Source organism: Spermophilus citellus, assembly GCF_964194105.1.
Source record: "Spermophilus citellus genome assembly, chromosome: X".
Lineage (NCBI taxonomy): Eukaryota > Metazoa > Chordata > Mammalia > Rodentia > Sciuridae > Spermophilus > Spermophilus citellus.
This window is the reverse complement of record NC_138190.1, coordinates 116,320,737-116,392,825: the sequence shown is the minus strand read 5'-3', so window position 1 is coordinate 116,392,825 and position 72,089 is coordinate 116,320,737. Positions and strand designations below refer to the sequence as shown.

The 72,089-nt window shown below is 41.4% G+C and overlaps 1 protein-coding gene and 1 pseudogene across 3 annotated transcripts; one reads left to right on the top strand and one right to left on the bottom strand.

Moving 5' to 3' along the window:
- The first annotated feature begins 15,731 nt into the window (after positions 1 to 15,731).
- Positions 15,732 to 16,374, top strand: LOC308639712 (ras-related protein Rab-5A-like; annotated as a pseudogene). Its single transcript has one exon. The product of its transcript is annotated as a ras-related protein Rab-5A-like (transcript).
- Positions 16,375 to 22,330: 5,956 nt separating this feature from the next.
- LONRF3 (LON peptidase N-terminal domain and ring finger 3) lies at positions 22,331 to 61,309 on the bottom strand (the record flags this gene model as incomplete). Of its 2 annotated transcripts, XM_081278389.1 has the most annotated exons (12): positions 22,331 to 27,390; positions 30,281 to 30,430; positions 31,576 to 31,738; positions 32,971 to 33,129; positions 34,705 to 34,826; positions 37,078 to 37,192; positions 46,099 to 46,189; positions 46,940 to 47,204; positions 49,305 to 49,448; positions 53,818 to 53,940; positions 57,634 to 57,752; positions 60,470 to 61,286. In XM_081278389.1, 12 exons carry the CDS (start codon positions 61,284 to 61,286, stop codon positions 27,235 to 27,237), a joined length of 2,424 nt encoding a protein of 807 aa, XP_081134515.1. In that variant the 3' UTR covers positions 22,331 to 27,234. The 2 variants fall into 2 exon arrangements, with proteins under 2 accessions (XP_081134515.1, XP_081134516.1); XM_081278390.1 differs by lacking the exon at positions 49,305 to 49,448 and having other exon boundaries at positions 60,470 to 61,309.
- Between the last annotated feature and the right edge of the window lie 10,780 nt (positions 61,310 to 72,089).

The following is a 72,089-nucleotide window of genomic DNA, read 5'->3' as shown; positions in this document are numbered from 1 at the left end:
AGTCTTGTTTACTTTTTGCTTTGCTTGTTTTGTCTCTACATTAGAATGTAAGCTCTCTGTGAGCAGAGGCCTTGTTTATCTTATTCAGCACTTAGGACAAGCCTTTAGCAAATATTTATTGAGTGATAACTCAATCTGGAGCACAGTGACAGGTCAGGGCTAAAAGAGCAAGGAAAAGAGATAGAGGTTAGGAATATCCCCAGGCGTGGATGATGGCTACTGACAGCAGGAGTATTACACAGGTGGAAGACCTAGTATAGGCTGACTCACACCTTCACAGAACCAATTGTGTATGCATACGTGTGTGTGTGTGTGTGTGTGTGTGTGTGTGTGTGTGTAAGAAAGTGGTTATGAATAATTTGCTCATATGATTATGTACAATTTGTACTTGTAACTTTTCAAAGAATCACCACACATTTTCTCACACTGTCTTTCTAGTCACTCTTTATGTTGTAAAGGTAGGTATTAACCCAGGGGAAACAATTTCTGGGGGGATAACTGAGACTAAAATCCTAGTACTGGAAAAAAAAAACGTAAATCAGATCATGGTACTTCTGATCTGAAGAAGTGTTTATGAGAGCACTTTGGTCTTCTTTTTAAAGGATAGAGATTACCAACTCTATCCATTGGTTCACACTCTACCTTCAAGAAACAGTGGAATGGGGGCCACAGTTGTGGCTCAGTGGTACATCACTTGCCTAGCATGCACGAGGCACTGGGTTTGATCCCCAGCACCACATTAAAAAAAAATAAATAAAATAAAGGTATTGTGTTCATCTACAACTTAAAAAAAATAAAAAAAGAAACAGTGAAATGTCTAGACAATCTCATGAAAATAGCATGAAATGTGAAGTCTATTATTGTTATCTATAGTCATCCTACTGCACAATAGCATATCAAAGCTTCTTGCTCTTATCTAATTATAATTGAGTACCCTTTGATCAACATTTTCCCAACCCACTCTATACCCTCCTTAGACTATGGTAACCACTATTCTACTCTCAGAAAAAGATGTAGACGTTGGAATAGATAATTTCTAAGGGCCCTTCCAATTTTAAGTATCATTCCACAACAATTCTATAACTCTTTTATTATAGATAAATCCACTCTGCCTCCTACTGTTATGTAGATGAGAAAACAGAAATGTCTTCTGTTACCAGATTATAAAAGTCCCTGAGCTCTGAGATTAGCAGAGGAAACAAAGTGTGCCCCCTAGGGCTGCAGCACACTTCTCCCTATGGCTGTAGTCTGCTGTGAGAGGTAGAGTATAGCAGGAGATCTGCAGTAACCTGTTGGAGATGGTGGCACAACTAATGGGTAAGTCATTAGTATGCCCAATGAGGTCACTCAGCTCACACCTTGTCATCAATGTTTATATATTTTTACTCTTTGCAATTGCAGCACAGCACACAAGTGTGCTTCAAAGGTGCCAACACAATAGTTCTTGGATAACTGTGTCTGAAACAAAACATCCACACTGATCTTGCCTTTGGCTTTGTGTATATGAACCATTACTGAAACTTTGTTCTGCCTATGGTGCCTAGAAGCCTGGTGATTTCCTATGACTGCAATCTAGAATTGAAAGGCTATGTGATAAATCGGTCCTTACTGATTCAAGGGATATTAACAGCACACTCTACCTTGAAATTGGCTCTCTGAACCTGTTGTAGAAAAGACTTAGTAACACTTCATAGAAGCTCCCTTACAGACAGACTTTCTTTTCTCTGAAAGATAAAAAGGAATTAATTATACATAAAGAAATAAAGAAACGTTACTGTGCTGCTTCCAGAGAAAGAAACAAACAAAATAGCCTTTAATTAGAGATCTATAAAGTCAAGTGTGCAGGGAACCATGTGGCATTTAGGTAACCAAAGGATAGGTTCTACTGACTCTGAGAAACAATTTTGTCTTTCTATACTAGTGGGACAATCCATTCTATTAGGACTGAAAGACAGAACCCTGAGATACCTCCAGCTCTTAGCAGAAACCTAATAAGAATAAAGTAGTTAATTCATTCATCTACTCCTTCCCAAGTGCTAGAGAAGCTCAGAGAGATGCCCATATGCTGTTTCACCCATGGATTTGAGGATATGTGCCCTTTGATATTCACATATGCTTAGGATTGATTCTTAGCTTTTAGAATGCAGAAATTAGACTGGATCATTGCCTCCTCTTCCAGGATGATGAGGTTCTGGGGAAAAGATCCTCATTAATCAAATTCAAATAAATGGATTTTAAAACCAAAAGACCAATTTAGTAATTTACAGTGAGGCATAACCTTCTACTGACCCCTAAACACAATGATTTCCAGATGTTGGGATTTTATCAAGCAATTAAATTTACAGAATAATTTAGGAATGATTCACACTTTTTGAGCCCCTACTATGTAACAGAGACTCTGAGATATTCTTTATATGATTTATCTTATTCAAATATCATATCAATCCTATGATATACTATGAAGTACAATTTGACCCTCCCCGCCCCTGCCACCATTGTAGATGAGGAAATTAATCCTCAGACAGAAGAAATAATCTACAGATGGTAAATGACAAACTGTATAACTCCAAAGCCATAGAGTGTCATAATAATAATAGAAGGTACAGCTCCTTCCTCAATTAACTAAGAAGAATGGGAGGGGAGGGAAGGAGGAAGGAGTCCTATAAACAGAAAACTCAGACACTTCGCCTATGACTCAGCTGAAGCTGTGACTCAGAGCAGACTGAAGGTCACTCAGCTAGCTGGAAATGACCCTGGACTTTATATTAGAGCCAATACATGAGCACTGTAGCTCTGGTTGTTATCCCCACCTGATCTTTCACACTGCCACTCCCCCAACATTATACATTCCTCAGTCCTCCACTCCCAGCTTCTCTCTCACAAATGTGATCAAAGGTGACAGATAAACTGCCTGGGTGTGCTGTTTAGGGAATGGGGAGGGCAGGGATGGGTTCTGAGGCACCAGGGAGGGAGGCAGAGAAGTAATTTCCAGGGTCCAGGAATTGGGCAGCATCCCAAACCAGTCTTTTGGAACTTGCGCAATTAGTAAGGATGGGAATTCTGACCCCTTGATGGGGCTGATATTGATCAGACAGTAGAGGTTCCTCCCCCAGGATGCTGAGAAAACAGAATCATCCTCATCCTCCTCCTCCTCCTCCTCCTCCTCCTCCTCCTCCTCCCTCCTCCTCCTCCTCCTCCCTCCTCCTCCTCCTCCTCCTCCTCCTCCTCCTCCTCCTCCTCCTCCTCCTCCTCCTCCTCCTCCTCTTCTTCTTCTTCTTCTTCTTCTTCTTCTTCTTCTTCTTCTTCTTCTCTCTCTCTCTCTCTCTCTCTCTCTCTCTCTCTCTCTCTCTCTCTCTCTCTCTCTTATGGTATGACCCAGGCAGGATACAGTTTTTTTTTTCTAAATCAAACCCCATTCTTGCAAAATAAAATAGTTGCTTTATATGATGTTCTGTAATTCCCACATTGGATGAAACTGGGTTGATGAGTCTACTTACCTCTGGTTTGCAGAGGTGTCATTGAGATAAAAGAACCTAATGGTGGGTATTCATTTCCAGTAGTCCTTATATTAATCAACAATTTTCGGCCTGCCAGTTGTAGGCACAGTGAGAATTTATGGTTACTGTAATAAGCTGTGGGATGAAGGAGAATAAGGACTAGAAAGGATGGGTCTCCTAAGGGTTCAGCCTTTTAACCTGGGTAAACCTTCAAGTACCTCAGCCGAGGATTTCTGTACATGCCAGCCTGCCCATCCTGGTCTTCCTGACTTTTTTCCTTTCTCACATCACTTTACTCCCTAATGTCTTCCTCTTTTCCCCTCCCTGCAAAATAGGCTGCCCACTTTTACCAGGGTAGCAGGGAAGCAGGAATCAACTAGTCTGGGTAGCACCAGAATTTTCTAACTTGAGCCTTGGGCTTTCTGTTTTCTTACGTTCTGTCCTTCCATTCCATGTGCATCATGCCACCTGCCATCCCCAAAACACAGATACAACATATATATATCTGCACCCTTCACCCAAGGTGCAGGCTTCCCTAACAGTAGGGCAGTATGATGCAGCCTCAGGCCTTTGTCAATACCTTCTACCTCCTGGATTAATGGGCTGTGAATTTCACTTATCCCAATTATATAACCCTTGGTCAACCAATTCCCATAAAGCTTTTCTTTGACCTAGTTGTACTTCTCAATTTAATGATTTCATAAGTTACAAGAGGTGTGGCTGTCAGGTTGCTATATAAACTTTTGCTCTTTTGCTCTACTGACCTTTGCCCCCCTAATAAAAAGTTAAATTAAAAAGTAAAAGTAATGAGGGCTGGGGTCATAGTGCAGTGGTCGAGCGTTTGCCTAGCATGTATGAGGCACTGGGTTTGATTCTCTGCACCTCATATAAATAAATAAAAATAAAGATTCATTGACAACTAAAAAAATTAAAGTAAAAGTAACTATTCAACAAGGAATTGGGTATATTTTTTGTATAATATGCTTTTGCATACCTGGGAATGCTTGAAAGCCTTCTACCTCAGAAAAATTCAATTTGTCTTCTAGGATTTTTGTTTTGTTTTGTATTTTTACATTTACAACCAAATGTCCTATTGAGTTCTCTCAAAAAAGAAATAGCAACCTGGTAATTATTCCTCAGTTATATATGCTATTGCTAAAAGATGTTTGTCATGCCTGGATTCTAAAGGCTGAAATAGAATGGACAAGAAGAATTGACAACACACAGCAGAGGAAAATTGGAAGTACTAGAAGACTGGCAAGCCTGAAGTCACTTTAAAAAAAGATCAGCTCTAGGCCCAAGAGATGAGGACACAAAAGCCCTAAATCCTGTGCTTGAGAGAATAGAGACCAAAGAGTTAGGTCTCTGGGCAACCGAAAGTCAGGCCCCAGGCAGGTGGCTGAGGAACAGCATAAATCCCTAACAGCAAAAATTGAACTGGAGGCTCAACAATTGCCTTCTGAAGTAAGGCTGGGAACCCTAGATGCCCCCTGTCCAGGAGTAGGAGCAACAGAAAGTTGTTTGGGAAAGCTGTAGACACCCTTTTATGCCTACCAATCTTCCAAATTCACCCTGAAATAAATGTAAAAATAATTCCTTGATGAGGATAATATATATTTTTAAATATTAGGTAAAAGGTGAGAAAAAAAGAGAATCATTAGAGAAATTTTTAAAATTTCTGTTCCTTTACTACATACTGTCTAAATAGAAGTACTATGTAAACTCAGTTTCAAGGCAGTCCCCTGGCCACCCTGGTGCCTTCCTCTCCTTGGCGCGCTTCCCCACCTCCCACTTGGAATCATTTGAGGCTCATATAGATGTTCTAGAGCTGCCAGTGTGCTCCATCCTGACCCTTCATTTTCAAGTAAGAGACTCACAGTTTACACACACACAAATGTGGTGTTATTATTGTTGATTCTTCATGGCTGAGTGTAAGAAGAGCCAGGTTAAGAGGGGACCCATTCCAAGGCAACTTTCATTCCCAAAGGAGCTCAGACAGAGCAGGGCTCAGTTTTTTTATTCTCAAGGCCCTCATGTAAGGGTGAACATTGTTTGTGGCACATACTTGCCTAGCCAAACAGGAAAAGCAAAAGAAGAGAACAAAAGGAAAATAGGGAAGGAAAAACAAAACAAATCCCACCTCAGACTGGGTCAGGTATCCCCCTTGCCAGCATTTCCAATGGGTGGGGCACTGCTCAAATTTCTTGACTACTGAGAACCCTGAGGCCATTACCTATCCAACTTCAAATTCCCTGACACCCAATAATAGGGAATTCCTTGAAATTGACTTTGCACCCCTTTCCCTTCAGCCCTTCCACCCCTCCCTAATCCTTTGGTTGTAGAGAAGCCCCTTACCCCCAGATGTTAGATGCTAAAACTTTCTTTAGATTCTCAGGACCCAGATAGGCCTTTTAAACACCTTTCCTTACTAAGTACTCTGTAGGAGGTTGGAACCTACTAAAATGTCCTTGAAAAGACACACCCACTCCACACTTGTAGACCAAGACCCTGCCCAGCCTGCAGCTCTCTGCCTCCTCCCCTCCTCATAAAAATCCTTCACACCTCTGAGCCTGAGAATAAGAGACCTTTGAGGAGCTAGCCCCTGTATCCTCTTCAGGGCTGGCCTTGAATAAACCTGATTCCTTCTTACCAACATTTGTCTTTCTAATATTAGTACTTGAGTCAGAACAGCCCAAACAATTGACTTTGGTAATAATGTTTGCAGATGAGTCATTGTCAAGATGTAGATGAAGATCTGCAGCATAGCATTCAGGATTTTTTACCTTAATCCCCAGAAATCATCATTGATGGATTGAGAAGAAAAATGAATTTATTGAAAGCTTCTTGGTAGCTCAGAGTCTCTGGGAGAGCTGGGGAGCCAAGACCAGGTCTATGCAAGAGCAATGACCATCACACTGCAAAACCAACCCACTCAGGACACTATTGCAGTCTTTGCCAATGACATTAAACATGGCAGCCTGGCCCATTAGGATTCTCAGCACTGAACCAGGAACTCCATCTTGATCCAACTATTGTTGCTGCTAGAGAGGCTCTGCCTCCCACCAACACTTATCAGTGAGGACTTCCCCCAATATTGGAAGAGATTCTAGAGTCTGGGAAGTCAAAAGAGAGAATGTATTAGTGTGCTAGTTCATCTTAATAAAATGCCACAGACCGGATAGCTTAAACAACAAAAGTTTATTTTCTCATAATTCTAGAAGTACAAGATCAAGGTGTTGACATTGCTGGTTTCTTCTAAGGCCTCTCTCTTTGGCTTGTAGAAGGCTACCTTCTTGCTGTGCCCTCACATGGTCCTTTCTCTTCTTCTAAGGACACCAGTCAGATTGGATTAAGACCCACTCTGATGACTTCGTTTAACTTGATAACGTCTTTAAAGGATTTATCTTCAAATACACTCACATTAAAAGGTACTGTGGTTAAGGTTTCAATTTTATAAATTTGGGGAGGGGCATTCAATTCAGCCTAGAATAAGGACAAATGTTTCTTTCCCTGAGTTTACCATCCTGCCTTGGGCACTGCTGGCCCACTACTTTATTCCTTCCACTCCTTCAAAAGGCAAACCAGGTTATTCCCTCTCCCACAATCTCATCTAATACCAGATACTTTTTTGTTCTCTATTAATGTCTCAGCATACTTTGTGGCTGCACTTACCTAAATTAAAACATCTGGAGTCCTTAAACCTCCTGATCCGATATTCTTCTTGATGATCTATTGGACTTCAAATTGTTCCACCTAATGGCAGCTAATTGCTGTATGAGTATCAACTCATGACATGAGAGCCAGATGGATGGCAATACCCAGGAACATTTGACTATCATGTTCCTAAAGAAAAACTCTGGAGAAAATGATTCAGAGTGTGACCTCATTGTCCTTATATATGTACCACTGTTAATCTAAAAAGGCTAGGTACAGATGTCATGTATTCATTATCAGAAATACATTCTTTTCTTTTTCAATGTACTTCTAGGTCACTGAGGAGTATTAATTCAAATATTTCTCTATCTGGCTCTCATTTTGCAAATTTTCATAATCCTGTTTTGTAAATTGATAGTTGTTAATACCCCCCCAATAGATATGGCTGTTAGTAGAAGTGACCTAGCTAAAAAATCTGTTTGAATAGAGGGAAATGAGTTTGTTTTGTTTATGAGCCCATATATATATACATCTTCCATGCTCAATCTGATGACCTCTTTTCTTTAGCCAAATAGACAGAATGTTCTTTTCTTTAACCCAACAACTAAGGGATGGGAGAGGTGAAGGGAGATGTAATGCTACTCCTGACAAGGAAGGGGTTGTAACTGGTTGTAGCAAATGCAGGATAGAATAATAATCAAAACTAGACTTCTAAGAAAAATACCAATGTTGCTTCCTGAATTATGGGTTTTTTTTTGCAAAACAGAAATCTATGGGAATCATAATCAAAATGCAAATGCATATTGTGAAACCATATGAAACTCTTTGGGAAAAGCCAAAGCTCATTTGAGGGAGATGCTAGCAGCCATCAGCTGGACCAAGCAGGTGATGACTGGGTGTGCAATGCTCAGGGATTATTGTGAGAAAAAGGGAACTGAAACCAAAAGGACAGACAGTATAATACAAGTTTCAAGAAATAAGAGTTTAAGGAGTAAGGGAGAGAAACCAGGTAGAAATATGATTATGAATCCAAGATGGGAGAGCCCAAGTGTGAAGAAGCAAGAACAGAAACAACAAAAAAAGTGGAAAAGATAGGAATTGAATGTCTAAACAACTTTGGTCTCTAGAAAGAGTATTCCCCAAAAGTCCCCAGATTCCCAGATCAGAAGTTAGAGAGGAAATGGAGAAGAATAATCCATGGATATATGTTAGAACAACTTACATATTTTTTTTTTGTTTACACAGAATTTCCCCAGAAAGATTTGATGACATTCGTTTGTTGGGTCAATTCAAATAGTCAGCAATGCCTGGGAAACTATGTCAGAATATTTTGCAGGGACAGTCCTCAAACTCGACAAACTGAGAAATTTGGAATTTGAGACAAGTCCAAACATAACATGTTGCCCTGATATGCTGAACTACCAACAAATCACTGTAATATCATGGGGCTCTCATGTTAATACAAACCTAATAGTCTCCAACAGTTATGGCTTAAAACCTCTTATTAAGGATTATGGACTTCAATGTGTAGAAAGCCTTATACAGGGAGTATATATATGGACTTAGTAATTCAGAGGAATTCTGTAAGCTGCATGCAAAATTGTGAATGTGTGTATGTCATTTTTCTGGAGAGCAGATGTTGTCACTTAAATACAACAACATGAAAAATGATGAATGAAGTTTAAACTGTCTGCTCAGATAACCAAAAAAGACTAGAAGGAGACTAAAAGGGTAATGACTATCTTTGCCTGGAAGGACGTTTTCTAATTTTTTTTTTCAGTGCTTGGAACCCAGGGCCTCACACATTGCTAAGTAAGTGCTCTTCCACCAAGCTCCATTCCCAGCCCCCTTCCACTTTTGTGGAAGGTCTCTGAAGCCCATGCCCCTCTGCAAGCCATAGTGACAGAACTGTTAATCTGAGGGGAGAGACAGTGCTCTTGAGAGTCCCTCTATTTCATGAAACCCTGTCAGGGTGAAACATGAAAGTGATGACTAGAAGAGTCATTTGATCAAGGCCTCACATTCATGAAGGGCCTCAATGTTTGAGGTTATCTCACAGAAAGGTTATTTTTCATACATTCACAAAGATTCATGGATGAAACTACAGAAAGACAACATTCATCATACAACTTTAAGTTAGTGTTCCTTTTCCAGACCACAGTGCATAGATTGCATTACAAATTAATTTCATATAAACCCTGGATTTATCTTACAAGTAGCAAAATTATAATGTATTACACCATAATTATAGGTGAAAATGTGTCACCACAAATTTTGCAAAGTTATCTTTGGCATTTTCTAATGTGTTTTTTCCCCACATACTCAAAATGCCATTTTAAAAATTGTGGTTAAAAAACACATCACACAAAATTTGCTATCTTAGCCATCTTTAAGTGTACATTTGAGTAGCATTAATTATCTTTACATTGGTATAGAAGAAATCTCTAGAACTTTTTCATGTTGTAAATCTGAAATTTTCCCCATTGAACAACTCCCCACTTTGTCTTGTGAATAGCAAAATCATATTAAATGAGTGAATGTGTGTTACCACAGATTTTGTAACCTTATCTTCGACATTTCCTTGGTTTTTGTTTGTTTCAATACATTGGAAGGATCATAAACTAAAATGATTGGAAACTTTATTAGCTTTTTGCAATTTCCTCATTCATCGGGTAAGTTCAACCATTCATATAAACTGCCAGGTATGCTGGCCCACAATGGACAGGAAGAGGGAATGGACAGGAAGAGGGAATGGGCTGGTCAGAGAGAGCAGTAGTTCAGCTTGGCTGAGCTATGGGGAGACCAGGAGGATGCTTTGATGGAAGAAAGCTCCCCTATAATGGTGAACACTCTGGAAAAAGACTGCCTATGTCCGCATCCTCTTCCACTATTTGATTGCTCTGTGCCATTGAGCAAATTCCTTGACCTCTTTGAGCCTCAATTTCCTCTTCTATAAACTGGGGTTGACAATGGTATTAACCTTAAAGGACTATTGTTTTAAAGAGCATTTCACCAGATACATAGTGACCCTCAATATATATTAGCAGCTTCTCAGAACCATTATTTTAATTATTATTATTTGTCTCTGTGTAATGGTGACCAAAGAAATCCTCTCTAACTGGATGTTCCTGGACCAGGAACCTGAATCTCCATTTTGTTATGACCTTAATGGGAAGAGTAATGACAGACTCAGACACTTGAAGTCCTAGGCAGGGAGAATAGTTTCAGTCCTATGGTTGGAAGTGGGAGGGTTGGAGACTGGTTTTAAGCAAAAGAACAGGAGAACATTGTCCCTTATGCATGTTCCTATAGCCTCTGAAATGGCTGTTCTGGAAATATCTCTCAATTACCCCATCATAATGTCTCCAAAAGATCTCTGTTAAAATGCAAAAACATTATATAAGAACTCAAACCAGAAATCTGGACTTGTAGCACTTCACATGTCCATGTGAATTAGTTTTCAGGATTGCTTTCTCCTGAAAAATGGGCATTAGAGGAAAGTTAAATGCAGAGAAAGGAAAAAGGCCCAGAGCCAGTGGTGTGCTGGTAACCGGCTCTCTGTTGGGGGTGCCCTAATTTCTAATGTGGCCTAGAATCACTGTAGCTGAATTCAGCTACTAACCTAACCTCACTGAACATGGACTTGGGAAGAGATGCTCCATAACACACCATTCATAGTGTTCCCATCACAGAGATTCAATGGACCTAAATAACTTCAAGAGAATAGATAACATTAAAAGTAGTACAATCAGGGGTTGGGGTTGTGGCTCAGCAGTAGAGCGCTTGCCTAGAACATGCCAGGCACTGGGTTCGATCCTCAGTACCACATAAAAATAAAATAAAGGTAGTGTGTCCAACTACAACTAAAACAAAATATTTTTTAAAAAGTAGTACAATCATTAGAAAGTGATAAGTTTACAGTATTTTTTACTATTTTGAATGTAATTTATTTAGCTATAAGTTTTTCTCACTTGTTTTTTTTTTAAATAATGGCTGTTTTTAATAGCAGGCTTGCAAAATTTCTGAAATCTTAAAAACTGGCTATCATAAGTCACTATGAGCCAGCTGCAGTACACTGCAGCCAGATCTCTGTTCTGTTTGGTTGATTAAGATGGAGAGATTCGGGCTGGGGATGTGGCTTAAGTGGTAGCACGCTCATCTAGCATGTGTGGGGCACTGGGTTCGATTCTCAGCACCACATAAAAACAAAGTGAAGATATTGTGTCCACCTAAAACTAAAAAATAAATATTTTTTTTTTAAAAAAAGATGGGGAGATTCATCTGGGTTTATGGTCCCAAAGCTTCCAGACTGACATCATTATACAAAGTACATGTATGAAAACTTGAATTGGGTGTCAACATACTTTATATATAAACAGAGATACAAAAATTGTGCTATATAGGTGTATTAAGAATTGTAATGCAAAAAAAATGAATAGCATTACATTAGATTAGGTAGAGGGAAGTGAAAGGAGGGGAAGGCAGGGGATGTGGGGATAAGAAAGACAGTAGAATGAAACAGACATTATTACTGTATGTATGTATGTGACTATATGACCAATGTGATTCTACAATATGTATAATCAGAAAAATGAGAAACTATATCCCATCTATGTATGATATATCAAAGTATATAAGTATATGTATCGAAGTATATAAGTATATAAATATTTTTTAGAAAAATATTTATTTTTTTTTAGTTTTAGTGGACACAATATCTTCATTTTGTTTTTATGTGGTGCTGAGAATCCAATCCAATGCCCCACGCATGCTACTGTCATGTATAACTAATTTGCTGCACCCCTCCCCTGCCTCAGGCAATGGCAAGGCCCTACTGAGGTGGATGGCGCAAGGCGTCCATCCTCTGGAGGAGCGCAGTATGTTTCTGGGAATGGGCTGGTTTGTTTTTGTATTCCTTTAATAAGTATAGTTGCGACTTCTCATATGACCATTAAGTATGAAGGAAAAAACATGACTTTCCCAATTAATGCAACTACTTCTAAGAATAGATCTGTTTGCTCTAAATGCAATGATTCAGCTGTGGAGAGTAAATTGTTAATGTCTAATGAAAAACTCCCTGTATTCCTGTCAAGGAAGTTTTTGAGAAGTTAAATTAAAATCTAGAGAAGAAAAATTAATGTTAAGAAGACAGATTAGTGCTTAGTACTGGGCAACTTGTTCTTGTTCCTGTGCACAATGGTTTGTGCTCTTACTCTTGTTTGATTAAAATTAATAGCAAGTTAACCACTTGCCATAACCATGGCACCGGTTCCAGTCAGTAAGTCAAGAAAGAATAGTCAAGGTATAGGCCAATAGTTTGGGACATTTCTAACTATTATTAAAAGTTAACTAAGCAGGGGCTGGGGATGTGGCTCAGCGGTAGCGCGCTCGCCTGGCATGCGTGCGGCCCGGGTTCGATCCTCAGCACCACATACAAACAAAGATGTTGTGTCCGCCAAAAACTAAGAAATAAATATTAAAATTCTCTCTCTCTCTCTCTCTCTCTCTCTCTCTCTCTCTTTCTCTCTTTCTCTCTTTAAAAAAAAAGTTAACTAAGCAGAAACAACTCAAAGCAAAATGTGAACTGAAAGGAAAAAACGCTTGCTTATGCATAAGCCAAGATACATTCTTCTATTCTAATTGTAGCTAGGTAATATTTTGTTTCTTTGAATAATGATTCCTGTTTTGTAACCACAAAGTACTGTGAGCCTGCCAAAATGAAAAGTATATATGATCAACTTCACAAGTAAAGATTGGGATCAGCACCTTCACTTTGGTGTCTGTGTTGTTTCTCCACCCCCATTTCGCTGACTCCTCACCATCTGTTCGTCTCCTGAGACCCCCTGTTGGAGCTGGTCTCCGACACTAATTAAAACAAATAAATTTTTTTAAAAAATCACAGATCTCTACTCCATTCATGCCAACTCCTTTCCCCCCATCTCCACAACCAGTCTCCCCATTCTGAACAATCCTCAGAAAATGTCCATTTCCCCAATACTGCAAAAAAAAAAAAAAAATGTACACACCACCAACCCACCAACCCCATTTCTCTTCCTCTGGTCCAAAGCCTTGGGTCCAGCTATAGGCATCCAGATATGCTGAGAGGAATCCCATAGTGATTACCCAGTGAATCTTGACTTGACCAGCAAGCTGGGTTCTCACAAACTGGCCCTTTACCCCTCACCCAGAGGTCTGTTGCCCAAACCTCTCTAGAGACAAGCTGCTGGTTTAAATTGGAAAAAGACAAAAGCCTGAGAAACTGGGCCCTGCTTTTCTGTCAGGAACTGCCATGTCTTTAACCCAGTGTTCTACCAGGCTAACTGTGTGCAGTGTTCCACACAACTGGTGAATACTCTTTCTATGGAACAGTAGACTCTCTTCATGTGTTGCTTCTTCTGTCTGGAATGTTCCTCAAACCTTCTCGACTTTTTCATCTGGAAAATGTCTCATTCTTTTGGATTCAGCTCCTGCAATGCTTTCTCCTTGAAACCTTCCTTGAACACCTCCCCATGCAGGATGAGGTGGCTTTCGGCTCAGGGCTGCCATGTTCTCTGTGGTGGATGGATCTGTGTTTTCTTCCCTAGGTTGTGAGCCTCTTAAGTCAGGCACAGTGTTGTATTCCTCTCTGTGGCCCAATGCCTGATTTATGATGTGTGTCTTGTGAACACCTGTTCCATTAGTAAGGGAATGCATCAGAGGGAGGCATTAATGCCTTTGGAGAGCCTGGACTAAGAATTACCACTGTGTCTGAGCCTGTATTTTCCTGGCAGTTCCTATAGGTGGAAATACCTCTGGTGAGCATCTTCACATTTATACCTTGAGGTAGACATGAACACTAGAATTCCTCTTTCTCACCTTAAAAATGCTTTCATCTAGCCAGGTGTGGTGGTGCATGCCCGTAATCCTAGCAGCTCAGGAGGCTGAGCAGAAGTATCATGAGTTCAAAGCCAGCCTCAGCACTTAGCAATGTCCTAAGCAACTCGGTGTGACTTTGTTTCTAAAAATAAAAGTTGGAGATATGGCTCAGTGGTTAAACACCCCTGAGTTCAATTCCTGGTAACTTCCCCTCCCCACAAGATGCCTTCATCTGCGGATTCATAGCCCTGTAGATCTGGTGACCCACAAAACTTCTTCCTTTCAGACATCTGGCATCCTGAAGGGAAGACTGGGTTACCAGCCTTTTCTTCATGATGCTATTTCCTTATGGGACTTTAAACACATTCAGGAAAGACAGAAACAGACCAGCCCCTTGAAGGGTTTATGGACAAGCCTTAATATTTCTTGCTTCTTGGCTTCTATTTAAAAAATCATGCATGTCTATTTGGGGGAGAGGATTATAGTTAATATCTGTATAATCTCACATTTGAAAACCAAATCCCAATATATTTTTGTTAAACTGCCAAGAGTCATGTTTGCTCAAATCAAAATGATGAGAGCAAAACTGGGATATACTGGGTAGTTAATGACTATATGTAGGCTAGTGCTTGTTGAGTTCTGTAAGCTGGAATTCGCTAAGTACCACCGCATTTCATCCTCACAACAACCTTATGAGATAGATGCTATTACTACCATCATTGTATAGATGTGAAAACTGAAACAGAGATGTTAAGTGACTTAAGATCACATGGGTAGCAAGCAATGGAGGCAAGATTCTATCCTATACAATCTAATTCTAGAGTCTGTTTTCTATACTGCTACACTTTACTTATTGATATTAGATGTATTTATGAATGAATTCATATAGTAGAAAAGCATTGTGGGTCACAGGACCATCTGTTTTGGATCAGGGCCCCCAAATCTAATTTTATTCCTAGCTGGGACGATGATCCCAATTCCTTCCATGATTACAAGAAGGACTGGGAGTGGAAGTGTGTGTCAATTGACAGAGATGGTGATTAAGGGCTTCTCTTTCCCAGCTAAAACAGCCTGCCTCAGATCTGTCAACCTGGATTTCTATGCATAGTGGTAGAGATTTTCCCCAAGCAGCAGGTTTTGAGGAAGAAAACTCCCAGAGTAGAAAAGTGATGTAAAGAAAAGTGGGTGGGGAGATGTCAGAAGGAACACTGCCTGATACAGCCTTTCCAGATAAGCTATAGCTGCTTTAAAACAATTATGTGGGAGAAGGGGGCCACCAGAACTACAAATCCCTTGTTCTTCCCAATTGCTATGGTTTAGATATCAGGTGTCTCCCTAAAGCATATGTGAAATGCTGCAAGAAAGTTTGAGGTGGAATGATTGGGTTATGAGAATCTTAACCTTATCAGTGCATTAATCCTCTTATAGGGATTAACTGGAGAAGGTGAGTGGCTGGCAGTGTGCTTTTGGGTTTTATACTTTGTCTGGGTCAAAGGAAATCTCTTGTAGTGTGAGGGAAGCAGCATGAGGAGGAGATGCCACTGCAGCCACAACTGCATTTGTCCTTTAGGCCTCACCTGGGCCTTATCACCAGGGAGCTGTGGCCCCAAGACTCTGCATAGCACAATCTCAGATTTCTTTACATCCAGGAAGAAAAAAAATTGCATCTTGGAAGTACATTTAGAAATCTGAAATTAGAAACTTTTTTTTTTTCCAAATTTGGACATGGCTAATCGAGGAGTAACAAGCCCGAATGGGCCAAACACTGGAAATAAAATATGCCAGTTCAAACTAGTACTTCTGGGAGAATATGTGGTTGGCAGATCAAGCCTAGTGCTTCATTTCATGAAAGGCCAATTTCATGAATTTCAAGAGAGTACTGTTTGGGTTGCTTTTCTGATCCAAACTGTGTATCTTGATGACACAACAGTAATATGGGATATAGCTGATGAAGAATGATACCACAACCTAGCACCAGTGTACTACAGAGGAACACAAGCAGCCAGAGTTGTATAAGATATCACTGAAGAGGAATCCTTTGCAAGAGCCAAAAACTGGGTTAAAGAACTTCAGAGGCAAACAAGTCCTAACACTGTAATAATTTTATCAGGAAACTAGGCTGATCTAGCAAATAAAAGAACTGTAGATTTCCAGGAAGCACAGTTCTATGCAAATGACAACAGTTTATTATTCATGGAGACATCAGCTAAAATGTCAATGAATGTAAATGAAATATTCATGGCAATAGCTAAAAAGTTGCCAGAAAATGAACCACAGAATACCGGAGCGAGCAAATTCTGCTAGAGGAAGAGGAGTAGACCTTACTGAACCTACACAACCAACAAGGAGTCAGTGTTGTACTAACTAAACCTCCAGTTTGAACTAGCTGGAATATTCTGCTTCCTAAATGTTGTTAACATCAGAATTGGAGCATTTAACCAGCTCAGTATAACTTCCAAAAAGAAGAGATTTATTATAGAGGCAAGTTTCTGATACAGAATTATATGTTTTGAACTTAATTTTTAATAACATGCATGTATCCCTCCAACTAATGTTACAGCAATAGAAAGGGAAGATGAGAACTATGTGTATACTTGTTTCATTGGAAAGTTATGAGGGAGTCATCTCTCATCATTAGGGATTAAAGACAAATGACTGGATCCATAACTAGTCATCCAGTTTCTCCAAACTGGAATAGTAGTCATCTATGGAAAAGATTTAGACATGGTTAATGTGGGCTTTTGAAAAACATTTTTAGGATTCTCCAGATGTTTATGCTTAGCTGAAATATTCAGGCAAATAAGAATTTCTTTTATATAAAGTCTACATTCCATATTTTGATAATAAATTAAACATAGGAAAACTATCCCATGTCTCCAGGAAGAAAAAAGAAATTAGTGGCATAAAAATTATAACCAGTCCCAATTTTGTTCATATTTTATTGTTTTTAGCTATGGTTAAACACAATATCTTTATTTATTCATTTTTATGTGGTGCTGGGAATGGAACCCAGGGCCTTGCCAGTGCAAGAGGAGCACTCTACAATCCCACCCCATTATTTTTTAAATAGAGTGAAAAAGCAAATGAAATTCCATCTTGTTTTAAGAGTATAAAAACTGATAAATGCAGGGGGAGCTGGGGATATAGCTCAGTTGGTACAGTGCTTGCCTCTGCATGCACAAGGCCCTGGGTTCAATCCCCAGCACCAAAATAATAATAATAATAATAATAATAATAATAATAAATGAAATTTAATAGTATTCCCTTCATGTGAGCTCTTCAACAAAAATAAAACAAATCAGGTGTCTGTGACTTCTATTTAGTTACTGCTGATCGGTATATAGGTCTTGTTTGGGGGTAGCAAGGGGGCTTTTGTTCTCTTTGGACATAAATATATTCAGTGCACTAACAATTCTGTACATTTAAACTTGATTACTTTAAATTTGTTTTCCAGTTATACTGTAAATAGGGTCTTTCATTGTCCATATGTTTATTATTTTTCTGTAATATTTAAGAGTTTCTTAAAAGTATCCAAAATGTACAGTTGCCAAAACAGATAATTATTTCTTCCTCCTTCTAAAGGAAGGTGCTTCAGTTGTTCCTCAGAGCTAGATCCATAATAAACAATGTACTTGCAATGTTAGTAACAATCTTGCAACCTTGTTTTTCAACGTCCATTTTATTTTGATCAGTTCAGTATATTGCACTAATTGTTTTAGATCTTTTCATTATATAAAATCTACCATGTGTCAGAGATGATTTAATCTATTTAAGTGCTGACCTGCTAGCAGAACTTGTACATTTTACAGAAATTCAGAATTAGTAAGGAAAACAGTTCTCCAGTGTTTAGTTTTATATTGAAGTGCTCAGATTGGAATAGAGTGATATAAAAAGGAAAAAAAGAAAAGAAAAAAAGAAAATCTCTGTTTCCTAGTGGTTTTCCTCCACCACACACACACCTTTGCTATCATGTCCTGCCTTACTTCCGGGCCAGAGGAGTGGAGTCAGCCATCTATAAACTGAGATCTCTGAAACTGTGAGCCCCAAATAAACTTTTCCTCCTCTAAAAATTGTTCTTGTCAGGCAGGTCTTGTGGTCAGAGCAGAAAAAAGCTGACTAAAACACCAATGAAATTTCCATCTCCAAGAAGGCCCATGAGACCTCTGATGGAGTGAAGAGAGGCATCTGAGATCTTCCTCTAGTGTGTTGAGCACACATCAGATTTGAAGCTCTTGTCTCATTTTAACTACTAACTCATGAAATGACCATGAACACTGTGTTGTGTAATCATAGTTCTCTTATATGCAGAATGGGCAAAACTAGTGGTTGTAAGCAGGAAGCCAGGCTAAATGACTTCTTATGGCCCCTTCCAGCTCTGGGATGTATGACTCTGGAAAAAATGAAGTTGTAGTATTTGACTTTTGTCCTTTATTTTGCCTTTTTAAAGTTTCACTTTACTTTTAATTGACACATAATAGTTGTATCTATTTACAGGGTACAGCATGATGTTTCAATACATGTATATATTGTATAATTTAAATCAGGGTAACTAGCACATCTATCACCTCAAACATTTCTTTCAAATGTCCAAAACTAGGGCTGGGGTTGTGGTTCAGTGGAGAGCGCTTGCCTAGCATGTGTGGGGCACTGGGTTCGATTCTCAGCACCACATATAAACAAATAAATTAATAAAAGTCCATCAATAACTAATAAAAATTTTAAAACAAAAAAATGTCTAAAACTACATGTACATTTTTTTCTGTAACAAAAGAATCAAAGCAGCCACAGAGGTGTATAGGGTGAAGAATAAGCTGGGAAAACTCTATTGACTATCATGGGGCCCTGAATTTGTAGTCATTAGGGAGAGAGGCCCTCATAAAGAAAGGCCCTAAAGACACAAGAGGGGACAAGTATTTGGAAAACGAGAATTAGAAATAATATGGTAGGAGTCAGTCTGAGAAGTGAGAATAGCCTTCATGGGAGGAAACCTTACTTGTAGTCAAAACAACGGCTGTGAGGTCAGACAATCTGAATTCCAAGCCAACCTCCCTGCTTCCTAGCTACAACCTTGAAAAGGTTACTTTATTTTTCTGAGCCACAATGTCCTTCTTTGTCAACCATGGGTAATACTAGCACCTTCCTCAGGACTAAATAAAATAATGTGTAGCACAATGGCCAACACGTACTTAGCATTCAGTACATCATTGCTACCATTTTGCTGTCATCAAGACTTGAAGTTCTCCACAGGTATCCATGAGCTGATTTGTTCTCCTGGGTCTGTGGCACCGGGATGTGTAGCTCTTCTTTTGAAATTAAAATATCTTCATTTCTGGACTGTGACTATGACTAAGTGGTAGAGCACTTTCCAAGCATGTGCAAAGCCCTGGGTTCAATCCCCAGCACAGGAAGGAAGGAAGGAAGGAAGGGAGGAAGGAAGGAAGGAAGGAAGGAAAAGAAAGAATGAACATGTGGGCTCTGGAAAAGAAAGAAAGAACGAACATGTGGGCTCTGGAATCCATGCAGGATCTGGCCCAGGTTTTAATCAGTAAACTGTAGGCAAGTAACATAACCACCCTGAGCTAGAGTTCACTCACTTATGATGTGGGAATAGAGACCTACTTCATAGATTATGGTGAGGTTCTAATGAGAAGATAAATACTTAAAAATCTAGAAAAAACAACCTTGCATGTAGTAAACACTCAATGGGCACCAGCCTATGGCTGGGTGACCAGCTTAATAAAGGACATTTGGCAGACTATTTGTCCTTTATGAGATCAGCCTAAGGGTGTGAGAACATGAATTATATGTCCTGCATACATGACTGCAGTCTTGGTTTGGGAATAAGTGACATCCACAATGGGCATGGAAGATGGAAGTCCACAGTCAATATGGGAAGAAGATGTACGAAGTTCTGCCAAGGAGATGAAGAGATAGTCACTTCAGTTATCACAATTGGCCATTTCCATAACTCTTTATTCTTCCTCCTCTTCTTCCCTTCCTTCCTCCTTCCCTCCATCCATCCATCTCCCTCTCCAATGGGAGTTCATTGTGGTAGACCATTTAAGAGGACACAATGCTCCTTCAACCCTAAATACTGCTCCTTTTATGAAATTTCTCATTTGGGCTCATAGATAGAAGACAACTATTCTAAGAGTGGCAGCAGATATCCTGATGGGACAAAAGGACTGCAGTCTCCTCTATTCCCATGACTATGTTAAATATCCCCATAATGTACTTCTAATGTTCAAGATAACAAAGATATTTATAGTAAAACTGGATTTAGGGAAAGTGGGCTATTTCAAGACTTAATTATGCTGCACTTATGGAATCCATAAATTGTTGATGTTGACTTCATGGAAGGTAAATAGTATTACGGAAAAAGGTATAATTTGAGGAGCTCTACTTGAATAAATGGAGGAAAATGTTTTTTTCAGGATTTTCTAATGCACCGATGACATTTGGCAACACATGTGTACGAGTAGACAGGAAACAAGAATGGCCAGTTAATGTGCATGTAGGTTGAAATGTGGATATTAACAACCAAAAAAAATTGGAAAGGATGAGAGCGGGGGGGGGGGGGGGCTAAGCTCTATGGAGGCAGAGTTGCTTGACTAGGCCATAGCTCTATGTTGAGCTGACCACAGACAATTCTGGCTAGGAAGTTTCTGCATTACCTGGAAGAAGTCAATACGAGCGGTATTGACACCAGCCCTTCTCTGGAGTGAAAAAAATCATTAGTTATGAAGGGGAAGTTTCAACTTGGGGAAGCCTATAGGCTTAGGGCATTTTTACTCTCCTTCTGTTGTTCAAATATCATACTGTGACTGAGAGTACATCCTAGAGAGGCATATTTGATTCTGGAAAACTCAAAGGTGCCAGAGTGAATCCCAGAGGACAGGAAGCAGAAAGCACTAGGTTTAGTTCTATTCAACGCCTAAGGAACAACTGCAAATAGGATCTTCTTAGATGGCTCAATCTGGAGAGAAAGTTATGCAGGCATTCTAGAAGGAAGATCTCTCCTGGATGGAAGCTTCTGATTTGGTTTGAGTGGGTTTTATCTCATGAGAACCAGGAAGTGGCAGCCCTGGCACAGAAGGGTACAGTTCAACAGCCAGGTATTTCCTCTGGGGCCTAGTTGGGCAGGAATTCTGATTTTATTGATAACCCCAAAGATTCTGTTATACAGAACAAGCTCAACTCAAAGTGAAATTATGTATCATGTTTTTGAGATTATATTTTGCATGGTGACCAGGTTGGCCTCCCACTTACAATCCTCCTGCCTTGGCCTCCCGAGTAGCTGGGATTACAGGTGTGCACCACTGCACCTGGGTTTATTGCTTCATTTTTGTCTCATTTCTATGTCCTTTTTCCTTTAGTCATAAAAGAGAACTTGTATAAGCCAACAAAGACATGAGACAAAAATCAGCACTGATTGGATGTTCCTAAATCTCTCTTATGGGGGTCAGCTGTGTCAATATTGCTCATCATTCTGATCAATTTTACCACTTTTCCTGTCAAGAGGTTCATGTTGGGCTGGGATGCAGCTCAGTGGTAGAGTGCTTGCCTAGCACGTGAGGCCCTGGATTCATCCCCAGTATGTTGTGTGTGTGTCGGGGGGTGGACCCTTGACTTTAAATAATTAAAATAAAAACACATAGGTTGCACTCATAAACATTTTATAACACTAAAGAAAACAGTAGGTAGTGTGCTCTGCTTTAAACAAATGCAACATATGTTTGGGTTCACAAATAAACTAAGGGCAAATTATTGAAAAAAATTTTGAAAAATTATTGAAAAAAATACTTCTGGGGCTGGGGTTGTGGCTCAGTGGTAGAGCACTCACCTAGCATGTGTGAGACCCTGGGGGTTCAATCCTTAAACAAAATAAAGGTATTGTGTACAATTAAAAAATAAAATATTAAAAATACTTCAACATATTAATTCATATGACAAGCTTTTTTAAAAAAAACAATTTATGGCCAATGTTTCATAATACATGTCACATTAATCTGTTAATATCTACTTCACTGCCACATACAGAAGAGCTTATCTGAATGCAGGTCTGTTTCCTTAAAAGCTCTTTTTTATTGAAGTGCTGGGACTAGAATCTAGGGCTCATGCAGGCCAAGTACTGTACCACCAAGCTGTACCCACAGCTCCTTAAAGGATCTTCCAGTGAAATGTATTACACCCAATAGGAACAAGAACAAAATGGATATTCCCATAGCTTTCTTCTCTATTCAGCTTCCAAGAAAATGACAGTGAAGCTAATTGGGTAATTCTTTTTCTAAGGTGTGAGCACAATATTGTTAGATACAAAGTGAGACAATAGGAAACCTTTTTTAATGAATAAACAACTTTCACAGAGACTATCTATGTCACATTGCTATTACAACACAAATGAGCTGAAACTTTTTTGTACAGATTTGGAAGAAGGGAACCCCTAAAAAGAAATCAAGCATATAGAGGTAGTTGAGTAGCAATGAGGGGGGGAGCATTGTCTTAATTTCCCTTCAATTTATTACAGTGCAAGAGTAAAACGGCTGTTTAACAAACAAATGGAAATCAAACACACATACACGTTTGCCACTATTTTAATCCTGGCATTACTGAGAACTGTACACAACAATGGAACTACTTAATCTAAGATAAGCCAACGGTGTCACACTGAACTTTTTGCTCTCCTTTTATTTTGTTGTGGTTTATTGTCATCGCAACAATAAATGAATGTTAATTGACTTTTAAAACGATGCATACGCTACAGTGTTGCTTTGTAAACTTCTGTTCATCACATTTGCTGCAAAAAGTTTTTAAAGGACTACAGAGTCATAAAGCAAAAGCTTTAAAGTGATACCAGGAACAGAGATCACAGGCACTTCTCTCTGGAGGTTAATTTAGCATGTTCGGAAATGCCCACTTGTAAGTGAAAATTTCTTCATTTTACCTTTGGATGTGCATAATCCAGATTATTAACCAGTTAAACATGGAACAAGATGAGCTATCATTCTGAAATGAACTGAATGTGTGCATTTTACATGGCTCCTTTTCCTTCCCTCTCTCTACACTCAGAAAGGGGCACAAAGTGAAGTTCATGCAGCTGGCTGCTTTTCACAACTGTCTTCAATCATGAATCAAAACCTCATTCCTCAGGCCCAAAGACGGGCTGAAAACCTGCCCTTTTCCAGTACTCGGGCTGCCTTTCATTCACATCTTTGTCACACACCTCTGCTATGACTCTGCCTTGGTGAGTGGAAATGGATGTGAAGTCAAGGTCAACAATTGGGGACTCAAGCAAGGAGTCCCTGAATAAAACTCTCACCTTGGAAATGGAAGTGGCATGAGGAACACAGTCCCCGGTGGATTATAGTCCATCAACAGTATGCAATCTGTTGATGGCAAGAGACCTCTGGGTACTGTGAACCAGCCTCAGGAGTTTTACCACTCCAATGGCCAGTCACAGGGGATTATCTGAGCCTAGGCCAGCTTCATAGTTAGAGCTGGAATCGCCACATGCGCAGTGACGTGACTTGACCCTGCTGCTAAAGCAGCATTGGCCTAGAGCAGTCAGCTGTCAAAAGGCAAGCTGTTGAAATAGTCAATTCTCCGCTCCCCTAAGTCAGGGGCAAGCACTCTTCTCTAGTTGTCTACAAAAAATTAGTTTCTTCCTTTTTCATTTTCTACATTTTGCTGGTTATTAGCTAGCAGCAGTATTATGGTACAAAGCAGAAAGGCATGGTGTCTGCTTGCTACCTAGGATACATATATGTATGTGTGTATAGGTACACACAGAGACAGACAGACAGACATAAAATAACCTACTAGGAAAAGACTGGGTCAGTCAAGACAGACAGAAAAACTAACCCAACAAGTGGCACTATCTACCAAGGGGGAACTCTTTATCCTTCTGGCCTAGATTTAGCCTTATGTCTTTTCTTATACTCCTCATTCTCTGGCTTGGCAGCAAAACCAATTTACAAAGAGTAAAAATGGTCAAGTCTAACTGATTACCCTGTTCAAGTATGCCTCAAATAAAGCCAAGGACTATGTTTCACTAGCCTTATGAAACATAAGCTTACTGTGGAACAACCTAACTGTGTATCTACAACTACTGAAAGTAAAGTGCAATTCTACCTAGCCAAGATCTTCATGTGCTGGAGTTGGGTACTCCCTTATCAAGAGGCATTCTAAGGTATGGAATTTCATGTTCTATGATATGGAATCATAAGAAATCTACTTCCTTCTTGACTTAGATTAATCAGAGATGTTTTGGGTAACTTCATTTTACTGGCAACCTCCCATTGTGAGCTTTTGGGTGCTTTTGTGATGTGCCTGCCATGCCTGTTAAATAATATTATGTATAACACAAACTATTTAATATGTTTGTCTGCAAAGTTCAAAATCAAGAACGGTTACTTGCTGGATGACCATATTATCTGGGCAAAGTATTTAATATTGCTGAGCGTCAGTTTTCTCATCCAAAATATGGAGATAATAACTGCTCTCTGAGAAAAAAAATGATATAATGAGCTAATATAAGTGACATTACCTGGGTAGTACCCAGTACATCATAGGCTTTCAATGAATTTTTGTTGAATCTGTTATTTTGGATGGCATAAAAAATACCATGAACTAAGCACACAAGTCATAGATTGTAAAATCCAATCACCCTATAATGGGTGAGTTTCTAAACACATTCTGGAGAACAAGGAGTGATGACTTGGTTATTATAATGGAGCTACAACTTAAGGCTTCCATACCATCCAAAATTCTAGACCTTCAAGCAACATTAATTTTTAGCTCTTATGGAAATGAGAAAATGTTTGCTGGTCGATGTTAGTCCCTATCTCTGACCCTCATTTGTTCTCCAGTCTTTTCTCTTTCCAAAACAGACTTAACACTGAAAGAAATTAGCTGCAAACCATCAAGTTATGGTGCAAAAATCCAGTAGTGCAAATTCCACCAAGTTTATAGGTATTGCAAGTGGGTAGTGCATGTAAAGGCAGTGTTCTATGCAATTGTAGGCCTTCGATGACATTTTGTAACTATAACTTATCTAATAAAGCTATGACCTGTTGAATGTCCCCCCTTGTGAAGGCACTGTGCTGTGTGACTTTTGAAATGTCACATTTAATGTTTATAACAACTGTTCATAACAGTATTTATCATCACCATTTCATAGATGAGGAAACTGGGGCTCAGTCAAAGTTAAATCACTTGCCAAAGTAACATATCTAGTATGTGGGGAACCATATGACCTTTTTCTTTATTGTGTTTACACTAGATAATAGGAAACTACAGTACTAGGACCATGTTATGACCACTTGGTTGGGCATCAGATGGGAGGGAAGGGCCTCTAATTTCTTGCTGCCTGAGACTTAAAGAATCTGATTGAGTAATTAACTATGCCTTTATTCCATTCTACCTATACATTCTTCACCAGCCCAGTCTACTCCAAACTTCAAATCTGGAAACATAATGCTCTGACAACTCCATTAATCAAGTGCAGAAAACATTTGGTCTCTGCTTACACAAGTCTCTGGATCATTTCATTCTCCCTTTCCTATTTATGACCATGGTGGTGATAAAAGTCCTAGTGTCTTGAGCATGACCTTCTCACCTTAACAGAGTAGGCAGACATGGCTCCTTTTCCTTCCCTCTCTCTACACCACGAAGAGGCACAAAGTAAAGCTAATGCAGGTGGCTGCTTTTCACAACTGTGAATAATGCACCACAGCTATCCAAAATCACATAGATAGACAACTTGCCTGAAGGTATGAATGCAACAACTCCCTTCCTCCCAGCCCTAATCTTTTCACTCTGTCATGATAGTCCCATACTCATGATATTACTTTAGGTTCTTCTGACACCAAGAAATCAAACTAGTGTAAAAGAAGCTGAACAATGCTTACTCCTACCTCCTCAACCCTTCTTCCCCCCACCCCCCAGATTGAAAACTGTGGCCCACTGTAACTAGGAAAAATGACAGTGTTTAGACAATGATGTCATGGATTGTCTGGCTCTTTAGAAAAGATTTCTTAAGGATTCTACCCTACCTGGTTTCTTTACATTTTTAATATTGAATAGTCCTTCATCAAGTATTTCAGCACATTCTAGCCCATTGTCTTGATCCTCAGAACCTTGAAAAGGGGTGGGGTATGTAGGATAGTGGGGGATGGCTTTAATATGCCAAACTGAATGTCATTTCCTCTAAAGGGTTAAATATTATCTTGCCTAAAATCCCATTCCTGACTGCACTGGGGAAAAATATACTTCTAATCAGATTGCTGAAAAAAATGCCCATAATAGATTATCATAAATGACATTCCTGTGATTCATGTCTTCATTCTGGAACAATAATTCTTTCAGCCCTGTTCTGTATGACACATAGAAATTGGATTTTTAACTATACCCTGGCATCTACCATAATCTTTGCTAAATCACTTAGCTATTTTATGTTGTTTATTTCAAACTGGAAAAATGGATTCTATGAAAATAGATGACCTTAGCATCATTTGGAAATTCTTTTAAACATCCACCAGGATAGATAGAAAGTCCCCCAATTGGGATCAATGTAGTAAAAACTGATTAAAGGGAAAAAAAATGTGCATTTCTAGTATTGTTATTCCCCCAAGGTACATGGTAAACCACATCAATAAATAAAGCAATGGACTTTTCAGTAATGTACACTTAAATAGTTACAAACACACATGTAGAAAAAAGGATACAGTAGTGCAAAAAATAAATTATTAAAACAGATAGAAGTATGAACATTATTTTACACAATGCTCTATAAAACCTGAACCATTTGGAATGAGACCTCAAGTCAGTGAGATAATGCAGCAACATGATTCATTATTAGTATCTTTGCTTCACATTTCAACCACATAGTTATTCATCTATGAAAGACAAATTAAAGCAAAATTGTCTTAAACTTTCAGGAAAAAAATTTTGTTAAAATCAATTTTTCCTGGGTTCTTAAACACCTCTGCTATTTATGTAGTTATGCAGCATGTCAAGAAGCATCTTAAGACAGAAAGTTCCAAACAGGTCACATTCTTTTGGTCTTTCTACTTGATTTAATTGTCTGTGTGATCAAAAGCAGAGTAATGCCTCTGTTTGCTTGATACCCCCCTTCTGTTAAGATGTTATTGCAATTAGAAATATTTACAAGAAGACTTCCCCAAGGCAATGGGGAGGGTGGGAGCTCCTCTTCAACGATCTAATCTTGCTAGTTTTGGTTTCGGGATATAAAGGCCAGGACTCGCCGAATACCGTTCAATCTATCCTTTAAAGACCTCATTGCTAGGAATGGGAGCTGAGCACGGCTTTCCAAGGGAAGAACAGCTAATGTCCACCAACACCAGGCAGGACCATTTGGGTTAATCTGCAACAGAGAAACACAATGTGATCATCTTATTCCCTGCAATCCATATGGGTCTACAGATTTTCAAATGCCCAAAATAAACAATCCAGGTAAAACTGCTTCTGTGTGTGTGGTAGAGACTGGTAACTGCCTCCATATTTATTTCCTCTTTATTTTAGCTGAATATATAGCTGCCTAGGCGGTAGTGGAGAGGCACTGCATTTCTCAGCCTCCCTTGTAGCTAGGTGAGACCATAAGACAAAGTTCTGGCTAATGGGGTATAAAGAGAAGTGTTATGCATGGTGTTTGAGTCATACTCTAAGGAAAGAAGCATGTGTCCTCTGCTTCCCTCTTTCTCCTGGCTTTCCTCTAGCTACACAATGAACATGATGATGATTTTTTAAATTTTCTCAATCAAAAAGACAAAGACACATTCTAAGGATGGTAGGCCTTTGTGATGGAGTCTGGACCCTGAATGGTCTCATGGAATAGAGCTACCCTAGCCCTCCAAAACTCAGACCCTCTATTCCATTGGAGCTAGATTTATTTTGAATACTTGTTAAAGCAGATAAGCCAACACCCCATGCCTTCTAGCCAGTGTGATGTCATGAGCTGGAATATCCCTATTTAGGCCCTTCTACTTTTAAGATCGAGTTTAGGTCATTGGACTTTGTAGGTCTTTAATTCCCATGACTCCACAGGCTTTATAGGTGTCCTAACTCCTTCCATTTTCTTATTCTGGCTGAAGACAATAGTCTAGCTATGCCAAGTCACTATACAGGGCCACAGCTATCTTCTCCCCTAAAACCAAGGGCATGATTTACAGTTTCAAAGAACAGCAATCCCATTTTGCAAAAATTCCAATTAAAAACACATTCATATTAACCTTCATATTTCTCCATGTTTTTCTTAAATAAAGAGCTTTCTTGTCCCATCTATATTCTTCACCAAAATTCTGTCTGTAATCAGTTTCCCCAGTACATTTTAAACATTGGCAACTTATTTCTTATGAACCTCAAAATGAGTTTTCTTTCCAGAACTTTCAAGAAATTGGTTTTAGTAACTAACTATGGAGAACCACATTCTAGCCAAACTCCTTACACCTGGAATTATTTAGCTCCAAATTGGATCAACTGATTCTCCCCAAATCTCACTGCCCTCTTTACTTCTCTGTCTCTAGCTTCACCTGGATTCTTTTTTGTCCCTCACTGCAGTGTGCAACATGATCTCCCTCCTATAATCATTTTGCATATTAGATTGACATTCTGAATTCTTTCCCAGGATCATCAACAAAGATATTGAGACTGATGTTAATCTTTGTGGCAGTTTCTAGGAAACCTCCTCCCGGAGCTAAGAACAATCATTCATAGGACTGCTGGGCTGCAGCACTGGCTAGCAAACTGGATGGCCTTTTGGTTTTTGCTGGTGTTGCCATTGACAAAGCAACATGATAACAAAACTAAAAAGAAAAGAAAAAAAAACCCAAAATTTCAGCTTTCTGTGTCATTAAGTTCTTATAAATAATTACTGTAGCATCTGTATTTTTTCCTGTGGAAGATGCAGTAAACACTGCTGATCTCTATCTTCTGCCTGACTTGGGGAGAATGTGTCCCAGAAGATGAAGGGGAGCGTCAAGATTGATCATGGAGTTTGCTCAGAGCTCTGCTGTAATCGTGAGTCACCATGGCCCAGAGCCAGGAGCTGGGTCACTGGGAAGCACTTTCTGGCCTTTCTCCCTTCAAACTCACAATGCCTTCGTATGAAGGAAAGGAGCCATCTTTGTGGTCTGAGGAAAGCAAAATATATTAGCCCATAAGGAAACAAGACAGATGTATTAGAGCCTCAGAATGCAAAAGGAAGAGGAGACTTTAGAGACCTCCTCATATAACTCTCTCACTTCAGAGAAAAGCTGAGAAAGGGGAAGGGATTTAACCAAGGTCACACTGCTAGAAAGGTAAACAGGATCAGTCATTTGGCAGAGAAACCAGAATATAGATATTCAAAATATTCATATTTTTCTGCTGTGTCAAGAATGAACCTAAGTAATGAATCAAATAAGTTATAGGAGTGAAAAGATGGTGGTAAGGAAATATTTGGTTAGGATATCTCCAGCCTTGTCCTAGGAAGGAAGCATTCCTAGAACTGGAGTTCTCTGAAAGTACTCCTTGATTTATACCAGGCAAGCAAAAAAACTACTTTCTCCTCTTTCCTAGTGGGCTTTAGATCTTCAGCTTGATCTTATAAATGGACCTGTCCCTCAAGGTAGAAGACTGATACAATAGGACCTAATCAACTATTTTCTGGTATGACTCAAATGAGGGTAACTTTAACAATGGGGTCAGTTTTCTTCGGAGCTGTTTGCTCTGATGAGGACAACAGTGAATGTCTAGATTTGCAGGATTAAGTATGGATCAGCAAGGGCATGAAAAGTTCTTGTGGCCTTGCAATTAGAATCTTGTAGGGTAACTGGCCCTATCTCCAAGCTCCTGCATTAATAGAGGAGAAGTTCTAGAGCTCTCTGGAAGTGGCAGCCTTTGATTTTAGCTCCCACAATACTTTTCTCTTAAATCCTGGCCTTTGCATATCTCTTGTTACTCTAAACTTACCAAGTTATAAGTCTGAACTCCATTGAACATTCTTTTGTTGATGGTATCTATATTACCATTCACTCACCTCACTTCTCTCTCAATGTCTATCTTAGATTCAAGTTCCAATGTTTTACTTCAGTTACCCCAATTCTGATTTAAAATCCTTTTGATGCTCACTGTCTAGCCAAATAATACCAACTTGTATCCATTTTCCCCTTTACACTTAGGATCTGCTGGATGACCACCACACACCTATCTAATCACAAGCCTCAAGCACTCCCATCTGATGGGGCAACCCATTATATGAAGACATTTTTATATACCTGGGGATCAGCATCTTTTTCTGGCATTGGACCAAAGTGACTGAGTATCCGATTCTTCAGAGATGATTTGAGTGAGTGAAACCATGATGCCGCTTGCTCATAGACACAGTTATGCAATCCCATAAGTTCAGCACAATCCTCTCCCTGAACCTGAAAGTATCAAGGTGGAAGTGAGACATTCTGTACCCTCTCCATTCCTCCCAGAGTTGCTTTTGATGTTGACCCTCTTTAAGCATCCCTTCTGCCTTCCTGTGGCAAGGCTCACCCACACATCTTTCTCCTGTATGTGGTATGACACACTCCATAGTCAGGTGCATATATGGTTGGGGATGGGAAGCAGGAAAGTTCAGATGTGGAGAGTAGCCAAAAGAGCAAGACGCTCAAAAAGCCAAACGGTGGAACAGGCCTGAGCGGACACAGATTATGCTGGTGTAGGCCTCTGTCCTTTTTGTTTTTACACTTATTTTCCCACTGCTCTCTGGGAACAGAGATATAAATGTGTCTCAATGTGTAACTATCTCCAAAGTCAAATATATTTATTTGCTGATCAAATATTCATCAATCTACTACATAGTGAATGTAAATATAAATTAACATGGGATGACTGACTTCTTCCACCCATTTGCTAAAAAAACTGAGGATTAACTGGACAGGTCATCTTTCTGCTTTAGGGGATGATTAATGATTCTGCTTTCAGGGTAGGGCTCTTAGCCATGTTGTACATTTAAAAATCCAAATGCATATGTGAATTTACAGTTATCACAAAAGAAAAAATAAATTGATCAATAAATACTTATGTATAGGCCCCACTCCAGATCTATTCCCTGCTTTCCCTGGTAGAGACCTAACTGGTAGGCTGAAAGGGCCCCAGGGTTGGTCTGAGGTAGCATTTATATATATATATATATATATATATATATATATATATATATATATATATATATATGTATTTTGTTGTTGATGCACCTTTATCTTATTATTTATTTTATGTGGTTCTGAGACTCGAACCCAGTGCCTCACACATGTTAGGCAAGTGCTCTGCCACTGAGCCACAACCCCAGCCTGCTGAGGTAGTATTTCTTATGCATAGCTGCAACTCTGCAGCTAAACAGGGAGAGCCAGGACAATGAGTGCTGTCACTACAAATCTGCAATTGGACAGCAATCCAGCAGCATTTAGCATTGCTCTAGCAATCTGGTGAGAAATCACATGGCCCCAAGACAGTTCTGAGAAATCCTTTTGCAATCATCTTTGTATGCCAAGTTACAGGGATTCTTGGCACTAGCCACCTTCACCTTTTGATCTTCAATGTATTCAATGTCAGCTGTGTTGTAGCCATCTCGTTGACCCTGATGGAGCACCTTGAAGCGCCTCTTGCCTATGCTGTCAACCACAGAGCGACCATCGGCAAAAAATTGAACATTTCTGATCTCTAGGATACAGCCATATTCTGCAAACCTGTTTATTAAGAATGAAGTCAAGAAGGTAGATCCTTGAGTTTTATTTCACTGGCCTTGACCCCAATCATTTCTATAACCCTGTGCTGTGCCTTAAGGAACATCTGCCTAATTTACCTGGCCCTGGGTTTCAACTGCAACTGTATAATAGTTGGATGGAGCTAAAATATGAACCTGGACAGTTTAAGTCCAGGGCCCACGTTCTTATAAAACAAGTTTTATAATAAATACCACCTGCTTAACAAAGACCAATTATGTTTTTTTTTAAAAATAAGCAGCCTCTCACACAGTAACAGGCAGTTTTTTCATAAAAAACCCTTAACATAGCACTATAACTACTACCATTTATTGAGCACATACTGTGTACTAGTGCTATGGTTTGAATGTCTGCTCCCTACAAAACTCATGCTGTAATTAAGATGTGGAAACTTTAAGAGGTGATTAGGCCAAAGGGGTTCTGTCCTCATGAATGGATTGATAGAATTAAGAACAGCTTGGTATAACCCCCTTTCTCTCCACCCCCCAGCCTCTCTTTGCCCTTCTGCCATGTTATGGTGTAGCAAGAAGGCCCTTGCCAGACACTGGCACCTTAATTTTGGATCCCAGCCTCCAGAACCATGAGAAATAAATTTCTATTGTTTATAAATGACTCAGTATATGGTATTCTGTCATAGCATCCCAAAATGGACTCAGACAGCTGGGAACTGCACTTAGTGCTTTATGTGTATTATTAACTCATCAATCCTCCCAACAAATAAACCCAATGAGGTAAGCACTATCATCTTACCCACTTAACAGACAAGGAAACTGGATATAGAGAGGTTTGAATAATTTGCCCAAAATCAAAATTGCTCCAAGGATGAAATTAGAATATAAATCTAGGGAGTTTGACTTCAGAGACCATATCATTTTTTCTTCACAGTGGTCATGCATGCCAGGCAAGTGCTCTACCACTGAGCCAAATGCCCAGCCCCAGCCTACACTCTTTATAAAAGAAGTTTTACAATATAAACTACCTGCTTTACAAAAGACTGACTCTAGGATTCTTTTAAACAGGCAGCCTCTCACTTAGTAAATGGGGCACCAAAGAGACTATCATCCTTACAAATGCTCCTGTTCTTAAGCTGGCTAAACCTCATGAGATAGGTCTCACTACCTCTGGGAACACTCCAGAGTAAAACAAAAACATCCCTCTCTACCAACCTCCCTTTACTCCCAGGGCTTCTCACTTACCCTTTGACAGGATCTCCAAGGCACATGCCAAACTGTCTTGTACCTGTTTCGATACATCTGCGAATCATCAGGCGGTAACAAGGCTCAAAGATGTGTAGGGGACAAGGAACAGTGGGATAGGCCATGGTGCACACGAAAATAGGCACGTTCTTATTTAAGCTGTCAGGAAGAGCAAATTAGATGGATCTCAAAGCAATGGAGTAGAACACAAAAAAGATGGTCAAATATCACCATGTAATTCCCCAGAGAGAAGTCAAGGAGCCATCAAATTTTGATGACTGATAAAAAAATCCTAACGTTGTGATCTGAGTCCCACAATGTGGTGCAAAAGTTAACCTAAGGTCTAAGAGATTAAAATTGGATTGCACATGTTCTAATGTGGCTTCAGAAGTTCTCTAGTACCTTAAGATTGTGAGTTATGGCTATGTTGTGTATTTTTTCTTTCTATGATTCATCTCTTCACTCAAAATTGTCCCTCTTTCGGTGTTTTGCTGACAAATACTGAAGGTATAAGTGCATCAAGAGGTGATGGGAAATTCTTTGCAAGGTCCTCGTGACATCTCAAATTTGTAACACCTTCCCCGCCAGAAATGTGCATGGAAAGACCAACTAGGAAGAGGAGCAAGCAAGAGACAGAGAAGAGTAATTTAACCCACTGATGCTCAAATACTCTTGTGCTTCAGATACACCAGGGACCCTTAAATCCAGATGACTAGGCCACTGTACTCCCAAGGATACTGATGGGATTAGCTATGGAACTAGGATCCAGGGATTTGTGTTTCAACAGTACCCCCCCCCAAAGATTCAGACACATGACCCACTGCAGAATCTCCAACTGGGCCAGCTCCTCGTTATCCTCTTATTTGATAAACAATCCATTGCAGGAACATTGAACCTAAACCTACAGAGATATAAAACTATCTGCACAAATCCCAAAAGGGTTAGGTTTAGAATTCCTTCAAATAGAAAGCCCCAAAGTATGTTCCCATATTTACTAATAACACCTTACGTGATATTTGAGAATATGGCTCAGAGAGACTCAAGGTTAACTTTAAAGTGAAGGGAAAAAGAAAATGATGTACTGAGTAGTTTCAGTATAAGTCAATATAAAAACATTTCTAGTTTCAGAGGAAAACATTATTTAAAGTGAGAGAAACATTCAAACAAACTGATGGCAGAGTTTAGAAATATTCTCTACAGGGTGGACATAAAACCAGAACAGTTTTTTCTTGTTTAGTTGATTTTTGGTTTTTGCTAACAGGAAACCATGCCTCACAGAATACTCACAAAATACTGTGAGAACTGCACTATGGATGTGAGGGTGGGGGGCGGTAATAAAATGGGCAGAAATTAGTGGTGGCCCCTTACTTCTTCCACTAACTAAGCAGACAGAGCTTGGAGCCTCAATCAGCAAAAGTTCTCCTGATTATGCTATTCCAGTTTACTCCTCCCAGCAAGACCCATTACAAGTGCCAAGATGCGTATTAGTTTGTGTGTTTGGCTTATGCATCTTGAGTGGTGTGTTGGTAAATGCTTAACAACTGGCTTTGGGGTAGAGGGAATCCTACTTTATACCATTTGCTGATTTCCATGGTATGAATGTTTTCACCATGGCCAGTTTAAAGTTGCCACCAAGATAACTCTGAATAAGGAGCTGGGGAAAAAAATTCTGCACATTCAACTCTCATGAGCTGGTATGAATGAAACTGAAAACAGAAACATGCATATACATACTTAGACAGTTCTTCCATTTCTTCTTCATGAAGCCTTCTTCGTTCCTTTAGTTCCTCTGGAAGGAACTTAGCTATTAGCTCTTCCATTATTACATTTTTGCTGTATTTTCTTGATACCAAGCACTATATGGGGAACAAAGCAATTTGATATTATTCAATCATCAAAAAAAAAAACACACAAGGACTTCTGACACAATCAGCAGAACAGCCAAGTGACTCTCATATTGGAGTAATTTGGACCCACAATTTAGCAGCTAACACTCTAATATATGTATTCTCCAGATATCAGAATTTAGTTTTTTTTTAAACATGTAAATGATTACCTTCATATATATATGTTATAGATGGACACAATACTTTCATTTTACTTATTTATTTTCATGTGGTGCTGAGGATCAAACCCAGTGCCTCACACGTACTAGGCGAGCACTCTACCACTGAGCCACAACCTCAGCCCCAATGATTACCTTTATAATTAGGAAAAAATTAACAGGAATAAGCCTGCATTAAAGTTTTAAAAATCTCATTGCTTTCCCCAAACAGGAACATTAGAATTATGCTCTTGTCCCCAAACAAGGAAAACTCTTCCTCTTTCCTTTTTCTGATTATTGTGTTTATAAGCTCACAGAAATGGACTCTCTCTGGGATGTGCTGAAAATCAATAGTCAAAAGCAATGTTCACTGAACCTTTCCTTCCCTTTCCTGACCTGCCCCCATTCCAATCCAGTGCTTGGCTTCTGGATATTGACAATTCTGTACATTTTGTTCTAACTTTAGTTAAGAAACAAACACACACAAGCAGCTAAATACTGGTGATTTTGTTCATCTATTTGACTTTTTAGTATGACATCTAGGTATCACTGAAATTATAAGCCATAATTTCAGAACCAAACTCAGGCTCAATTGGAACTATCACTTTCTTTCCAAATACCCTTACCACATACATATCTAGGGATCTGAAAGCAGTGGGTATGTAATGCTGTGACCCAAACAATAGATGTTAAAACATCTAAATTGCTTGCTGTGGAAACTACCCCTACCAACCCAGCAGGGGGAGCTCCTGAGTAGACAATTTGTTTCTCTCCCTGAATGGGCAGTCTCTTTTCTGCATTGAACATGATTGGAATACTTATCCCTGTGTAAAATTGTATAAGTGTAATTCTGTATGACTACACAGAGAAAAATGAGAATATATCATAGCCCTTGAGTCTGGGACTACACAGCAACTGCCTCCTGGGTGCCTTTTCAGTCACCAACATTGCATGACTACAGGAGAACCAACTGTGTTGCTCAGTGCCAGTGTGGGGGGGAAAGCAGAGACTCAGGAGGTAGCCAATCCAGAGAGAAGACCTCTCTGCTGCTGCTAAAACAAAAACCCAGAAAGGGCACATTCTAAAATGTTAACAGTGGTTTTCTTTAGGTGCTGAGCATTATGGGTAGATTTTCTTCTTTCTGCTTATCTGAACTTTGTAGTGTTATCACAACATACATGTATTATTTAAGCATAAAGACCATGGTTTTATCACCTACAATCAGGCCAGCAAATCCCACCCCATTACCTAGGGAACAGCATGACTTTGACCCTCCCCTGATCCTGATACACACCCTCAAAGCTATACTTGATGATTATTTCACTCTGTTCCTTTAGTGTAAATGTTAGAGTTTGGAACAAGCACAACATGGGCCTACATCAACCTAGAGATAATCTTGCATGTCCAGTTTCAACTCAGGAATGACAGGGGTCAAGGAACATCAATACTGATTATAAAATGTGATTCATAATCCCTGATGGAGGTAAACCAAAACAGATTCCTGGGTCTTCTTTTGATAAAGGAAAATTCCATCAGGTCCATTTGAAAAATGAAGGTAGGAGTTTGTGTGGTTAATTTTAGAGAACTTGGAAGGCCCAGGTCTTTTCAAGTAGCCAAATATCTGCTAATAAGTACAATGACTCCTAAGAGGTTAGACAAGGGCCACAATGATAGTCTAGAGGTTTTTCCAGGAACCTGGGAGATGATCTCTTCAAAGCACAGAATAAACATTGATGATAAGAGGACATCAGAGCTATCTGGTACAAGCCCAGAGAGAACAAAAGATTCACCAAAGATCAAAGTGTATCAGGTACCATGATGGGATTACAACCAGGATCCATGTTCATCATCTACTTAATACTTTAGTTTCCAGCACAAATTACTTGATTTAATTTCCTGAAGGACTTTGTGAAGAGGAAAGTGGTGTCTAGAAGACAGCAGAAACAGATGGTTTAAAAGGGTATTGGGCTCTAGCATAGAGTAGTAGCTTGGGACCCAACTAAACACCAAGTATACCTAATTACAAGCAAGCCAATCCATCCAAGAAAGAAATATTGGTTTACCTGAGCAAGGCCATCTTTGCATAATGGACACTTAGCATTGTGATCTAGGCATCTTTCAAGGCATTTTAAACAGAAGGTGTGCCCACAAGGTGTTGTGACTGGCTCATAGAATAATCTGAAATTTAAGAATTAAAATGTAAGAAAATCAAAATGTGATAGAAGACAGGGTACTCATGGTTCAGGTTTAATTGGGAAAGCCTATGTGGGGAGGATACCTTTTACTTTTAATCACTGCTATTGTTGCACTCCAAGAAAGAATTTGCTTCTGATTTCTGGGACATATTTAAAATAATGCATTTGTTAAAGTTTAGAATATAGCTAGGTCGTTTTTGAAACATTGATTCTAGTCTATCTCTTCAAAATAGAAAGATTTTTTTACCCTTGTCTTGTCCAAGAAAAATAGATTAGTGCCTAGAATGTCTGAATAGATTCCATTCTAAAGATGTTAGCCAACTTATTCATCTGAGTATACATAGACATACATATAGACACACACACACACACACACACACACACACACACACACACACTCAAGCACTTTACACCATGTTACCATGAGAAAACTTGATTGTTTGCTCACACTGATTCCTTTTTTTCACCTAAGCAACCTTTATTGCCTTAAGGATCTTGAAATTGCATCTAACAAACATAAGTCTTTTGTATGGATGAATAATTTTACTAGAGTTAATACAGTAATATTTAATATTATTAAGTGCACGCTGATATAATAGATAAACATGGATATACATTGACATATACCCACATATATGCATATGTATAGATATATGAATTATACTTCAATTAGATTCTATTTCAATTGCTTTGGGAGGGCAAGATATTTTCGAAGCAATCTGGGGATCCTTCATTAAAGCTATCCTGTACCTTCAGAGGTTCATGGATTTACTTCATATAAAGAGAGGCTCACCTGCAGCAGGACCAGGAAGCAGGAGCAGCTGATGATGACAACTAAGAAGTGGGGCTCACACTCATCAAGAGGATGAGCACAGAAAAGGAGAGAGGATTATAGCTTATTTTGACCTCTCAAAGAGTGTTCAATAGAGAGGAGACACTGATGGCTGCACAGCTCCCTCGTGTGGCCAGGAGGTGCACCAGTAGCCTGGCCTGCACTGCCAGGCTGAGCCCAAGAATCAAAATATAAGAGCTAAATGTACTTGAGAAGAAATGGAACCCACCAACTAGAATAAAAACTCAGGTCCATTGGGGATAGAGTCACTTGTCTAAGTATACGCAGTCAACTGTTGACAGATGAAAAGTCTCTCTCCAACTTTCATTTCCTGTCATGTGCCTTTTCTATTAGACAATGATTCTCAACCACTAATGTGCATCAGGATCACTTGGGGGAACTTTTTCTTTAAACACCCTTATTGATACATAATTGACATACATACAATAAACTGAACATACTTAAAGCATATGATCTAGTAAGTTTTGACATATGCACACATTTAGGAAAACACCACAATCCAGATAGTGAATATACCCATTACTTTCATATGTTTCCTCCTGGCCCTTCCCAAACCAACACCTTCAACATCTTGGAGCTTTCAAAAAGTCCAGAAGCCCAGTACTACATCTAAGAAATCCGGATCGGTAGGCCAAAGTTCAGGCCAGGTACCAGGACTCTTTTACAGGCCCCCTGAGTGGTTTTAATATGCAACAGAGGTTGAGAATCACTGTGTTACACAATCCTACTAAGCTCTGTATAAGTGAACCTTCTGTATTGGTTTTTGAGCATAATTATCAGAGTCACTGATAGAGATTTAAAAACATACATGTGGCAAAGCTCTCCTGGTTAAAGTTCCAGATTCAGCAGGTCAGGGAGAGGGAGTGATTTGATATTTTTAACAAGCCCATGAAGGTCTGAAGTAGAGGAGAGACTTCATGTATTTACTTTTTGTACATTTGAATTTTATCATTCTGCTTCAAAAGTAATTGATTTTTCTAACAGAATTAATGTTTTATTAAATTTGCCCAAAAAGTAACATTAAATATAAAAAAGACTGTTTATGATAAGAGTTTCTAACTGATGCACTAAAGTAAGAAGAAAAAGTACGCAAATTAGGAAGGAAGAAAATTAATCTGTCATTACTCACCAATGGTATGATGAATAACAAATTTAGAACACATAAAAGCATGTACAGAATGATTGTTGGAATTAATAGAATTAGTGAGGTTGCTAGGTAAATATAGTTACACCCAGTTGTATTTCTATATACTCACAATAAACATTAGAAAATAATTTCTTAAAAGATAACATTTACAACTGCTTAAGAAAAAAAACAAGTACCCAGGAATAAATCTAACAAAAGTTCTGAGTCCTCTTTTGGAAAAAGCTATAAATACCTCATTGAATGAAAGTATAGAAGACCTAACAAGTTCCAATAAAAATTCCAATGGGTGGGCTGAGGCTGTGGCTCAGCGGTAGCTCACTTGCCTGGAATGTGTGAGCACTGGGCTCGATCCTCAGCACCATAAATAAATAAATAAATAAATGTTCATTGACAACTACAAAAATATATTTTTTTAAATCCCAATGGGTGATTTCATTTGTTTTGTGGAACTTGACAAGTCAATTTCTAAACTTAATGAGGATATGCAAAGGGCCAAGAGCCAAGATGCATCTGAAGAGCAACAATGTGGGAAGACTTGCTCTACCAGACATCAGAACTTATTATAAATCTGTGGTGATTAAAACAGTATATGATTAGCACAAGGGCAAATAGACACGTGGGGTAGAATAGAAAGCCCAGGAATAGTCCCAGACGTGGATTCTTAACTTATGACAAATGTGGCACCTGCAGGGGCAGGGGTAGGGGTAGGGATGGGGGCAGGATTATAAATATATAAATAGCATTCTCAATTAATACTATATTGGATATATGTATGTATGTATACACACATATGTGAAAATGAAATTGAACCATCTCTCACATTATATGCAAAAATCAATTACATGTGGGGTATAAAAATAAATATGGAAAGCAAAACAATACATCTTTCAGAAGATAAAAGAGAAAATGAATCTGAGGTAAAAATGTCTTAAGACACACAAAAAAACGAACTATAATGAAAAGACTGATAATTTTTTTAAAATGTTTTTATTACTTATTGATGGACCTTTATCTTTTTTATCTAATTGCTTATATGTGGTGCTGAGAATCGAACCCAGTGCCTCACACATGCTAGGCAAGCGCTTTACCACTGAGCCACAACTCCAGCCCAAGACTGACAATTTTGAGTGCATCAAAATTAAGAACTTGGAAGTTCATTTCAAGTTGTTGCTAAGAGAGCTAACATGCAAGCTACATAGTAAGTGAAAGTATTTGCAATACATATGACTAAACAAAGACTTTTATCTAGAGTATACCTAGAGATCTTGTCAGTAAGAAAAGAGAAGCCAATTAAAAAAAAATAGGAATACATTGGTACATACAAAAACAGTGGTCATGAGTAATGTTGTCCATAATATCTCCAAATCAGAACCAACACCAAGCATTTATCTATAATACAATTAATAAGCAAATTGTGGTAGATTCATACAATGGGACACTGTACAGTAATGGGCATGACTGCTTCATGTACATGCAGCAACATGGATAAATCTTAATAGCAAGTAAAAAAAGCCAGACTGAAAATATATTCTGGATAATTCCATTTATATAAATGCTTAAAATTAGGCAAAACTAGATTACACCATTTGAAAATGCATACATGGGTGGTAAAACTATAAAGAGAAATAAGATAAAAGTCAAAATTGTAGTCTCAGGGCAGGGAATGAGTGTAGTCCTGATTGGAAAGAGGAATATGGGCAGCTTCTGGGGTCCTGACAATATCTTATTTCTTGAACTATGGAGCACCCTCTTTACAATATTTTGTTAAGAAAAACACTTTTATATTTTATGCAATTTGTATATTTCACAATCCAAAATGTGTTTCAAAAGTGTGATCTGCAGGCTGATTTGGGAACCACAGCTGTGATCAAACTACCAAGCAGCCAAACCAGAATAGCTCATTTCCTCAGTAACTTGAATACTGTGCATCTGAATACTTTTATGCATTATCTGATGATGTTAATGATGGAAATGATTAATGAATCTGTATCTACAACCAATACACATAACTATTTTTTCCCAAGAATTTCACAATTGAGCCTGTTGATCGTTTAAGAATGCAATCCACATAAATTGATAAACACTGACATTTAATGGATAGATGCATGAAACCTACACCAAAGGACAAGGTAATTTGTTAGCAAGACTCTTAATTAAAATGCCCCTCAATGAGAAGTAACAAGTACAACTGTGGCCAAGGATGCTGCATAATTATTACTTTGAAATCCATCAAGGTTTAGGTGCTTAGAACCTATCACTTTTCTTTTTTTTTCCATATATATTTCCTTTTTTTATTTTTTATTTTTTCCTTTTTTATTGGTTGTTCAAAACATTGCAAAGCTCTTGACATATCATATTTCATACATTAGATTCAAATGGGTTATGAACTCCCATTTTTACCCCAAATACAGATTGCAGAATCACATTGAACCTATCACTTTTCAATACTCAATTCACCTTTATATTCAGCGCACAGCCTGGGAACAGATGGAACAAATTTCTCTTGCTATATTTCTGGGTTATTAATAGGTGGTAATTATGATTAGATCCATTTTACTACTGAGGAATCTGAAACTCAGGCAGGTTAAATAATTTGCTCAAGGTCACACAGCAAGCTGGTAAGCAGAAAGACTGGGATGTGAAGTCAGACTTGACTGTTCAGCTAATCTTCCTTTTCCACTCTGACAAAGTGAGGACTATATGTATTTCTATATCTCAAATGAACATCACACACCTACATACACTCATACACACACTTTCCTCCTTCCCTGACTCCCTCCCGTCCCTACTCTCTAGAAAGAAAAAGAAAGAGAAAGAAAGATCTTTATCTATACAGATAGTGTTGTATACTAGAATTGCTCTCCCATTGACTTACCACTGATTTACAAATGCCTCCCTGCATTCTTCCCACTAAGGACTGCAGTTTTAAGAACCTCAAGATGGAAAATGATCTCAATTTGGCATTTATAAATCAAAGTAGAGCCAGATTTTCTCACAAGAAAGCATTTTACATTGTCACAGTGATGGAGTAAACAATAGTAATAATAAATACTTTCAGTTAGATGTCAACCCGGATAAAATGTTTGGCTTGTCTGAAAATAGCTATCTTTTCCCACCAGTTACATCCTTGTATTGTGTTCTTTTGCTACCAAATGAGAGCAAAGAGGGAAGGAGAAGGCGGGGGAGGGAGGCAGAGGGAGAGAAAAAGGAGAATGAACTGACTCCTTAACACCCAGTGACTTGAATAGCTAAAACTAGGTTAAATATAAAGCTTCTTCTTTCAATTGACAAAGAGGTCACTGGGCCATTAGGTAACTGGTTCAAATATCAAACATTCTTGCTTCATATCTCAAAATATCCTTATTACCCCCCTAAAGGTGCTGCTTCATGGCAGCCCCAGAGTTGGCCCCCAATGGCTGGGGTATTCGTTTCCAGTAATCTCAAAGGAGGCTTTTCAGATAGTAACAATTGTGGGTCAGAGTTCTGAGACACTGAGTTTGGGGACAACTGAGCTCAATTGAGCTCTACCAATTCATTAAGGCGAGACTTTAGTATCTCATTAATGTCCCCTCCAGTTACTGTTTCTTTCTTTCCACCATTTTCCTGTGAAACTTAAACCTACTCCTGATTTTCTCTCTAGAATCAAAATACATGCATTCGTGATCTAACTTGTCTTTCTACCAATACAACAATCATGGAACTGGATATCATTCTAGAAACTTGCACAGGTGGTATGTCTAATTTCATGATTGTTTGAGGCTATTTCTAGTATTCTTCTGCAAAAATACAAGGTAATAACAGAATCTAATAGTAATTGAACAACAGATGAAAAACACTAAAGAGCGTTGGAGACAGGAACTTTTTCAAGATTGAAAGAATCTTAGCTAACTATGCATATGAAATATACCCTCCGTCAACATTTGAGGTCTAACTTAGAGACAATCCTTGAAAGAGGAACTACATGCTACCCATGGAGGGCTGCAGTTTTAAGAACCTCAAGATGGAAAATGACCTTGATTTGACAGGTTTCTTACTACTATAAAACAGTGACAGTCTGCCTATACCTTAGCAGCCAGCACAACAGCTACTCCAGGGAAAGGCTTTGGGGCTGAAGTTTCTACTTAGAACAGAAGAATGTGATAAGGGAAATAATGGCTTTTAAACTCACAGTGTGCAATCTATTTTTTTTAAAGAAATCAGATATTTTTTTTAAACAGAGAGAGAGAGAGAGAGAAGAGAATTTTATTTTTAATATTTATTTTTTAGTTCTCGGCGGACACAACATCTTTGTTGGTATGTGGTGCTGAGGATCGAACCCGGGCCGCACACACTCCAGGAGAGCGCGCTACCAGTTGAGCCACATCCCCAGCCCTCACAGTGTGCAATCTAAAAGTGTTTCTTATCCTTTTGGTGTTTAATTCTTGGGCCAGATTTTTCACCCTCCTCCAAAATCCCCTGTTGAGATCAGGGGCAAACAAGATGAAAGGGAGAAAGCAGAGGAAGAGGAACAAAAGAACTTCAAACTTAGATTTCTTAATCCACAGAGAAAACACAAACAGGATGGGTCTGTATATTTGACTTCATGTCGCCTGGATGTTGGAGTGCATGTTAAGGAGGTTAAGTACAACAAAGACCTGTTCTCTCTGAGTGAGCTAAATCAAGTTAAGTCTACTACACAGCTCACATCATGGGCTTGGGGCCACAGTGGTGATAGCCACAGGAGCCATTTCTCTGCTTTGGAAGCAGCATTTCTGGATCTCAAACCTTGGCTTTGGCATGATCTACCTGCCACCCTGTTGTGAGGGGTTGGGGGAAGTGGTGAAAGGCAGCTGGCTGTATAGTCCGTCCCATCCTAGCCCACTCCATCTAAATAAATTCCTGACCGTATACGCACAGTTTGCGGTGACTGCTTCTACATTACATCTGCTGAACTGTTCATTATGAAGTCTGCCCAAGATGAGGAGAAATTGTCACTTCTAAAGTTTTATTTATTTCTTTATCCGTTCAGTTGTTTTTCGTTAGTTTGTTTTTTTCAGCACCAAGGATTGAGCCTGGGGCCTTGTGCATGTGGCCTTGTGAATGCTAGGTAGGCACTCTATACTTCAGCCCCACTTAAAAAAAATTTTTAGGAGAAAGAAAAAGTCTACATTTCAAGTAATGGATGCCTTATTCTTATTCATTCTATAAGAAAAGTTGTTCATAATGCAAATACATGTTATTGATAGGAGAGGCATATGTGTCTATAAAGGGCAAGAAAACACATGAGGAGTCTCTGCCAGTGAGGGCTCTTCTTGACACCTCTTCTCCTGCATCAGTCATCTTTAAAAAAGGTTTTGTGTAGCCTGGTGCAGTGGCACATGCCTGTAATCCCATTGGCTAGGGAGGATCTTGAGTTCAAAGCCAGCCTCAGCAACAGCAAGGTGCTAAGCAACTCAGTGAGACCCTGTCTCTAAATAAAATACAAAAAGGGGCTGGGGGTGTGGTTCATGGTTGAGTGTCCCTGAGTTCAATTGCTATTTACCCCCCCCCCCAATAGGTTTTATCTAAATATCCCCATTCAATGCTATTTTGGAAAACAGACATGTCTCAAACTAGAAGCTGTGGACCTTTGTAATGGAAACATGCACACACACATATACACAAACAAAACTCTTTGTACAACTTTAGTGAATTCATAGATCTGTTAGAATCCATAAACAGAACCTCTCCAGCAATCCATGGTCCTAATATTAAGAACCTCTGGTCTAGGAGGAAAAAATAGCTAACACATAATGAGTACTTACTGTATGCCAGGCACTATTCTAAGTATTAAATAGGTTTTTTTTCAATTAATCATGACAACTCCATGGGATTGCTACTATTGTTCTCTATTTTACTGATGAGAAAACAGTGGCAGAGAATGTCATTCACCCCAGGAAAAAGTCTGTTAGGTGGACAAAACCAGGATTCAGGGGCTGGTGTTGTGGCTCAGTGGTGGAGCACTCGCCTAGCATGTGTGAGACCCTGGGATCGATCCTCAGCACCACATATAAAAAAAGGCATTGTGTGCAACTACAACTAAAAATAAATAAATGTTTTTAAAAAAACAGAATTCAAACCCTGGCTTTGGAGCCCCTTTTCTTAGCCACTAATTTACAGCTGTGAAATAAAATAAATGAAAGTAATTTTCAAAAATCATATGTGATTACATAGACCAGGATCAAAGCATCTTTCTATTTTTTTTTTTTTGTAGTAGGGGAGGCTAACATGTGGTTAATTTGCCTCTCCAGGGGTCTCAGAAAGTAGAAATGATGTGGCACTAATTGGAGGGGAACCAAGTATTTTACATCTACTAACTATTGTTCATGGTGCAGCATAAAACACAAGCTAGTTAAGCCCTCTATTTGGCTTCCAAAGAATAGGCATGTGGCATTGACATTAACCCTTGAGTTTTCAGTTCTTGATCCAATAGTTCTAATTAGCTTCTGGGTCACAAATTTAAACACCACAGGGGCCAGGAAAATAATGCAAATAAGATAGTAGGGGCAGTGAGGATCATGAAACAACTAGAAAGTGTATGTCCTGTCTCAAGACATTCACATTTAACAAAAACAATCCCCATGAGAGACAAACCAAAGGTATATTCAATGTGCAGGTCATCAGTTTGTGACCTCTGAGTAGGCTATTCCCTTTCCACTCTTCAGATATTTCCAAATCAGGAGTCAAGGATGCAGGGAAAGCAATCTGTAAATAGGGGACACAAGCTGGCCCATGACAATGCTGTGATTTCTATTTCATTATAACAGTTTCTTTATGTGCTAACCAACCAAGCAGTAGATCACCAACAGAAAGGTACAGACATCACAGAGGAGGAACAATCAGGCAGTAAGTGATAGTAAACATCACCTACCTCATACACAGGGAGCATTCAAGGTCAGATGCGTCAAAAGATACAAGTGGAATACTGAGATCAGGCTTGGCCCCCTGATCAGTGGGAGGATCTATGATGTAGAAAGCAGTAAGTCAGAACTAGACCAAATTTGATTTCACAAACAGTACTTTTGAGACCAAAAAAATCATTTTTATATTTGCCACTCTCACCACCTCCCTGATGGCTCAGGCCATTGCAAATGGGATGCCTGAAAACAGGTGCTCATAGGTTGACAGCAGCCCCCATAAAAAGAGGAGTGCAAGTCAGAGACTATCCAGCAGCCCTGGAGATGTCATTCAAACACAATGAGCACCTAACTCAACTGCAGCAGCAGCAGCAACTCTATGGGCTGAGTCAGGCCTTCAAAGCTGGGGCTGAATATCTTGGCACTGCCAACATCTTATGAAAAGATATCAAGCTGTAGCTGCTGCTTCTCAGATGCTATCTGGGGGAACAAAATTTGGTAAGGCCTGCTCATACTTCTTCCATCCTACATTCTTGGAACAGGGATGGGCGTGGGGAGAGGTTGACCTAGAAGGAATGGCTATGGTCAAGGGCCTGGGATGTCACTGCTTATACTTTGCTTGACTTTATGCCTTGAATTTCCATAACTATAATTGAGCACTTAAGAGTGTACTAGGCTCCATGTGTGATCTCACAGAAACCTCACAACAAGCCCTGAGTTCATACAGCTCGTAAATGTCAGAGTTGGGCCATCTACCCAGAGCCCAGGGAACCCCCAAAATGGATGTTAACTTGCATGTATCAGTGAGCCCAATCATCTCCTCCAATCTATTTTCTTCCCGAGTAGAGTCAGTACCTTGTTTTGAGACTTTATTAGGCACCTCTGTGTCTTCTTGGGGTTCAATTTGGCAATGTTTCCTTTTCTTTTCCTGGCATTTGCCAGTCTTGACAGAGGCAGCATCTGGAGAGGCAGCATTCCACTTCTCCTCCTTTTCTTCTTTGTCTTTCATGTTGTCTTGCTGACTATTCACCTTAACTTGAGCTGCATTCATCAAACTGCTGGCATCTCCCCTGGCTACTGCTTCCTCTTGACTAGAACAATGTGGGAGCTCTAGATTTCCCTAGATGAAGTAAGAGTCAAATATCAGAATCTTTTTAGGACCAATAATGTCCTCTGGTATTTTTACCCAGTGAGGACAAAGAGAAAGCTTTATAAACCCTGATCCTCATACCTGATCACTTAATGGACACATAGCTCAACTGAGGGAGGGAGAGTCATAGGCTTTCCCCATTTCCTATCCATACAGCATCTGTGGCATCTGTGACAAAGGCATGCCCAGCTGGGGTGGAGTTAGGAACTTCCTTACTGCAAGAGGAAAGGCATGTAGGAGAAGTGGTTCCCTGGATGGTATCAAAGGGAGGGGAATGCCAGGGAAGTCCCACTTCCTTATCCTATCCAAATCTTTCCTTAGTAACCACTTTAGGAAACGAGGGCATGAAGTAAGAGTATATCCTATCAGTACTTCCTCTTACCCTCACCGCCATTCCAAGCCATCTGCAACCCCCCAAACCCAGCTCCAAAAGGACTTTTGATAAGGCTTTGGCCCAGGTCTGTTCATGCCATGTTCAAAGCTCTTGAACTCTATGTTATACTGATCAAATGAACAAGGAATACCCTATTCCTTTTATTAGGTTTTGGGTGAAAAATCTGAAAGAGACAAAATCATTTAGCAAAATAATCAACCTGATCTTTCAAAATTATTTTTAGTTCAGGAGAGGTATATCTGAAAATGGATCTAGAAATACATCTTATGACAGCATGTTTATGCAGATTTACCTGGAGATCTAAATCCATAGACCACAAGTCAAAATGCCCATTTTCTTATTCCCCTCCAACCCCTATGAAAAAATTGGTAGACACATGAAAAGAGGAGCACATAGTTGAGAGAAAATGAAATGAGGAGGAAAAGGATGTAGGCTTCCTTAGTCTCTAACCTGGGGAGTTTAAGATTTTCCAGCATGATAGCAATTCTACAACCTTGACTTTCCATGAGTCCAAGGCATTGTCCACATAGGAGTATCCTGCCTTGCACAGCAAAGTCTGGGTGGAAATCCAATCCCTGTTCTTCAGTCAGCTCATGTTGGAAAGCTAGGGATGCTATTTCTCTTCATTTCAGATTGAGCTACAAGTACAAGTACCTCTACTTGGGCTCAGTATTAGCATTCCCAATCATGTAATAATGACCCTTGGGGGCTCTCTCATTTCAGGAGATACTCTAAGCTCTGCTTTTATATTAAAAAAGTCAGGCACACTTGCATTTTATTCCTTTTCTAGAGCAGGGGCAGAATGGGAAAATGTGAGTAACCAGGGTTGAAATACAGGTGAAGAATACTGGACACAAATGGAGGGAAAACTGATCCCCAAAGTTCCCAGGTATTCAGTACTAAAGTCTGCCTTTGAGTCTGGATGTCTGAACTCCAGCATTGCTCAATTATCCTCTTTTAGGAAATCTAGTGCCTGAAGCCCATCTTTCTGTGTTTTGTTCCCTTATTTTCAAAGGAAGGCGCAAATACCTATCTTCCTCCCAAGATCTTCAACTCAATAGTCTTCCCAAATCTCTTTGTTCTTCTCTGCTACAAATATGTATTAGAAGGCTACTAATATGGTAAGTTATAGTACAGGAAAATATGGAATTACCTTCATTTGGGAATCAAATGGAGTTGTCCTTGCACAAGGATCTCAGCTGGTACTCAAAGGCCAGCAGTTTGAACAAACAAAAAGCAGGCAAAGGAGGGGCAGTGAAGCCCTCTTCCCAGACTCTGCCCCCAAACTGCAGCTAATATGCCCACCCTGATTGTATGGTTCCAAGGGAAGTGGGCCAATACCTTTGTAATTTTATCAAATCTCTCTCTTGGCTGGATCTGACCAAGAACTATAAAAATAAATGTGATAAGTAAACAAACTTTGGGACCATGACTGAAATTCATAGCTTATCTTTTTTTTTTTTTTTATTGGTTGTTCACAACGTTACAAAGCACTTGACATATCATACTTCATACATTAGACTGAAGAAAAATTCTTAATAAAGAACACAGCCACTACTGACTCCATTTCTTCTTTGTCAGGAACCAAACTAGGAGACGTAGGGCTCACTCCCCATGTTTGCCCACAAAACAGCCAAATGAAGCATCACGAGCGAGCTGGGCGAATTGAGTTTTACCTGTAGAATATTTCTGGTGCCTTCAGTAGCCATTGACTCTACTTGTTCCTTTAATCTAGGGTGAGGTGCCAACAGCTTCAGGATATCGGGAGAATGTTCCTGAGAATCCCCCGGAAATGATGGTGAAAAGAAACTAAAGAGAAGCTGTGACATAAAACAGAAGACTTCACTACTTAAGTCTCTATAGGTGCTCAGGTGAAGGGGAAAGGAGTAGGGACGGACAGGGGACACAACTTTCAGGGCAAAACTCCTGGGAGGAAGCCCTGGACCAGTATCTGGACACACAAGGACAGGAGTCCTCACTTCATTGTGCATCAGAATCAACTGAAGAGCTTATGAAAAAGTCAGGTTCCTAGTTCTCACTCCTGTCACCCCCAGGTCTGAAGTGTGGCCCAGGAACCCAAATTTTGAGAAGGCACTGCAGATGCCTCTGTTACTTAGCCAAGATTAAGAGCCACTCCTCTGATGCTACTATTCTGCAGAAATATCTACAGAGTGATTTAAAAAAAAAAACATCTGGGAAGAAAGAGAAAGACAGGTGAAGTCAGGAGAAATCTCAGTTGGAGAACCTGGAGTCACATCTATAACACCTCCATGGGTAGAAATCTACAACTGTCTCCTAGGTTCTTTGCTGTTTCTTTTCTCATTCTACCCATCTTGCTTCCTCCTCCCCTCCCTATCACCCCTGGGTCTTTAATTGCTTCAGAGCTGAGGGACTGAGCAGTGAAATGTTAGAAAAGCAGAACCCAAATTTCCTCCTCCTTCTTCCTCCTTCTTCTAGCTACTCCTTCATTCTGGCCTTCACTTTCTAGAAAATGTCATCTTAAGTTCAAGTACACAAGGCAGGCAGGTTCCAGTCTATTGATGGTTTTCATTGCAACTGGATACACTGGGAGTGTAGAGTGAGAAGAACCAGAAAGGACTGGAAACCAAAGATGTTTATTCACATGAAAACTGCACCATTGACCATCCACATTCATATATGTATATGGTTCATACATACATATTATATTATATGTAACACAAGGAGCACAGGTCACTGGCCTTCTAAAACATACTCAAATGTTTAACATCTCACTGCCCCTGGAGTGTTTGGAGACCTATTAGAGAACATCTCACACCCTTATTTAGGCTCCATAGGGTATTTTTTTTAAAGAGAGAGAGAGGGGGGGGGGAGAGAGAGAGAGAGAGAGAGAGAGAGAGAGAGAGAGAGAGAGAGAGAGAGAGAATTTTAATATTTATTTTTCAGTTTTTGGCAGACACAACATCTTTGTTTGTATGTGGTGCTGAGGATGGAACCCAGGCCGCACGCATGCCAGGCGAGCGCGCTACCGCTTGAGCCACATCCCCAGCCCTCCATAGGGTATTAATAGATAAATGAATTTGAAGAACACCAAAGTTGAATTTATTCTCTTGCTGGTCCCCAGCAGTTTCTTCCTGAAACTGTTCCCTCAGAGACTAGCATGTACCCTGAAGCCATATCATGCTCAATCTTCAAAGTTCAGCTCAAATGCTGCCACCCCTCACTACTCCCATCTCTGATCTCTCCTGTCCCTCTCCTATCCTTTAATGCTCTCTCCTACACCATGATATAATATCTTAAACTCTAACATCTTATGTTGTCCTGGAATTGTATCACAGATATAAGTCTGTTTTTTTTTTTTTTTCTCGTGGGGGGGAAAAAAAAGGTCAGCTTCTGGAGGGCACAGAACAGATATCTACTAAATGCTCATCACACTAGATGGAATTGAATTAAGGTACCTATCCATACCAGTGCCCAAGGAGAAGCCTAGCATGCAGGCCCAAAGTCCTCAGACAGATCCCTATGTTTCCTTCCACCTCTGGAAAACCCACTCTCCAGGTGTAAGTTGGCAAAGGAGTGAGATAGAGGTTCTCGCAGTACCCAGTGCTATAAATGTTAGCTTTCAGAGGCCTCTCCTCCATAGGAGCCAATGTTGGCTCTCGGAAACCCTACTGAGTGGCCCAACAAGACCAATCTACTTTTGAGGCAATCTCCCTGGAATTCTTCCAAAAGAACATGATGTTCTTCAGTATAAGCCACACAGCATCCCAAGGCACAAGGATGAAAGGGCAGAGGGTAGCAAGAGGGAAAGGAAGCCAAAGGAAGAGATCAAAGGAAACAAGAAAAGAAATAACAGTGGCAGTTCCCTTCACTTTACTACCTAATATCTCTCTCTAGGCCTTCTCATTGGCTTTGGAAAACAAAAGGTATGTTCAACTCTCAGTGAGAATAATATAATAATTCCACAAGTGAAAGTCAATTCCACTCAGTTTTAACTTTAGGAAGGGGGTCAAGAAGGAAAGAAATTAAGAATCTGAGCTAAAAACAAACACTAAAAAGAAATGCAGAACTATGAATTCTCAGGCAGCTTTCTAATGTCAAATGAAGAATACCCATTTTTGTCAAATGTTTAGCCTTGAAACTGAGACAATTCAATGAATAAGCACAGCTGATGCCTCTCCTGTGTTTGTAAATGGCTGCCATAGCCTCATCACATTCAGGGGACATTCACCTCTAAATTCTCACACTACCTTCAGAACTATATAGCATTCTCTCAGGCATATGCTCACTTTTATTGTCTGGCATTCATATTAACAAACATAAGACTAAATTCCTTGAGGACCAATGCTGTGGATTAAAGCCTCTTTGGGTTTCTAGAGCTTTTCTCAATGCCTTCCCTCTCATCCCATTAAGCAGGTGTCAAAATGACACCTAGCTAGAGAGAGGTCACTTCAACTGACAATTCTAGAACCCCTCCTGCCAACACCCAGTTGGACAAGCAGAGATAAAAACAAACAAACAAAAAAGAACTATTCCTTTTGAGTCCAAGACCTGCCTCTTTTACCTTTGCATACTCTGTCCCTAAAGTCAAAGCCTCTTCTAACTGCCTTTGTCTATCCCAGAAATGAAGAGTTCCATTGCTACTCTAGGCCCAGCCCCACATGTAAGTGCTAAGACTCTGGACATGGACATGTCCTCCCGGTATGGCAAGATGTTGAAGTTGCTAAGAGGGTAGGCTTGGAAGCAGACCAAGTTGCTTCTGAATATTTCCCCACCAGTCACTAGCTGGGTGACCTCAGGAAAGAAACCAAGCCTCAGCTTTCAAATCTGTCTCACCATAGGAGGATAAACAATAGTGCCTACCTTCATAGGAAAGCTGGAGATTCAATTAAATCTTCTGAATAAGGTACCTAGCATTGCATGATGTATAGCAAATGCTCAAGAAATGTTAGAACTCACATTGTGGACTACAATTAATATTTGAGGAAGGTTCCACAACTTGGAGCAATTTGTCCTGACCCATGCTGCTCTTCTCAAGAAAACCTTGTGCATATACCCAAACCAGGTCAAAGAAACAACCCAGACAGGAATTTCTCCTTTAGTGGCAGAAAATCAAGAACCCAGCTTCTGCCAAGTTTAACATTTTTTGCTAAAACTTTCTTTCTGGAGACTTGAGACACCAGACTTATCTTTTGCTCACTTTCTTCATCTACCGCTCTCCCAAACTACACAGGGATAGAAGTGCTTGTGGCCTTGTGGTAAGTAGTGGGCAGGGCACCAGAGAACAGGGATGGCCACTTTTAGTGTCAAATCTCCAGGTCAGTTAGACAGACACCAGAAGAGTAAGTTGCAGAACAATAAACAACAAACTATATGAACTGAGGATGTTTGACCCTTCAATCATGCTTTCAGTATTTCATATAATTATTGGGGAGGGGGTAACCAGGGAATGAACCCAGGGAGACATCACCACTGGGCCACATTCCCAGCCATTTTTTTTTTCGAGACAGGGACTCAAAAACTTGCTCAGGGCCTCACTAAGTTGCCGAGGCTGGCTTTGAACTTGTGATCTTCTTGCCTCAGCCTTCTGAGTTGCTGAGCTTACAGGCCTGTGCCACCACTCCTGGCTTCATATAAATTTTTATAGCAACCACATTCTCCTAGGACCCAAGAATTGGAATGGCTATTTGGATCATATTATAATGGTCTTTGACTTGTGTTTGTGAGATGATTTGTTTAATTTGTAACAAAGAAGATGACAGTTGGAATTCTCCTTCCCAGGAGCTGGCTTTCCTGCGTGGCTGGTGAAACCACATTCAACCACAGAAAAGTACCACAGCTGCAGGCAGCCCCACACCTCACATCTCTCTTCAACAGCCAGAACATCCTTAGTTAGCCTCCCATGCCAGGTTAACATGTTTGGTTTTAGATCCCACTAATAATCCAGACCCTCAGTTAAAGAAACATTTCTCGAAGACTCCAATGAAAATGCAGGAACTGCACAATCTGACCAAACACACAAGGAAAACAGTGTTTCTGACAATCAATTGACACTCGTGTCTCCTTCCTGTCCAATAAATCCAAAGAACCACATCATTGTCACCCCTGGAGGCAGAGAGGGCTGAACCCTCATTCCCCACCCTAGAGGACACAGAGTAGTGGGGGTTGACTGGACAGCTGGATCTGATGTCCTTCCAACTTCCAACTCACCCTTTGGGCTTCAGCTCTTGCTCTCTTGTTCTTTCCATCTAGTGATACACAGTAGAGAAATTCTCTCAGTGCTTCCTCCACCTTGCCTAAGGTGGCTAAGGCTTGCGCTTTTCTGAAGTGTGCCTGGAAGAATACATAACATTTATTACCATCCTATTGATATAGGTAGGTACACATTAGCATTCAATACCCCATAGCAGATTGTTACTACTATTCAGATCAGTCACTGAGTACTTACTGAGCAGTCACTATTGTGTTAAGTTTCAAAAGGACTTTTTTTTTTTTAAAGAGAGAGTGAGAGAGGAGGGAGGGAGAGAGAGAGAGAGAGAGAGAATTTTTAATATTTATTTTTTAGTTCTCGGCGGACACAACATCTTTGTTGGTATGTGGTGCTGAGGATCGAACCCGGGCCGCACACATGCCAGGCGAGCGCGCTACCGCTTGAGCCACATCCCCAGCCCCAAAAGGACTTTTTAAAAAAATCATATAACTTGGGCAACTTTTCTGAACCCCATTTTACAGAAGACAAAACTGAGACCAGAAAACTGAGTTGCCCAAAGTAACACATCCAGTAAATTGTGGAATTAGGGTTTGAACCTGGAACTGACTGTATTCTTAACTGGTATGCCACATTACCTCCTCTCTGTCTCACCACTGTGGAAAGTAAAACCAGACATAGCCAGAACCCCCATTTGACCACATATTAGCCTAGCTTTCAGGACCCTTTCTGACAAGTCTTCCTTTGAACTAATCTGTCAAGCAGAAACTTAGTTGATAGTAGTGGCTTGAGTGAGCTCCTAGACTTGCTGATCATTTTTCAGAAGAGGTCCAAGAGAAGGATCATGACCTTTCCAAGACCTCAAAGTTCATGAGTGGCTACACTGGAACTAAAAACTGTGGTTTCTGATTCCCAGAATGCTTTTCCCCACAAAATGGACTGCTCCCCTCTCCAGAGGCTTAACCAATGTTTTTGCTCGTGGAACTCTGCTGGCTTCTACTTCCTCACAACTTCTTTTAAAAATATAAAGAAGTCTTAGGGCTTCTCAAGGTCCAAGCCCAAGTACTCTGGGAGAGACTCTCTAAAGAAAGTAGAGGAACAATCTGGGGAAGAGGGAGGAAGAAGAAAAGAGGAGGGGAGAGAGCTGCCTTTTCTTTGTGCCTTGGGATAGTGAATAAAATGCTCTCCTAGCTTGCCTTCTAACATGCTTCCACATAGCTACAGGAGCTGACTGGAAGCTACCTTCTTCAGCAGTGGCCCCTACTCCAAGTATCTTGGGATGTCTCCCCATCTCCCCATCCCCCCACCTCCTTCTGGAAGCCTAACCATGGCTTATTTGGGATGCTTATGTCTTCTCCTGTTGCTCCACCCCACTGTGCTTACCAGGGACCCTCTAAAGAAAGGTTTGTATGACACTGCAGGGCAGCTAAAGTGATAGGTGTTAGGGAATTAGAGAGGCCTCTGGAAATGCACTAATTGACCAAGCAGCAACTCATATACTCTACCTACTCTGGACAGCCAACTTACCCCACCATGAGCTGTACCACCTGCAGGGTGCATTGAATACTATTGGGCCTGGCTGTATGGGGGGAATAGAGTTGCTAGGTGAGCCCTCTCCCCTGGAGCATTTTACATACAAATGGTGGGAAATAAGCAAATCAGGTTGTGAGCTAGTTTTGAATTATATGCATCAGTTCTTTCAACCCTCAAGACTATATAAGTTCTCTCATCATTACCCTCCCCCTTATCCCATAACTATAGGAAAATGCATCTACTGCTTAATATTTGCATCAATGATTCCTTCATTAGGGAAATCACTTTTTCCCATTTCATCCAAAATGTGCTTCTCCCTCCCCACCACAGAATTTTTTTTTTTTTTTTTTTTTTTTTGGTACCAGGGGCACTTAACCATGAGCCACATCCCCATCTCTTTTTATATTTTATATTGAGACAGGGTCTCACTAAGTTGTTGAGGCTGGTCTTGAGCTTGCAGTCCTTTTGCCTCAGCCTCAAGTGACTGAGACTATAGGTGTGTGCCACCATGCCTAGCCAAAATGTACTTCCCACCATGATTATCAAGGCCCTTAACCCTAGGTCCTAGGCTTAGGGTGGGAGTGGGAAAAGTTGTTAAGAAAAGTCCTCTTATCCTCAGGCAGCTCCCTGACTTCTACCACTAGGAGTACTGAAACCCCCCCCCCCCAAGCCTTCTTTCATTTAAACTGCTGACTTGTAACTGTAAATATATTCCTTGGGGAAAGAGAACATATTGACCCATTCATGATATGAACCCGAGATTCATCCTGATAGTAACAGCAGTGTATACAGGTCCACAATGTTTCTAGATCCAAAAGCCATTCTGATAATCCAACACTTTCATAAGCTTGACACCAAAAATTCATTAGGTGACAAAACTTGACTTGAATAGATGTAAAGTGCTTTAAAGTATTTGTCTTACTTAAGTTTGAACTCTCATGCAATTTGCTGAAGAGATAGTATGTTTAATTAGTGTGATTTGGACTCTGTCCAGAGCTCATTGAGGATATTACCTAATGCCTGACCTTTCCACAATCAGAAACATTCTGGATTCTAGACACATCTTGTCCAATGAGGTTTAGATAAGGCATCATGGCCTCAGACTCAGATAAACTGGTTTCCCAATCCTGGAGTTGTTCAGAAAGAGCACTACACCAAAAACACAGAAAGCTTTCTAGCTTGCAGAATGTTCTCTTGACCATGGTCACCTTTGATCATTATACAATGAGGCAATCTGGGCAGATAACAATAGCTCTGTTTCTACAAATATGGACATTCAGAGAGTGAAGCCACTTCCCCATGGTCACTTAGCTTGCAGTGGTAGAGCCTAAGCTCAAATATAATCTTCTAAACAAAATATTGACATGTAGAGGTTGGTCTGAGGTCAGGCAGAGATATAGAAAGTGACATTTTGTATTCTGACATCCTGAGAGATGCCTAGCCTGTCTTTCTTCCCACTCCTCCCATGTGGGCGAAGCTTGGGGATGCAAGTTGACCTACTATATTAAAGATTCAAAATGGCACAACCAATTTGTGAGTGTATCTCTTCAAAGAAAACTAAGCTGCTGAGAAGCCTATCAGTAGAAGTTCAGGAGGGCCATTTCAGCAATACTTCTCTCACACTCCTCTTTCTACTGTCCCTAGAAAATGAGGAAGATGATGATAGTGGTGGGGGTGATAGAAAATTTATATAATGCTACATGCCAGACATTCTTCTAAGTGTCTTCTCTATATAAGCTCACATAATCCTCACAACAGCCTTGTTTAGTAGGTGCTTTGAATACCTGTGTTTTATAGATGGGGAGATGAGACACAGAAAATTTAAGTAATTTGCCCAAAGACACACAAGTAGTAAAATTAACAGAGCTGAGACATAAACCCAGGTAGTCTGGCTCCCGATTCCATATTATGGAAAGTCTCAAAGCTCAGACTGTTCTGCAGGTCACCAATTGAAGACAGAATGAGAGAAGAATCCAGTTCCCTTGGAGACTTGAATCACCCTTTGCCAAGGGATGCGCCCTCCCCTCCCCAGCTCCTTTAGGAAGCTTTCTCCCTCTTCTGCTTGAGCCCCAGGGAGGTATAGCCCTTCCTCACAATTCCTATATACAATTCAACCCTTTAAAAAAAACTTGTTGATAGATCTTTATTATTATTTATTTATTTATTTATTTGTGGTGCTGAGAATCGAACCCAGTGCCTCACACATGCCAGGCAAGTGTGCTACCGCTGAGCCCCAGCCCCAGCCCCAATTCAACCCTTTTTTATCTTCCTAGTCCCACACTCACCTTAAAACCCATTGGGCGAAGCTTACATGCTATTTCTGCATCATGCAGTGCATCCTCATGAGACTCCAAGGTGAAATAAATTTGAGAACGGTTGCTGTAGAGCAAATGATCATTTGGAGCTGCCAAAATGAGAGAAAAAAAGCCCTCATTAAGAGCCTCCAGCACAAACATAAGTCTTGTAAGAGGGTGAATCTTGAACAAATGACAAGTTATCTAGAATGTTTCTACTGGGTATCAAAAGGGTTAAGCTCTATTTTCAGTTCTATTATCTTCCTGCTTTCATACATTGCTGGCCACTGTGTCAGAGCTTCCCCAACTTCAAAGAAGCAATTTGCCCCCCTCTCTCAAGGTGTTCTTTAGAGGTTTTGTGATGTTTATGTTGCATTATAAACTTTGACCTAGAGGAAATCCTGTTTCATGGCCATACATAGTGAGTGCCTGACAGCCTCCCTTCTGAGTGAGGTATCATCACCAAGGGATCAAGCCAGGGAGAAAAGGGGGATGTGGCCAGATGTGACCCCTGTCCTGACCTTCGGCAAGACAAGTCCCTGTCGGTCTTCTAGGTGGGATGACTGACATTAGCAGCATCTCTAACTTTAAAGCCCAGGAAAATGGAAATGTGTTTATAAGATCTCTTCCTCCCATTACAGATGTCAAATGTGAATGAACCTAGGCAAGGCTTCTGGAAATAAGGTGAAGCTGTGTCTTACCAATGCTTTGAATCACTAGATGCCAGGGCTGAACAGGCTTTTAGAGATCATCTGGCTCAACTGACCCATTCTTGTGGGAAATCAAGGCCAGAGGGGAAGGCTTCACTCAAGATCATGCACTCAGTTGGACAGAATCATGGCTAACTGACTATACTTCAAAACTTCAAAGCTGGGGTGGGATCAGATTCCTTTTTCTGTAGACAAGTTCAGTATTTAGAATAATAAGACACTGGCCATCTCCAAAACAAAGCTAACCTCTGTAGCTTCCTCTCAGAAGGGTGAAGAGGATATTGAATTTTTTCCCCCAGACTGCTCTGAGGGAATTAGCAAAGGTATAGGGAAGACCCTCCAAGGGAAAGTGGTAGCAGCAACAGTGGAGCCAGAGAGCTGGAAGGGGCTTTCCCTCTGGCCCCTTAGGCAAAGACTGAAAGGAATGGAACCTCCCTCCCAGATCTGTACTTAAGTCACCTCCACCTGTTTCATTCACGTTGCCCAATTCTTCCCCAAGCTCTGGACTCCTGCTTCTGCTACTGGCAACAGACTTTATGGATTTTCCCAGAAGTATGCTTGGGTGCCCATTACATGCCCTTATTACATCAGCAAAGAGTTCAGTCTTTTCTGTCCTTCCTGTTGTGCAGCACAGGACAGCCTAGTGGCAACTCACAATTTGCCTTGCCTGGACACAAACTTGCTTGTGATGTTGGGGGCGGGGATCTCCCTTTCCATGGACCACCAGGTTTTGCATGTTCAGCCCTTGTTCCTTTCCGTGCTCGAATTACCTGTTGCATGCTTTAGTGGAGATTCAACATGCGGAGACTCCAGCCCACTCCCTCCTCCACCCATTAGAGTCCTGCCCAGGGCATCCTCGGATCCCAGAGCCCGGTCTACCCTGCCTCCTCCCCGACATGCTTCGCCAGGCACCGCGCCCCGCCGGCAGAGCGGCTGGCAGCCTGCCCAACCTAGGCAATACCGGCCAGCAGCTCAGCGGTCACTTCCTGGGTCCAGACTTGTGGAATCAGAATCACTGGAGCAAAGCATGTCCCCGAAAGAACTCGGATGCCCTAGTCCAGCTCAAGGTGTGGGACTGCCACGTTGCCCTTGAAGCTGCAAAGCCCACCTAACCTCAGGCAGCTCGGGAAAACGGGACAGAGGCGTGCCTCTTCACAGCCAGCCCGTTTCCCTGGGGATCACCAAGCATAGCCTGGTCCTGTCGCCCTCTGGGCTGGTGTGGTTAAAGGGGTTCGAGGTGCCGGTGCAGGCTGCTGGCTGGCGGCTACGCGGCCGTGGGGGGTGGGGGTGGGGTGTGCGTCTATTTCAGCCAAGGATCGTGTGATAGGAAGCGGTGACAATGAGTCACAGGGCAGCGGGGCGCGAGCGCTCCCCCTCCCCCCGCACACGCTCGCGGGATGGTTTCCGAGGCGAGCGTGGCCCACTTCGGTTACCTCAGCCGTTACACAATCCCGCCCGCCCGCGCGGAGGAGGGGCTGCCCGGCCCGGGCCGCTCGAGGCCCTTATGCAACCAGTGCTCTCCTGACCTAATTCCAGGCCGGACCCACCCCACAGGGAGCCGCGGCCCCGGAAGGGACAACTCCCAGAGGCGGGAGCCGCAGACGCAGGCGCCGACCTGACTTCTCTGGCTGACAAGAGCCGGGAGGACCTGGCGCGAATGTGGGAAGGGTGCGAAGTTCACCTCCTGGCAGGGAAGGTGCGGGCAGGTGTAAGAAAGAGCTCAGGCGTGCAAAGGGAGAGGGAGAAGGCGAGAGAGAAATAGAGATGGTGACATTGAGCAAGACAGAAACCGAATGACAAAGATTCAAAGAGACGGAGGAAAAAAGAACAGGGTGACACAGACAGAAACAGAGACTCAGAAACACAAAAGCATACAAAAGACACAGAAGGAGACAAAAAAGCAACAGACAGAGGCACAGCTAAAGAAAGCTAAAAGAATTTTTAAAAGTCCCAGAAATCTCCATCCTGCACACAGGCAGCAGTCCATCCCATTGTCCCCGGCACGCTCCTCTGCCCTGGTCCTTCCCCAATCTCCCTGCTGGGCTCATTCTCCCGCCCCCTCGCGTCGTGACCAAGCCCTCGCCCTCGCCGGGGCCCCAGTGGCGCGGTGGACTCACCCAGCCGAACTGCCTCATTGTACTTCAGCAACGCCGCCTCCACCTGGCGCTCACGGTACAGCCGGTTGCCCTCGTGCCGGAGTTTCGATGCCCGTGCAGGGCCCGGGAACAACTTGCCCAGGAGGCCGCTGAGCACCACGTTGACCCGTAGCGGCGACGGCGCCTGCTGTCCAGCTCTCCGGGCCCCACGCGCCCGTCCAGAGGCCATCATCAACGTGGAAAGCTTGACCCCGCACAGCGCACAGCGGCGATCGGCTGCCCGCCCACGTTCCAGACACAGTTTACAAAAGGTGTGGCCGCACGACAAGGACACGGGGTCTGACAGAAATCCATGACACTTCCGGCACTTAAAGCCGTCCCACACCTCGGTGGCCGCTGCCGCCCCTGCCTCTTCCGCTGCCACAGTGCAGCTTGTCGCGCTACTCGCCGAGGGCGCCGGCACCAGTGCCTCATCTTGCGGGATGCTTTTGGCCAGGCAGCGCGCCAGCTGCTCCAGCTGCTCGGCCACCAGCAGCTGCCGCTCGGAGAGCTGTCTGTACACCTCGAGAGCTTCCCGGAGGCGTCCCCCTGACGCCAAGGCGTCCGCCTGTGTGAGCAGGACTTTGCACTCCTGGAGCGTCGAGTTCCTAGGAGTCTGCTCTTGCTCTGGCTCCCGCGTCGGTAGAGGTTCAGGACTCTCTGTAGCCTCCTCCGGTTGGGGACCGGTGTCTACTCCGGCAGCTGATGCTGCCCGATCCACCGGCTCCGCCTGCTCTAAGTTGCTGCTGCCCAGCTCGGCGGGCAAGCTCAACATCTGTTCACTCTGAAATGAATCCATACGGAGAAGGACCGCGCGGGGAAGAGGCGTCTAGGGACCAGGAATACGGAGCAAGGAGTCGCGCCTGGAAAGAACTGAGACTGCCACTGCCGCGGTGCCACCACGCACCGGCCCCTGCCGCTTCTCCGCCAGCTCCATGCCGGCCGCCCCGCGCCGCCTAATAACTGTCTTGTCTCAGCAAAGTGTTATATAAAACGGTACCACGTGACTCCTCACCACGCTGCTCATTGGCCGGCAGCGGGGAAATTGTTACAAAACCAGACAGTTTTGTAACAGTGTTGCGCTTGCTTCTTTTGGCTTCGCTTTCCTTGGCTTCTTTTTGAGGTTGTTTGTGTTTACACTCTGCCTAATTTCCCACTTGCAACTTGGCTTCTTTTGGAAGGGGGAGAGGAACCCAACTTCTCTCAAGCTTCTCCATCTCCAAACCCCACCCCATCCTACCTCCAAACTGGCCAGCAAACAGGTTCCCTCTGCCAGGCGCTCACTACCGCTCACCCCCGCCCGGTCCCTTCGTGGAGAGCAGGTACCTCCAGGCGCGGTCCTCGGGGTCTTCTAGGACGTGGAAAATGCTCCCTACTGGGCCATCGACTGCTGTCTCTGAAGGGAAGTGGGTAGTAGGGAGGCGTATCGGTGAAGCACCCCCACCCCCCACCCTGGGGCCTCTGCCGGAGATCCCTAGAAGACCCACCAGAGCTCCTTGCCTTTCTCAGGGGACTCCCTCAAGGTGGTGAGTGCAGTTTCCTGAGGGCACTTGGTCTTCGGTGCTGGGAGCGACTTGGAGCAGCGTGTCCGGCGGATACAGAAGTTGGGCAGCGCTCGCTGGGCAGTGAGGGACGCGCGGAGATGTGCTTGCTGGCTTGCACCCCAGAAGAGGCACCCCACCAGCCCTTCTCACCTCTTTGTCCCCAAACGCCAGAACCAGCGCTGAGGACGGGGGTCGGATGCCTCTCTGGAGAAGCACCGGGCCCCCGGAATTACTGGTCGGATGGGCGCGGCCGCTAGAATGGCCTGCTGGGTTCGGTGGTACTTTGGGGTCCTGGGAGAACCGCAGGTAGAAGACTCAAGCCCCGAGCGCTAACTCGGGAACCCGAGTGTGAATCCTGGAGCGGCCAGGCGGCCTCCAGGTTCATGGCTCCTGAGCGCTCCTGAGCACGTCACAGTGTCGGGCTGTACAGCAGAGGTGGGGCTGGGCACAAGCCGCAGGGCCTACCTCACAATGCCTAGGGGACCCCGCAGGTACCAAGCACACCTCCAAAAGTACTGAGTGGTAGCCAACTGCACACGCTTTGTCTCCCGACCAACCCCGACATTTCAGACGGGAGCCACACGCACGAATGAGCAGATAGGCTTGGAGACCTAAAGGAATAACGCATTTCCAAAAGTCAGTCACGCTGCTCCAAGCTGGGAGGCAAGACCTGGGCTTGCCTGTGGCTCAGCCGGCCTTCAGAGCCTGCTGATCCTTGGCAACACCAGGAGCAGGAGTTGGAGCAGAGTGCCGCCTCAGGGGCTCCAGAGGTGTCCATTTCCTATCTGGCTGACCTTGGGCATATCACCTAAACTCTGGGAGCTGTCATTTTCACTTCTGAACAAAAGTTAGGGATGATTTAGTCGGGATTAAATAATATTTCAGAGCTGAGGACAGCAGACTCCGTGGGGCTCTGCACCTCTTTGTGTGATTAATCCCACCATGAGTCAACACCAAGGTTCCAGAGAACAGATAATGCGCAGGGAGCCCTAGAGCCTCTCTCTGGTAAGACAAGAATAGAGGGACAGAAGGGAAAGGGGAAGTAGTGCATAGACAAAAGAAGAGATCAGAGAAAACAGAGGGGCTCAGAATATAGCCAGGAAGATGTGAGGAACAGGAGAAATTTTGGCTTGAAGCTCTGGTTTTTTCATAACTTACTATGAGACCTTTGGCAAATCCTCTCAGTCTTAGTTTTTCTTAATCTCCAAGGTACCTTCCAGCCCTAACCTTGAGTGGTTTTGATCCCGAAACCAGATTTCAGGATGCTAACTTAACTTCTTAAGTACAAATGATTAGACCAGAAGCTGTGGGCGGTGCTGGGATTCAGGGTTACAGTTAGCAGCAGTTGTGGAAGGGCAGCAGTAGCTGGAAGGCTGTCCTCTTAGCCAGGGTCAAGCCTGAGCTAGATTTTGAGGATAGGGCAATCAGTCAAGGGCCAAGAAAAGGTGGACAAGGTGACTATGCCAGGCAGTCAGGGAAAAGATGGAGCTTCTGGTGACTTGCTGTCTGACTGAGGAGCTCCTTTCACCCCTCAGTTTTCCTTGCTGTCAAATGGGATCCCTAACACTCAGGCACCTGTAGGAGGGACAGTCTGTGGGGCAGATAAAGAGATTTAAATTGAAGGGCCATGAGATAACGATTAAAAAAAAACCTTGAGAGATTTATCCTTTTGACATGTCTTCAAAAACCAATGCTATCCAAACTGTCGTCCAGGTGCAGATCTGTGATATACCTTGCTTTCTGGACCACCTTGACAAGTGAGCACCTCTTGTATTGACCACCCTCCTTGCCCTGTTGATGAATGGGGAAACAAAAAGGACAGGTCAAGCAGAAGGTCACAGTCCCGCAGTCATGGAGAAGAGATGTGTTCTCCAGGCAGCCTCTCTTGGCAGCTGTATATGTAAGAGACTGACCATGAACTTGGTCAGGAATGTTAATAGCTGTCAGGGAAATGAAGGGTATGCTGGTGCCAAAGGTAGCACCACCTACTCACTGACCAGATTCCACAGGGAGTTTGATGTTGTATTGTAATCAGGACTGTCTGTAGGGGCACACCAAGTAAGTTTCTATTGAATTCTAGAAAACTTGACCACTTAAGTTAAACAAACATTACCTTGATAAACATTTGTGACCAACTCTGAAGTGTTACTCAAAAATTACTCCTTTCTGCTCTTAACTAATTGGAGCCCCTGGAGGAAGGACAGAGGAGAGATTGGCATCTTTTCTTTAGATGCAAATATTCCTTAGAAGCCCAGATTCCTTAAACTTCCATTTATTTTTGTTAAGATCATGGGTGGCTAAGGTGAACCTGGAAGAAGGAGCTAGAGATGAGTTACCCCTTATTTCCACTGACTACACAGCAATACTTTTTCAGTTGGGCTCTAAGAAACCTCTTTGGTGCCCAGAGGAGAGAGCAGGAAGGACTCAACCTTAACTCTCCTCAACTAGGGCAGTATTGCATTCATTTCATGTAGTGAGCTTCCAGGTACAATTTCATTAAGAAGAGATTTTTCCCTTTGAAATAAAAAGTTTGAAAGTCATGGAAATTTCTGCCTACTTTCATACATTTGGTGAGCATCATCTATGGACCAGACACTACTCTTGGTACTGGAGACATGTTAAAGCAGCACTTAGCTCCCAGGTCATCCCTCACAGAGGGTAGCATTTCTTTTCCCCACACATTCTTCTACTGGCTTCCCATGTAAACTAGATGCTCCATGAAGGCAAGGACTGGTATGTCTGTCCTTCATCTCCTCCTCAGAGGACAGTGTTTGAACTGATCTTACTTTACATGGCAGTGGACATTCTGGCCCTGGCTAGTAGTATGCAGAGAGGAAATCCAGCTAAAATGTACCTTTTCCCTGGCTCATTCATAGTTGAGATAGTGGGTGTGCATATAATAAATGGCTGACAGTCCCATACACTAAACAATTTTGGGATGGAAGAGTCCAGTTAAAACCAGAGACTTGGGGGTGAGGAGTGAGCAATCTCTCTCTCTCTCTCTCTCTCTCTCTCTCTCTCTCTCTCTCTCTCTCTCTCTCTCTCTCCATGGAAACTTTCCCAAAGCATGCACTTCCTCTCTATTTGAGTTTCTCATTTCATAAACTGGGATCAATTTGTAGTCCTTATAGGAAAAAAAAAGGTATCATGGGCATTAAAAAATTCACGTAGGAAAAAAGACTGCCCCTTGCCATAGAGTGTAACCCAAATCCAGCACTAACAGAAAGTTTACTCAGTAGCCCAGGTTTCACAGATGAGACAACTCAGTGCCAGAGAAGGCCAGTGACTTGCTGCATGTTGCAAAGGGAGTTTGTGACATGGCCAGGATTGGAAGCTAGGGCTCATCACTTTGTTTAGTTTTTTCCCCCATGTAATCAAAAGCCTCCGAAACATGCAGAACATCCCTCCAAATAAGTAAGAAATTACTTTAGATATACACTGTGTACTAATGGAGCTGATATTTGTGGAGCAATAATAGAAAGATATAGCACAGTCTTTATCCTCCAGTAGCTCACTGAGTAAACAAAAGGCAAAGATTTGAAACAGATAAAAATAACAGGCACTATGTGATAAGTGCCAAAATTGAAAGAATAGTGTGTCCAAGGAAGTACTCAAAGTCAACAATCTGTGATGCTTCCCAGCTTATAGCGAAGGTGACTTTAAGTTAGGTGAGAGGGTATTTAAGTAGCTGCTGCTCAATTCAAGGGGCTTTCCTAATACACTGGGAGCTAGGTGGCTTGGAGAAAGGAGGAGAATTTCAAGCAAGTAAGCTAGTTCTTAGCCTCAGAATTTTTTTTTCAGTGTTTGCAATCAAACCCAGGCTTTGCATGTGATAGGCAAGCACTATATCACCAAGCTACCTTCTCAGCCATGGAATTTGTACTGTTAATGGATCCTCACATGATCATGGTGCTTAGCTAGGTGTGGTGTCCACTTGTATAAAGGATGATGCAGAGTAGATTAGAGCGCTATACACCAATCCATCTCTTCCTTCCTTATCCTCAGTTTCTCTAGGGGAGGGACATCAATAATTCTTCTCTCAATTTTGCTGAAAAGCAAGTTGAGAGTCCAGAGACTTTCACAGATGTGCCCAAGGTCACTCTTCAACTAGAGATCACTCTGGTCTCCTACCAACCAGTAGAAACAGAAAGATGGCAAAATATCATCCTAAGGAATATTTGCTTCACTTCTCTGCAAGACAAGTCTGACCCACTTGGTTAGCCAGGGAGTCTGTTGCCCAAAGTACAAAAAGGAGCAAATCTGTGGAACTTCCAGGTGTGTAGAACAGAGCCCAAGGCGAGGTTAGTCCCTGGGAGTGAAGTGGCACCCCCTTTCTCCACAGAAAAGCCCTCTTCACCATGGCTGATTTTAGGACTGTCAGCAAAAGAGTCCATTGTAGATAAACTTCCTATTTTCATGTTGCCCTGTTTACTTGGCCATTGGCTGAGAAGATACCAGCACTCCAGGTGCTGGACACCCCCTTACTAGTTTTTCATAAACGTATCCAGTATAGTACTTTGAAGAAATGTGTAAACAAGGCCTTGAGCTGGGGCTTCACAGAGATGTCTACATTTTTAAGATAAGTTACAAATGGGCTCCATGGTAACAGCTGGCAGGGGGAGGCTAGAAAGAAGAGAAGAAGCTCTCCCCTTCTCAGGTGTTGTCCTTGAAGAGTTAACATGCCCAGAACAGTGAAAGAAAAAGCTGCTTTTATGTGAACTTCTGCAGACTGTGAACTTCAGAGCCCCTCCCCTTACATGCTGGGTATAAAACTCTGAAACTCCCTGAACTCGGGGTTCAGGGGATTGATGGATTACAGCAAAGGCTGTACCCTCTGAACCTGGCTGCAGCCAAATAAAACTGTTTCCTGCTATCTTCGGCGCCTTGCCTCATTTGTCCCTATAACAGGAGCTTGGAGTTCTAACTTTGTGATGTGATTCAGCCCAAGCCATTTGACTTCTCTATGTCTGTTCTTTACCTATTAATAACAATGCACAGTGTCTTTGTTAGGATTAGCTACAGTAATGGAAAATGCATAGTGCCGTTAGTCCTGATGTGATTCTTAGGAACAGAAGGGATCCACAGCCATCTGCCAATACTTATGAGTAAAATATGTGCTAGCTGCCCTCAAAATAAGCATTTGCTTCTGAAAAACCAGCCTCTACCTCAGAGCAAAGTCTGTCCAAGGAAGGGACATCACCTTTGTCCTTGAAAAGTCCCACAGAGCACTCCTAGGCACATTCCCACCCTGCTAAGTTGTTTATCTACAAATAACAGGAGAGATCTGCTGCGCCAGGTGTCCCTGACTCAGTCAGGCTAGGTGGGGACCCATAGCAACCCCCTAGCAGCCATCAATCAGCATGAGACAGGGAAATACCTGGGATGCCAGATGACCCTCCCAGTAGTTTATGGTGGTTGATACGTGTTGGGAAACCATGTAGTTTAGCACGTACACCCCTTTTGGCTTAAACCAATCAGTTCAAACGAATCCCCCTCTTGTAGTAACCAATCACCCCTACCCAACTGGTTCCCGCCAATGAATGTGCTAATCATGTTTTACAGTTGTTATTTGATTTTCCTGCGGTGTGTGATGATTTGCTAAGAGATGCTTTGATGTATGTGGGGGTCCCTGCCTTCTCCAAAGAATGTATAAAACTGCTGCAAACTCTGGGCTCAGGGCCTCTCAGCGTCACCAGTTGCTGTGTGTGTGCGTGGAGGACCGAGCTAGCTCACAATAAACACCTCTTTGCTGTTTACATTGATCTTGGTCTCTGATGGTCTTTTGGGGGTCCCAAATTCGAGCATAACACTTCTCAGTAAGAGTGAGCTGGAGGCCTGAGGCTGGACTTTGACCTCTTCAGAAACACTGACTTCAGAAGCTCTAGAGACCCTGGCAGAGAGCAGTATGGTCTTAAGAGGAAAAAGAAATGAAATGCACAAACATTTATCAGGAGTGAATTTTCTGAAGACTTGGGGCTGGGAAATGGTTAAAATCAGGGCTTAGTTTTTTAAATTGTGCTAAAATATACATAACACAAAAATTTCCATTTTACATACATGGTTCAATGGCATTAAGTACATTCACGTTGTGCAACCATCACCACCATTCATCTCCAGCAATTTTTTAATCTTGCAAAGTCAAAATACTATACATCCAGGGCTGGGGTTGTGGCTCAGTGGTAGAGTGCTTGCCTAGCATGTGTGAGCTACTGGGTTCAATTCTCAGCACCACATAAAAATGAACAAAATAAAGGTCCATTGATAACCAAAACAAAAATCAGAAAAAAAAATACTATACATCCGCATCCAACACTATTCTCCATTGGCCCTTCCTTCAAGTCCCCATCAACTACCACTCTACTTTGTGTCTCTATCACTTGAACTATTCTAGGTAACTCCATTGAATGGATTCATATGATATTTGTCTTTTTGTGACTGGATTGTTTCATTTAGCATAATGCCCTCAAGATTTATCCTTAAATTTCCATACCTTTAAAGGCCAAATTAGGTTCTATTGAATGTAGATGAATTCTTTGTTTATCCATTCATCCATTGATGGATGTTTAAGTTGCTCCACCTTTGGCTATTGTGAACAGTGCTTCCATAAACATGGGTTTACAAATGTCTCTTTGAAACCCTGCTTTCAATTCCTTGGGGTATGTAGGAAGTAGAATTGCTTAATCATGTGGTACTTCTATTTTTTTTTTAAGAAACCTCCCTACTGTTTTCCACAGCAGCTGGACCATTTTATATTCACACCAGCAATGGGCAAAGGTTCCATTTTCTCCAAATATTTGCCAACCCTTGTTGTTTTCTGTCTTAAAAAGAAAATATTAGCTGTGTTAGCTTTTTGTCACCATGATCGAACAAAATACCTGACAAGAACTGCCGCAGTCTGGCTGGGCACAAATAACCGAGCCGCCACAAAGCCTTGTAGGTTCAAGCAGCAACTCTTTATTCCCCAACTCTCACTGGCACTGCACACACACACTACTCGGGAACACACACTCTCCTCCTGGCTCCGCAAGCCCAATCTCTCCGAACCCCTGTGAGAACTCCACCGGGAACTCCAAAGTAGCGGGCAGATTCCCAGAGCCGCCCTATTCCTGGAGCAGGGTCCATATACAACTCAATCAATCCAGCATCACAGCAATTATATACAACTTAACTCAAATCATCATCTCAATGGTTCGCTGGCGTCACCTTTCAACCATTCCCTCTGGCAATATGCCTGGCTTCATTCTGACTCGACTGTGGCTCTCAACAAGAACAACTAGAGAAGGCAAGATTTATTGTGGCTCATAGTTTCAGAGAATTCAGTACTTGATCAGCTAGTTCCATTACTGTGGGCCTGAGGTGAGGCAGAATATCATGGCAGAAGAGCATGGCAGGGGAAAACCGTTCAGCTCATAGAAGCCAGGGGAGACAGGGAACAGGGATAAGAAATACCCTTCTAGAATTCACCCCCAGTGACCTACTTCTTCCATGTAGGTCTCACCTCCCAGTAGTCCATTCAGTCATCAGCGGAGCCCCATGATCTAATCACTTCCCAAGAGCCCCACTTCTGAATACCTGAGATTTTGGGAGACATTCCAGAACTACAGTGTATCAGTAGCCATCCTAATCAGTGTGAAATGATATCTTATTATAGTTTTGATTTGTATTTCCCTAATGATCAGTGATGTTGAACATATTTTCGTGTGCTTTTTGGCTATTTGTATATCTTCTTTTGATATATATATATATATATTCAAGCCCTGTGCTGATTTTTAAATCGTATTTTAAAGAAAATTGTTGATTTTTAGGACTTCTTTGTAAATTCCATTTATCAATTACTTATCAGGTATGTAATTGGCAAATATTTTCTCCCATTCTGTGAAATGCCTTTTACTCTGTTGAAAGTTTCCTTATCTGGAGACTTGAGCAGGGTTTGGGTTTTGAACTCAAAATACCTGGGTTCAAAATCTGGCTATGTGACAGTGGGCAAGTAACTTAAGCTTCCTGAGCCTGCCCTAGTCTTTTTCATCTGAAAAACAGAGATGATTCTTACAATAGGACCTAGCTTATAAGACTGAATAAATGAGATCATCATGTAAAATCTTACCTCAGAGCCTTGCCCAGTTAAGTGCTCAATAAGTGGTAGCCTTTATTTAGTATCAGCTTAAGAAGGAACCAGAATGACGTAACTGAAATGTGATATTAGCTATTATCAAATGGGTGAGTAGGCCAATCATACTAAGAAACCAATCGGAGCACAATAATATTACATAACACTTAACACTTGTGTAGCAAGTTGCAGTTTACAAAGCATTTAAACATTTGTCATTCATTCAACAGGCTCCTCTGGGGACATAATGATGAGTAAGACACAGTCCTACAGAACTGAGAGGGAGAAATCAACAAGGAAAAGGGCAGTTTTAATCAGGCTGGTAAGTGCTAAAAGGACAGGAGTATGGGGTGCTGGGGGGAGTGGCACAGAGAAAGAGCAGTTCAGATTGGGGGAGTCCCTCCTGGGTAGGTAATAGAAAATTCCACAGGATTACTGGATTAATGGAAGGAAAGGGGGAGCTGGAAGGGCCTGAATGTTTAAGGTAGAACAGGAAGCTAGGTCAAATGCCAGAAGCAAGAGAGGCTGGCTTATTGGGGAACAGCTATTGGTTTACTATGGCTGGAGGCTAAAATTCAAGAGGGAAGAGTGGAATGGGATGACCCAGGGGGGAAAGATCAGTAGGTGTGAGACCACAAAGTCTTGGAGCCCAGGGTTAAGGAGTTGAAATTTTTATCCTGAGAACAATAGGGAGCTATGGAAGGGTTTGGAGCAGATGAGTGTTGTGACTGAGTTTGCCTTTTAGAAAGATGTTTTTGACTGCAGTTTGCAGAGCAGAAAAGAGGGGACACAGCTAAGAAAAGAACAATGATAGGGAATCGCAGGGTTCAAGAGACATTTAGGATAAAATGGAGCAGATATGGGAACTAAATGAATGACCTGAGTTTGCAAGTAACTAACTCAGGTATCATCATCATTTTTCTCAAACAGAGCAATTGAGATTGAGGAAGGACAAGTGATTTGTAAGTGGGTCCCAAGCTGGAAATGATCCAATCAGGACTCTGGCTTTCCACTTTGACATCCTTTGATCACTATATGAGAACATGCTGTTAAGACAAGTTTCTATATATGTGTGTGTAAATCTCCTTTGTTTCCCTAGTGACTGCTATGCAGCAAATAATCATTCCAGAGGTATTTTATCTGAGTTTTTCATTGGTCATTCATATACTGTGGCTTCCAATCCTTGACCTTCAAGTAATTCTTTTACTTCCCATTCTGTTTAATAAGAGTTTAATGAGATCAGCAAACCCTTCCATCTCAGGGAGGCTCAAATAAACAGCTTAAGGCTCAAAAACAGGAAGCCCAAGTCCTAGCCTTGGCCACAAAGTATCTGTCATATACAAATAGTCACTTTATTTTTTATAAATTCTTGTCTGAAAAAACCAGGAGAACAGGACAGATGCATACTCACTCCAATTCAATAAATTTATGAATGTCTTCCAAAATAAATGCAACTTCAAAGTAATAACCACTCTCTCTCATTAGTCTGTTTGGTAAATTGTGTTTCTGGTCCCATAATACCCTTGTCATTATAGGGATTTTCCCTGAAACTCTACTGTTTGATCACCAGGGAGTATATCCCTGCCCCATAGTTCCTGAGCATGATGTTATTAAACTCAAAACTGTCAACCAAGATACATGTTTTTTTTTTTAACCTGAGACATTTGTACTGCTAATATATATACAATATACATATGTATTGCATATGCACATATATATGGAAAATTCACTGTTATAAAACCAACAGAAAGACAAGAAAAACAAGGGGTAAAACTACAGTCCATAAAAAGTTCATCTACTGTGCCTATTCTGAAGCATCAATGAGAAGGGGCATTATCTGTGTAGATGGTGAGGCCCTGCACAGGCACAGGGTGATAATGGCAGTATGATTCTTTCACAACATGGCAAGTCTTGGAGTAAAAGGGGGCCTTTGGTGATGTAAACTTGCCCA